The 72,089-nt window shown below is 39.0% G+C and overlaps 3 protein-coding genes across 3 annotated transcripts; all 3 read left to right on the forward strand.

The window, feature by feature from the left end:
• The first annotated feature begins 29,335 nt into the window (after positions 1-29,335).
• Positions 29,336-31,275, forward strand: LOC107812180 (transcription initiation factor TFIID subunit 10-like). Its single transcript, XM_016637218.2, has 2 exons — positions 29,336-29,771; positions 30,487-31,275. Exon 2 carries the CDS (start codon positions 30,576-30,578, stop codon positions 30,996-30,998), a length of 423 nt encoding a protein of 140 aa, XP_016492704.1. The 5' UTR covers positions 29,336-29,771; positions 30,487-30,575; the 3' UTR covers positions 30,999-31,275.
• A 4,329-nt stretch (positions 31,276-35,604) lies between these two features.
• Positions 35,605-39,463, forward strand: LOC107812190 (uncharacterized). The gene is made up of 3 exons (XM_016637229.2): positions 35,605-36,138; positions 37,149-37,278; positions 38,895-39,463. The coding sequence occupies exons 1-3, from the start codon at positions 35,734-35,736 to the stop codon at positions 39,113-39,115; spliced, it is 756 nt and encodes a 251-aa protein (XP_016492715.1). The 5' UTR covers positions 35,605-35,733; the 3' UTR covers positions 39,116-39,463.
• A 14,289-nt stretch (positions 39,464-53,752) lies between these two features.
• Positions 53,753-54,987, forward strand: LOC142170565 (subtilisin-like protease SBT3.15). Its single transcript, XM_075232473.1, has 3 exons — positions 53,753-53,970; positions 54,078-54,175; positions 54,722-54,987. The coding sequence occupies exons 1-3, from the start codon at positions 53,798-53,800 to the stop codon at positions 54,793-54,795; spliced, it is 345 nt and encodes a 114-aa protein (XP_075088574.1). The 5' UTR covers positions 53,753-53,797; the 3' UTR covers positions 54,796-54,987.
• Positions 54,988-72,089: the final 17,102 nt, after the last annotated feature.

Consider the following 72,089-nt stretch of genomic DNA (forward strand, 5'->3'; position numbering starts at 1 on the left):
GACGACTAGCATGAGCTTAGCATGCTATTTACCTGGTATGCAATTTCTTTTATCAAATTGAAAGCATGTTCAATAAGGCACGAAATTCCCCACCTCGCAGATAATTAATCTGATAATTAATAAGAACCCGGAGTTGACCAAGCATGCAATTTAATTAGAATGTATTTTCTTTCTTCCATTTATTGTAGAAAAAAAAAATAGGAAATGTAGTCATGCTAAGATTATCCTTTTAAAAAATGACGAGACGAGCCTCGCCAAATAAAAAATGCAAATTGCGGGGCCCTCAACAATTGATCATAATAAATACCTAGAATTTGGGATGGACTGTTTTAGTGAATTTCACTGCCTTCCCTAAAGATAATAACGCGTTAGACTCTTTAGGCGTGACTTAATTAAATTACATTCTTAAATTCGGGTGCGCATTTATGTGACCCAAATTCAAATCTCAACGGAGTCGAAATGTGTTAACAACTACGGGTGCATTGATTGTGACGTGGTTCGAGATGCATTTTCACGACGTTGCAATTCTATAAAAATAAATGATAATAATAAAAGCGGTTTAAACTTGATAAAAGCACATAAGTCATAACATGTATTTAAATCAGATATTTAGCCATTATAACAATTTAAGCGACCGTGCGAGAACCACGGGATTCGAGGGTGCCTAACACCTTCCCTCGGGTCAACAGAATTCCTTACTTAGAATTTCTGGTTCGCAGACTTCATTTGGAAAGTCGAATATTTTCCTCGATTTGGGATTCAAGATAAACCGGTGACTTGGGACACCAAAGGCCAAACCTTTCCCAAGTGGCGACTCTGAATTAAATAAATAATCTCATTTCGAATATTGTCACTTAAATTGGAAAAACTCCCTCACGCGTTCTACCTTCCGGGGCGGGCGCGCAAAAAGGAGGTGTGACAGTTCTGGCGACTCTGCTGGGGATTTAAGAACCCAGAACCTTCGGTTCAGGGTTCAAGAATTCGAGCTTAGAATAATTGTTATATTTGGCTTTATTATCTGAGCTTTATCACATGTTTCGACATAATGTGCTAAATGTTGTCTTTTACTGCTTTGATATTATCTGAACTATATATAAACTGTGCCGAAACCCTTCTCTCTTCACCTCCGGGGATGTGCTTACTGGTTGAGACTCCCTATTCTGTTAGTGTCAAATACCCTTAAATGAAAAAGAGGCTCGGACAAGTTACGAAGCCGGATGGCCTTTTGGTTCCCGGTAAGTTGCCCCCTCCTCGACTCGAGTTGTCCGCTCGGGTACACAGTCTAGAACACCGACTCAGGATTTGAACATAAAATAACATGACCTCATGCCGGATCCCTAGTAGGAACGCTTATTTGCATCATGTTGCATTTGACCTAGGGGACTCAACACAGGGGTTGGGTCCGTCTAGGACAGGCAACCTGGAATGAAAAGACCATCCTGCTGCATCCCGTTTGTTTTGCGCATTTATTTGCTTCAGTTCCGCATGCTGACCGGTTTCCGAAAAAAAATGAAAACAAAATTTGTCTTTTAGTTTGATTTATTAAAAAAAATGTATATAAAAAAAACTCCTTTTAATCACTTTCAAAATCCAAAAAATATATATTTATTTAAAAGTAAAAAAAAAAAAAGGGAAAATTCAAAATTCAAAAAAATGTTGTTTCTTTTGTAGTATCTCTTTTATAAATTCAGACTAATAGTCCAAATACTTCCTTAAAAAGATTTTTCTTTAGTCTTTATCTCTTTTCAAAATAAAAAAAAATAAAATATAAAAATCCAGAAAAATATTTTTTCTTTTCTTTAAAAAGATTGTATTCAGAAGGGGTTTTACTCTACGCTTGATCAAGCCCGAACTACGCCGGTTTGATTCTCGCAGGGTGCGAGATACGTAGGCAACCCTCATCGGGTCCAACCTCCCCGTTTTCGGAAATAGCCAAAATATCAGAATTTTAATTTGTGAGTCGGGTGATGCCATTTTTTCGAGAATAGCCAAATGTTCCCCAAAGGGACGCCGGAAGGATATCTTTGCATAAACAGCCATTTTAGTCATTTTTAAATTTTGACCAAGTTGCCCAATGGCCTTAGGATCCTCGTCCCCGAGGATCTGCGAGGCCATGTTCCCAATATAGGGTCACCATTCCTAAAAAAAATTAAGTGATGCTTTCATTGTCAAAAACAGCCGAATGTTCCCGAAAGGGACGACGGAAGGCTGCCATTGCATAAACGGTCATCTTTGGTCATCGTTTTTGATTTTCGACCGGTTGATCCTCGCAGCCTTAAAATCTTCATTCCCAAAGTGCTAAAAGGCCGCATTCGAAAACCGAGTCCATCATTTTACAAAAAAGAAAACATAGATAGTTTTATTTATTGAGTCTAATGAAAGTTTTTCGTTGGCATAATCACCTTAATAAATGTGCAGGATGAGCACGATACAAAACAAACCCTTTTCAATAATGACCAAGATCCCTTTCGAGTTGCGATTATGGTGGAATGATTTAGGTAAGGAGGGGCAAGACAAAGTAAAGAAGTATCTGAAAGATCTCCCGGATTTACTAAACATTCAGCCTCGGGGTGATATTATCAGATCATTGGTCACTTGTTGGGATTCAGCACACAATGTATTTCATTTCTCGGACTTTGAGCTCACCCCGACATTGGAAGAAATAGCGGGATACATCGGGAGTGATGAAGCTCCGTTAAGGTTCAAGTACTTGATTGCACCTAGGACCATCACGGTACACCGGTTTCTGGATTTCCTAAAAATACCCCGAACATTTCACCATCCAGATCTTGCCAAAGGTTTCTGCAGTCTCCACCTCATATATGCTAGATACGGCCACGTGGGCGGGTTCAATAAGCCAGACTTCAAACTATGCAGTAGAGGTAACCGACAAAAGTGGGACGAACACAGGCTGGTAGCTTTTATGATAGCTTTTTTTGGGTCTTATAGTGTTCCCAAGGAAAGACGGAAACATCGATCTAAAAGTAATTGGGGTCGTCAGTACTTTGCTCACCCAAGATAAAAGTACTCTGGCGCCTATGATTATGGCTGACATCTTCCGGGCTCTCACTACTTGCCGAGCTAGGGGTGACTTTTTCGAAGGATGTAACCAATTGTTGCAAATGTGGATGACCGACCATTTATGTCACCGCTCCCCGCTCTTGGGTTACGGTTTGCCCAAGAAAACTTGTGTTGGAGAATTCTACACAAGAATCAAAGGGTTTAGTCTACCCGAGGGAGTCACAGCTTGGACGTCATTTTTCCGAACTCTCACTGCTAACCAAATCCAGTGGACGCTCGGATGGTTGCCTATTGAGGAAATCATATACATGCCGGCAACCAGGCCCCACTTTCTGTTGATGGGACTTAAAAGCATCCAACCCTATGCACCGTATCGGGTTTTGAGGCAACTTGGGAGGTATCAAGTAGTGCCGAAAGATGAAGACCTGAGTACCCAAGTGATTGAAATCAGTCCGGACGGACGTTTCCCCGAAGAAGAAGTTTGCCAAATCTGGAGTGAGTGTCAACACCTGACAGCAAACACTTGTGTGATGGATACGACTAAAGGGGAAGTTGCCTCGGGGTATCACGCTTGGTTTAGAGGTGACATGTCCTGCGAGAGACCAGCTAAAAGACCTCATCTCAAAGATTTCGTTGAGTCATCCCAAGAGCAATGGAACTGGTTAGCAAAAGAAAAGGGGTATCGGGCAGAGATCGGTGATTTGAAGCAACAGGTTGACAGTCTGAAATTCAATAACAGTATGCAAATCGCTGCGGATCGAGGCGAAAAGAATAGATTGGCCCAAGAAAATGAAGAACTTAGGGCCCAAATTCAGAAATTGAGATTGGCTCTTGATAAACAACCAAGGAGTCGATCAGACGAGCAGTTGATAAAAGGGCTGAAAAGTGAAGTCAGGGAATGGCGAGATGGTTTAGAAGAGTCTGAAAACGTCATGGCAGAGCTCAAGGTACAGTGGGGTACAAGAGCAGATAAGCATCGCCGATACTTGAATCAATTGAAACACGACCACGAGAAAACTGTTGCCAAAATGAAGAGAGAGATGGCTACACTTGAGGTTAAAGCAGTTAATCAGGCCGAGGATTTCCAAATTGAGAGCAGATACTGTTACGACTTGTTGGCCCGGATGAAGGTAAAAGTGCGGCAACTAAAGAATCAGCATATGCAGGATTCTCAGGTTTTAAAAACGTGCAGTGATCAGATAAAACGCCTGCTCGTGGAAAAGAAGCAAACCAGAGATAAGATCAGGACCATTGCCCCCGCCATCATCAGACGGTGTCTACGGTGTGAAAACATGACCAGCATTACCGTTCTCTCGGCAGTGATGTGTTTTGTCAAGCAAACCATGCATGAGCTGGAACAACTTGAAAGGGATCTCACACCTAGGACCGTGGCGAGGCCGAACGATGCCCCGCGGATGCCAGTTCTCAGAACCTTAATGTATTCATAGGTCGAGTCTATCCGACTTTTGCATTCGAGGTGTATTAGTCTGTTGGGTCTGTACTATTTTCGATGCTTGTTATTTTCCTTTTTCAAAGAATGTTAGTTTGTAATAGATTGTTCAGGAAAAAATGTGTGCTCCTTTTACACTCATCTGTTTTGAACTATGTAATGATCTGATTCATGCAGCATCGTGGTACGTAGGCAATCCTCATCGGATCCGGTCACATTTTAACTGCAAATATTGAAAACAGTAATAAAAAGAGAAAGAAAGAAAAATAAAAATAAATAAAATAAAATAAAGAGAAAGCCTAAAAGAAGCCGGAATGGCGCATGCCTTCGTTGCAAACATGTAGGAATTCACTTAACTGTATAGGTGCATCATACACCAACGTGAGATTACCTATCTGTTATTTGTTTCGAACTAACCGTTCGTTTGTCGTTGAGTCCTTCCAGGTTTTAGAAAAGGCGGTTGGTTTGGTGAAAGTCTGGCCTCACATTCATACTTCACGAGGTCGAAAGGGAGTGTTCAATTACCTGTTGTTAAGTCAAGAGGTGGTACTCACACTTACTTCACAAGATCAAAGGGAAGCATAGAAATGTCTTCAGAAATTCCTTTGCCGACAGTTCCTGTTTCCGAGGAGAGTTCGATCTCGGTCATCCTCACGCCCGAATCCGCAACTGCGGAGGAAAATAGAATCCTGCGGCTCCGCATGTTGGAAATGCTGGATGACTGGAATAACGGAAAAGAGCCACCAAGTGTTATCCCTGGATTCGCTGAGTTGTTCTCCAGGACAAGTGGGACTTCTAACGTCCCCATAAGCTATCCGGCCACCCCATTCGGGTACCCAGCCATTTCGGCCTTCTCTGCTGGATCGCCCTCTGATTCTTATCCCCGGATGTCAACAACAGACGTAGCTACGAACATATTCACTGCACCTCCCTGTCCGATCGTGGTTCAACTCGCTACACACAAGCCAAATTTTGACTCATCCTCATTCACATTCCAAGCACCATCTTTCTCACTGGAACCAACTCGGTTCGCCACCAGCACTCATCCTCCACAGCCTCAATACGAGTTTGCACCTGGGCAGGATCAAAACCCCAAAATTGCTGAACAAGATGAGATGGCCAAAAGGATGAGGAGCCTTGAGCAGAGTTTGAAAAACATGCAAGGTTTGAGCGGACAGAAGAGCGTCTCCTATACCGATCTATGCATGTTCCCTCACGTGCACCTACCCGTGGGTTTCAAAACCCCAAAATTTGAGAAGTATGCCGGGCACGGCGACCCCATTGCTCATCTCAAGAAATATTGCAACCAATTGCGGGGAGCCGACGGCAAAGAGGAATTGCTAATGGCATACTTTGGGGAAAGTCTGGTAGGAATAGCCTCAGAATGGTATATGGACCAAGACATATCTCGATGGCATATATGGGATGATCTCACCAGAGATTTTGTGAGACAATTCTAGTATAACATCGACATTGCACCAGACCGAAATTCTCTGTCAAACTTGAAGAAGAAACCTTCAGAAACCTTCAGAGAATATGCTATTAAGTGGCGCGAGCAGGCATCGAGGGTAAAACCTCACATGGACGAGATAGAAATGGTCACTACTTTTCTCCAGGCTCAAGAATCGGACTATTTCCAGAATATGATGTCAGCCATGGGTAAGCCTTTCGCGGAAGCAAACAAGATCGGGGAGATGGTGGAGAACGGTTTGAAAACGGGTAGAATCTTAAGTCAGGCAGCCATAAGGGCAACCTCCCAAGCCGTCCAAAGTGGGTCCGGAGGAATGGAAAGAGGAAAGAAAAAGGAAGAAACGTCCATGGCAGCATCAGAAGCAAGGGAATATCGTAATCCCAGGCCCCGTTTTCCAGAAAGAACCCCACAACACTACTACCCCCACCAAAATGTGACATATGCTCCTCAACCCTACATGGTCATGAATACCCAGCCCTATGTCCATCCGCCACAGCAAGCCAATCGAGGCCAAGCTCCACCTCCCAGAAATCAGCCTCCCTACCGCAACCACTATAATCCACAGCCTCCTCAAAATAACTTCCGCCCTCAGGAACCACCTAGAAGACGGACTTTCACACCCATCGGTGAACCATATTCTACTTTGTTCCCAAAGCTAGTCCAGTTGGGTTTCCTGCAGCCAGTCCCTCAGACAAGGCACAATCCGGTATCACCTACTTACAAAGCCGGTGTTAGGTACGCCTATCATTCAGGAGCGGAAGGGCACGATACAAATGACTACTGGGCTTTGAGAAGGGCAGTCGAGAATTTAATAGAGCAGGGGAAAATAGTACTAAGGGACGAGGAGGTCCCAAATGTGACTAACAATCCGTTGCCTGCTCATAACAACGGGCCGCTGATTGGAATGATCTGCGAGGACAAAGAATTTGATCCTGCTTTAAAAGCTATAATCGCCATCGTCGATGTAGGGAAAAAGCGTAAAACCATCCCGAAGCTAGAAAAAGGGGAAAAAAGGTCAGTACTGTCAAAGGCGAGCCCGAAGAAAAGGTGGAGAAAAAGACAGTGACAATGGTGCCTGTAAGAATGAAGTTCTTTACGTTCCACGAGGTCGAGCAGAGAAACCGCAGAGTTTCGAAGTCAAAAGGGCAAAACCAGTGTACGTACCAAAAGGGGCCTATGTGGTCCGGGGGACGATTCAACCACCTCGGCTGAATGAGCCAGTGGTTATCGGACGCGTGCCATAGAAGGCGATGACAAACCCGTCCACAGTGCCGTGGAACTATCAAAGAACGTTGGTTACGTACAAAGGTAGAGAAGTCACGGGAGAACTTCCGGAAAATACTTTCATTGGAAGATATTCGAACACTCAAGAGTTAAACAACGCCAGACGGAGACGCTTCCCACCGAAGAAGCCTGTAAGCGTTGAAGAAGCGGAAGTTTTCTTCCAACAGATGAAAATGCCAGACTACGAAGTGGTAGATCAACTACGCAAGTGCCCCGAGCAAGTGTCCATGCTATCACTGCTGATGAGGTCGGCCGAATACCAAAAGATCTTGCTCAAGACTCTGAACGAAGCATACGTACCAGTTAAAACCTCAGTCGAACAACTGGAACGGATGACAGAGAGGTTCTTCGCCGTTAACCAGGTTTCTTTCAGCAAGAACGACTTACCTCCAGAGGGAGCAGCTCACAACAAAGCCTTACATCTGACAGTTAAATGCGAGGACTACTATGTCAAGGGGTTAATGTTGGATGGAGGATCAGGTGTTGACATTTGTCCGCTCTCCACACTACAGAGAATGGAAATTGGGACCGGAAGAATCCGCCCTAATAATGTCTGCGTAAGGGCTTTTGATGGCGTCAAGATGGATACCCTCGGGGAAATAGACTTGGTGTTGACTATAGGACCAGTGGAGTTTGAAATAACTTTTCAGGTGCTTGACATGGATACGTCTTACAAATTTCTCCTCGGCAGACCTTGGATTCATGCGGCAGGAGCTGTGCCTTCCACTCTTCACCAAATGGTGAAGTTTGAGTACGAAGACCGGGAAATTGTGGTCCACGGATAAGATGAACAGTCTATTTATCGGGACCCATCCATCCCATATCTTGAACCAAGGGAAGGGAGCGAGCACACGGTTTATCAGGCTTTCGAAGTTGTGCTAGCAGAGCAGTATGAAGAAGAAAGACCGTGCCCCCAACCTTTCTTGTCCAACACCTCAATCATGGTGGCTAAAGAGATGATCATGCATGAATTCAGGCCAAGGAAAGGGCTCGGACGAACATTGCAAGGAATAACGGAACCCATCACCTTGCCTTCCTCCAAGAAACTTTTTGGGATAGGTTTTCAACCCACTCCAAAAGATGAAAAGTGGGCAAAGAAGAGGAAAAATGAGGGTTGGAAACTGCCTCGTCCATTGCCAGATCTATACGAAACTTTCGTCGGACCGAAATACATCGAAGAAGAAGACGATGAGGTTTTCACGGCCGAAGAGATCGAGGAGATATGTGGGGCAATGAGAGAAATTCTCTACGAAGCTCACATGGTTCAACCAGGAGAAGGCACAAGCACCGCGGAGATGCTATATGTGGGGCCAAACGCCAAGCTTCGAAACTGGGAGGCCACGCCATTCCCTACTAGACAGGAGTCCGGGTAGACCTGTCCTGCCACCCTTCCTGCATCACGAGTTATCCCCAGGATATAACTTGGATGTTTTTCCCTTCAATTGTTGTTTTGAATTCCTGAGTTAGAAACATTGTTATCTTCCAAATTCCAAGAAAATAAAAATCATTGTTTTCTCATTTTTCCTTTGTTCTGATTTTTGTTATTTTTCCTTTATCTTTTCTTTCAGTTATAATAATGCCGCTTTAAATAATATGACATGCTTGCGGACTTCACGCCCAGATCACAACGAGCTATTTAATTGTGAAATAATGAACCAAGAACCAGAATATGACGAAGAAGAGGCTTTTAGGGAAATAAACCGAGAATTGGAACACTTTGAGAATAAACCTAAGCAGAATCTGAATGACACTGAACCGGTTAATTTGGGAACTCCTGAAGAAATCCGAGAGACCAAAATAAGCATTCACACGGACGAGAAAACGCGAGACGCGATAATTCAACTCCTCTTTGAATTTAAAGATGTGTTTGCTTGGTCATACGATGACATGCTAGGATTAGGTGTTGATCTAGTGGTTCATAAATTGCCAATACACCCTGATTGTCCTCCAGTTCAACAAAAGCAAAGAAAGTTCAAAACTGATGTCAGTGACAAAATTAAAGAAGAGATCACCAAGCAGCTGAAAACAGGAGTAATTCGGGTAGTCCAGTACACCACGTGGTTGGCGAATGTAGTTCCAGTGCCGAAAAAAGATGGGAAGACTCGGGTATGTGTGGATTATCGAGACTTGAATAGGGCGAGTCCCAAAGATAATTTCCCATTGCCCAACATCCATATCCTTGTTGATAATTGCGCCAAACATGAGATACAGTCTTTCGTAGATTGTTACGCTGGGTATCATCAGGTGTTGATGGATGAACAAGACGCCAAGAAGACTGCTTTCACTACACCTTGGGGCACTTACTGTTATCGGGTTATGCCGTTTGGTCTGAAGAATGCTGGGGCAACTTACATGAGGGCCATGACTGCCATTTTTCATGACATGATGCATCAAGAAATAGATGTGTATATGGACGACGTGATAGTCAAGTCTAGTACGCGGGACAATCATATCCAAGACTTGAGGAAATTCTTCGAGAGACTGAGGAAGTATGACTTGAAGATGAACCCAGCCAAATGCGCTTTCGGAGTCCCATCGGGCAAGCTTTTGGGTTTCATAGTAAGCAGGAGAGGTATCGAATTAGATCCAACAAAGATAAAATCTATCAGAGATCTACCTCCCCCAAGAACGAAGAAAGACGTGATGAGTCTGTTGGGTAGGTTAAACTATATCAGTCGATTCATTGCCCAGCTGACTAGCACGTGTGAGCCCATATTTAAGCTATTGAGGAAAGATGCAGCGATCAAATGGACGGCTGAGTGTCAAGAAGCTTTTGACAAAATCAAAGAATATCTTTCAAATCCCCCAGTTTTGGTCCCGCCAGAGCCAGAGAGACCACTGTTCTTGTATCTGACAGTCTTGGAAAATTCTTTCGGTTGCGTCCTCGGGCAACATGACATAACCGGAAAGAAGGAACAAGCGATCTACTACTTGAGCAAGAAATTCACCGGCTACGAGGCCAAGTACACTCTACTGGAAAGAACATGTTGTGCTTTGACGTGGGTTGCTCAAAAATTGAGACATTATCTCCAAGCTCACACTACTTACCTCATAAGCAGGCTGGATCCTTTGAAGTACATATTTCAGAAACCAATGCCTACTGGAAGACTGGCCAAGTGGCAAATCTTGCTTACTGAATTTGACATAGTCTATGTCACCCGCACGGCAATGAAAGCCCAGGCGTTAGCAGATCATTTGGCCGAAAACCCGGTTGATGAAGAATACCAACCGTTGAGTACTTATTTTCCGGATGAAGAAATAAACACCGTAGAAGTAGTCTCGGAAAACGCTCATGTTTGGAAGATGTTCTTTGATGGGGCCGTAAACGCCAAAGGTATAGGAATCAGGGCAATTTTGATCTCGCCCTCTGGTCAGCATTATCCTGCTACAGCTAGACTACGTTTCTTTTGCACGAACAATACAGCTGAGTATGAAGCCTGCATCATGGGCATGCATATGGCAATCGATCAGGATGTTGAAGATTTATTGATTATGGGAGATTCTGAACTGATTATCCGGCAAGCCCAAGGTGAATGGGAAACTCGGGATGTCAAGCTCATTCCTTACCGATAGCACGTGGAGGACCTCGACAAGCGTTTTAAATCAATAGAGTTCAGGTATATCTCGCGGTATCACAATGAACTAGCGGATGCACTTGCTACCTTAGCTTCAATGTTACCCTACCTAGGCAACGCCCACGTCGATCCTTTGGAAATCCAAATCGGGGAAAGACACGGTTATTGTAACGTAATCGAGGCAGGATCGTGTACAGAGCCATGGTACCATGATATCAAGAGGTTCTTGAAGACACAAAAATACCGCGAACATGCTACTGGAGATCAAAAGAGAACCATTAGGCGGCATGCAAGTGGTATCTTTTTGAGCGGCGAGTTGTTGTATAAGAGGACCCCGGACCTCAATCTGCTAAGATGTGTTGACGTCGAGGAGGCGGGAAGAATCATGCACGAAGTACACGCAGGAGTGTGCGGGCCCCATATAAACGGGTATGTTTTGGCAAAGAAAATCCTTCGAGCAGGTTATTACTGGATGACCATGGAAAAGGACTGTTTTAGCTTCGTTCGAAAGTGTAATCAGTGTCAGGTGCACGACAATTTGATTCATGCGCCCCCTACAGAACTGCATCCCATGTCTGCACCTTGGCCATTCGTTGCTTGGGGTATGGATGTCATTGGTCCGATCGAGCCGAAGGCCTCAAATGGACACAGATTTATATTGGTTGCTATCGACTACTTCACAAAATGGGTGGAAGCTGTCACTCTCAAGTCAGTCACTAAAAAGGCTGTAGTGGATTTTGTGCATTCAAATCTTATTTGTCGTTTTGGTATTCCTGCGACTATCATCACAGATAACGCGGCAAACCTGAATAGTCACTTGATGGGGGATGTATGCGAACAGTTCAAAATAACGCATAGGAATTCCACTCCTTATCGGCCCAAGGCCAATGGCGCTGTGGAAGCAACAAACAAGAACATCAAGAAGATTTTGAGGAAGACGATCCAGAGTTCCTGACAGTGGCATGAGCAGTTACCCTTTGCATTAGAATATCGCACTACGGTACGCACGTCAGTAGGAGCAACCCCTTATCTTTTGGTTTATAGGACCGAGGCTGTGATACCAGCAGAGGTAGAAATTCCTTTGCTCCGAACCATTGTTGAAGTAGAAATTGAAGATAGCGAGTGGGTTTAGACTCGATTGGAGCAGTTGACTTTGATTGACGAGAAACGAATGGCTGCGGTTTGTCACGGGCAGTTGTACCAATGAAGAATAGCCCGTGCTTACAACAAGAAAGTCCGACCCAGGAATTTCGAAGTGGGTCAACTGGTACTGAGGCGCATTCTGCCACATCACCAGGAAGCGAAAGGAAAATTTGCTCCAAATTGGAAAGGCCCATACATTATCAGGAAGATATTGCCGAGCGGAGCGTTGTATCTGGGTGATATTGAAGGAAATGATCCTGAAATAGCAGTGAATGCGGATGCAGTCAAAAGGTACTATGTCTGAGTTATACTCCAGTGGTCCTAACACATTTGAGATAATGAAGGTTTTATTCCCACTACCCCAAACACTATCGACTCTCTCTACAAGCCCTTTGAGCCGGTTACATTTCTTTGGATACCTATCGAAAAAAAGAAAAAAGAAAGAAAAAAAAAGAAAAAAAAAAGAAAGAAAAAAAAGAAAAAAAAACACAACAAAACATTGATTGAGCCTGAACTACGTCTGACTTGATTCCGAAAGGATACGTAGGCAGCCTCTCTCTGGGGTTCAGTCACACCAAAACAAAATCCAATTTTTCCTGAAATTGAAACCGGGGCACACCAAACGGCTTAGAAGTTGTAGTTTCATCTACCATTCTTTACCAAGCACAAGTCCTTCGGATCAATTACCAAAGGTAGGGGGAGCCAAGAGATATCACGATTGGAGGCCGGTACATTCAGAATTGAGAGAAATAAAACGAGAGAGTCTTGTCGGTGAAAACCTTCGGGCACCGTGAGGCGACGGGAGTAGAGAAACCAAAATGAGAGAGCTTTTTTAGTAAAAACTCGCAAAGAGTGCTATCAAGCGACAACAAGAAGAGAAATGAGAGGGTCGACTAGCGAAAACCCGCAAAGGGCGCTGTCGGCCGAAAGGATGATTCCACTTCAGGAAGTCTTGGCAAAGTTCCACCGCGGGTTTAGAAACATAGTTCCACTCTTGGTTCATGGGGAAATACAAGTTTGTAAAGGTCAGGCGTCCAGTCCAAAAAGCATGTCATGTCAATTCAAAGTCAGCATGTTTTCCTCAGATAAGTCTTTCTTGTCCCGAAAGGGACACTCCTCTTCTAAAACTTGCTCTCTCCGTTATTTGTTTTACTTTTCTTTGAATACCTTTCATTTTAACTCCAAGTTCCAGATATACTGGAAAGAATAGGTGGCAGGACCGGTTTCACGGAATTCCATTTCGTAAGAAGTAAATACCCTGCTTCAGTGGTACCTTTGTCCAAACCCGATGGATCATGATGTTGGCTGCATTCGAAGTAAAGCCACACAAATGAAAAAAAAAAGACAAATCTCCACAGAGCCTCCTTTTGTAAAAATTCCCCAAAGAGTCTACCCCAGCTAATCCCTAACGAGTCTTGCCTTGTACAAATCCCCACAGAACCTCCCCAATAAAAAATCCCCACTGAAAATCCCCAAGCAGAACAGGATGGAAAAACCAAAGCCTTACAAGGCAAATCATCACAAAAATCTGGAAACGCGAGTATGAGTAGTCCAAAGGGTTTCGCCTGTGAATCCAATCAATGGCAGAGTTTCTCAACAAAAATAAGGACGCGACAAAGCAACTGGAACAATCAAGGTCACCGAATCAACCGCCATTGCCGAACTGACAATTGTTCTTTGTTTGGAAATTAAAACAGGTGTGACCCAGAGCAACCGTACAAGAAGCAGGTTGCCGCCCAAAAAAGAAAAGAAATACATGAGTGCAAGAAACGACTCTGCAAAGGAATCCACTCAAAAGGGAAGTTTCCCCAAAATTCTCTTTTACATTTTACTAAAAGAAGAAAACTCAAAAAAAGAGGGTCAGTTTAGAATCATCAGCATTTTCTACTTAGCCAGCATTAGTGCTCCACCCCTGAACTGAGCATTGTTTTGTCAGCCAGTATTAGGGCTCCAACCCTGAACTGAGCATTTGCCATTTAGCCAGCATTAGGCTCCAACCCTGAACTGAGCATTTTCCATTTAGCCAGCATTAGGGCTCCAACCCTAAACTGAGCATTTTTCTGTTAGCCAACATTAGGGCTCCAACCCTGAACTGAGCATTTTCCATTTAGCCAGCATTAGGGCTCCAACCCTGAACTGAGCATTTTCCATTTAGCCAGCATTAGGGCTCCGACCCTGAACTGAGCATTTTCCATTTAGCCAGCATTAGGGCTCCAACCCTGAACTGAGCATTTTTCTGTTAGCCAGCATTAGGGCTTCAACCCTGAACTGAGCATTTTTCTGTTAGCCAGCATTAGGGCTCCAACCCTGAACTGAGCATTTTCCATTTAGCCAGCATTAGGGCTCCAACCCTGAACTGAGCATTTTCCATTTAGCCAGCATTAGGGCTCCAACCCTGAACTGAGCATTTTCCATTTAGCCAGCATTAGGGCTCCAACCCTGAACTGAGCATTTTTCTGTTAGCCAGCATTAGGGCTCCAACCCTGAACTGAGCATTTTTCTGTTAGCCAGCATTAGGGCTCCAACCCTGAACTGAGCATTTTCCTGTTAGCCAGCATTAGGGTTCCGACCCTGAACTGAGCATTTTTCTGTCAGCCAGCATTAGGGCTCCAACCTTGAACTGAGCATTGTTCTGTTAGCCAGCATTAGGGCTCCAACCCTGAACTGAGCATTTTTCTATTTAGCCAGCATTAGGGCTTCAACCCTGAACTGATCATTTTTCTGTTAGCCAACATTAGGGCTTCAACCCTGAACTGAGCATCTTACATTTAGCCAGCATTAGGGCTCTAACCCTGAACTGAGCATTTTCCATTTAGCCAGCATTAGGGTTCCAACCCTGAACTGAGCATTTTTCCATTTAGCCAGCATTAGGGCTCCAACCCTGAACTGAGCATTTTTCCATTTAGCCAGCATTAGGGCTCCAACCCTGAACTGAGCATTTTTCTGTCAGCCAGCATTAGGGCTCCAACCCTGAACTGAGCATTTTTCTGTCAGCCAGCATTAGGGCTCCAACCCTGAACTGAGCATTTTTCTGTTAGCCAGCATTAGGGCTCCAACCCTGAACTGAGCATTTTACATTTAGCCAGCATTAGGGCTCCAACCCTAAACCGAGCATTTTTCCATTTAGCCAGCATTAGGGCTCTAACCCCTGAACTGAGCATTTATTTTCTGTTTAGCTAGCATTAGGGCTCCAATCCCTGAACTGAGCATTTATTTTCTGTTAGCCGACATCAGGACTCCAACCCCCGAGTTGAGCACTTTTCCATTCAGCCAGCATCAGGGCTCCAACCCTTGAACTGAGCGTTTTTACCTTGTGGCGACATTAGGACTCCAATCCCTGAGTTGCGTTTTGTAGACTAAAGTTTTCCAATCCCCTCATCAATTCTGTAAGTTGTTATGGCGATTAATTCACGAAATTTTCCTAGTGAAACTGGGGCAGAAAAATTTCGTTCGTTTGTTTTTGTTTGTCTCAGCAGGTCTGACCTCGAGGCGCATGGATCGAGACGACCTATGGGATGAGTCTCAATCCATATTAAAGAAAAGAAGAAAAGGACAAAAAGAAGATGTTCCGAGATATTGGAAAAAATGAAGGGCGGATCGCTCCAAGATTTGATCAAGGTCCCGAGTTCTGCCAATCCCGTCTCACTCAATATCACAGAAATAAACAGCGCCTACAACTTGCAAGTATCAAGATTCGGATCGAAGTCTACAAGCAGAATCAGCTAAGACCCAAGATCAAGTTGCAAAAGAATCATAGATAGGAATCTTGTAACTAGCAGTTGACAGGCATACATAGTTAGTTCAGTTTCAATTTTCCTTTGGTTGTAATAAGGAGGTCGGCAAGCAGTAGTGGCAACAGCAACAGCAGTAACGGCAAGCATTGCAATCCCATGGTAGTCCCAGCTACCAAAAGTTTCCCGAACTACATTGACCTGATTCCTGCTTAGCCCAGGATATGTAGGAAATCTTCGAAGCAAAGGTTCGGTCAAATCTTTCAAAATGTGCTTCACACGGAGTATTCCAATAGGCAAAAATCGCTCATATCCGCTCACTTTATCTTTGCACGAAAACTCTTTGTGTTTTCGGACAAAGAGGGGCAGCTGTGAGCACGTGATTTTTGTTTACACGACAATTACTCCAAAAGAAATAAAAAATGATGGCAAATGATTTTGTTGTACAACTTTGGAATTTACGTGGCATTTTTGGTAGTTATTTGTGGTCTTGTCTGTGATTATTTAGTCTTATCAAACAAAAATACAAAAAATATATGTCGTGTGTAAGTTTAAGATATCTTTTCTACTATTAGGAATTAATCAAACCATAATTTGGTTTTAAGGAAAAATCACAAAAAATATGTTGTCATTAATTGATTTTATTTAAATGGTTAATATGTGTGATAATTGTTGTTTAAGTAGTAATCAATATTTGTATAAGTTTTATTTTTGATTTTACAACTTAGTTAGGAATTTTATTTAAATTAGAAATTAAAAGAAGGAAAAGAAAAGAGTTTAAATTGGAGAAAATCCGGATTTGGGCTCAAATTTGAGACCAAAATTAGGCCCAAATAATTTCATGACCCAGTCCGTTTCCCTGATCTTTATAGCCTCACCAAACGACGTCGTTTAAGGACTATCAAATCGGGACCGTTGATCAAACATATCTAACGGTCCAGTTCAACTCCCATTTTAAACCAAACGATGCCGTATAAGGATACTCAATCAGAGCCGTCCATCTTGTCCAATCCGACGGCTCCCAAGCCTTCCCCAGATACCCGACCCACTGAAACCCGGTTTGATCTGTTCCCAGCATGAGACCAAACGACGTCGTTCCCCCCAGTGGAATGATCAAGGCCGTCGATCATTGGTGATCCAACGGCCAATATCAAACCATTCACTCTGTATATATGCTTACCTCCTTCACCCCGCACCCCCCGAGCCAGACCCCCCTCCTCACTGTTCCTTCGTCTCTCTCATTTCAGAGACGGACCTGGGTTTAGAACCCTAGCCGCCTTAGCCCCCTTCCGTTTGAAACCCGGCGGCATCAACGCCGTCGGCCACCAGACTAACACCCTAGGACCACTCAATCACCCTGAATCCAAATCCACCAACCGTTTAGTTCGAATCAATCCCTAGGTTCTCGAATCTTCATTTGAAGATTCGAGCAAAACCTCGATCTACACCGACCTACCCCAGACTCACACTAGACACTCCCCTGACCTCCCTCATGACCAAACCAGGCTTGGTTTGGTCTGAATCCAACCAGGAAAACCTGAATCCTAAATCTGCCTTAAGAACCCTAGAAGTCCTGAGTCCGATTTTTGTCCGTTTGAGCCAGAAGATTAGGGTCTAATGGACCTTAATCGGAGTGTCGATTAAAGTCCGTTCAACCCCAAGAAAGGTCGATTCAAATCCAAGATAGGGCCTTCTGATTTTTCAAGCCTTTAAGGTATTTTTGTTTTCCTTTTCCTTGTCAGTCCATTTTGTTGTTTTGTTAAATGTCTGTTCATATGTCCAAATGTTTAGTTGATTTGTTTTGAATTTTTTTGTGTCGACTGTTCTGTCCTCGCCCGGACATCTCATTTGATCGAATCTCTTTTGCTATTCATTGATGAGTGTATGTGTTTGACAGTGTAATCAATTGAAATAATACTCGATCGATTAATTGGTTCCCAGGGTCATTTCTGGTTTTGACAGTGCAATCTGAAACCCCTGTTCAATACTGTTCGACTTTGATCATTAGTTATTGATTGTATGTGTTGTAATTCGCGTAGTCGATTCAATATATGTCGTCAATTAGTTTCAGCTTTGAATGGTAATAATTTGATTCATGTTTTCTGCTGAGGCTTTGTTTGAATCCAATTAAGAATTGAGTATAGCTACTTATAGTTTGTGTATTTGAATCAGAAACATTTAAGGATTGGGTTGTAGCTGCAGTTCAGGGTTAAGTCTGAATTGATGGCATGTGCACTTGTGGACAGCATGTGCATTAAAGCCTTTAAGAGATTAAAATTAACTTGACAGCATATGCTGTCAGGGCATATTCAGGCTGCCCATACCCTTGTTTTAGTTTAATAAAATGGAAACTACTTTGAATATTTTAAAGATAGGGCTGTTAGGGGGAATCTGATGAGGAAGGGCTTTCTTTATGGCTGTGAGTGGGAAACAGGAGGGGGGATGGGGAGTTTGAATTGTTTAACAGGCTGGTAGATGGTCTGATGTTAGGCTATAAATAGAGGAGAGTTTCCATTAGGGAAAGGACAGAAGCTAAAAACCAGGCAGACAGTAGAGAGTTAAAAAGGGAGGGAGCTCTAAAAATCAAAATATAGTTCAGAAAATCAAAGACAGTCCTAAGAATCAGAAAAGAGGCAGCGGAGAACACAAAAAGAGAACCAGTGAGAGTGAGAGCATTTGGGATCAGCCTAGAGAGGTTTCAAATTGAGTTTTTCTTGGTTTTTAAAATCAGAAGTCAGTTTTAAATTCAGTTTCAGAACTGAATTTCAACTCCAGCATCTATTAAAAGAACAAAAGCGTAGTTTGAAATAGGAATCCTGTCCAGTTGTTTGTTGCTTGATTTCTTCTGAAACTGCCATTGGATTCTGGCTTTTATTTGTTTGGTTTACTCTACTGGTTGTTTGGCATTTGCTACTGCCTTGCTACTGCTGCTGATGCTGTTTCCATCTTGATGTTGCTGACTTCTCTGCTTTCCTCTTCATCTTTTGCGTTTCAACATCCAGGTACACACTAAAATCTCGCATTGTTGTAACAGTGAAAGCATGAAATGAAAGATGTTGAAGAAGTTTAATCATTTGCTGTAGTAATTACAGTTTTTGTAAGATGTGGTTAGATTCGTATAACTTGCTAGGTTACAACTCAATAGAATAGAACAATAGTTAGTTTTTGTACTTAACTGAAGCTTTAGTCTGTTTTAGTATTGAGATTTATAGTTGTTTGGTTGTACGAATGATATAATCATGCGGTTTGTGGAATGCACGAATAGTTGGCATAGCTAGATTTCCTTTCAGCTATATGTTGTATGTGTAGGGTAGAATGTTTTAACCTTGCTGAATACATCGTAGCTTTAATCTTTTGAGTTCTTAACTTCATCGGATCCCGTTAGGAAGTATATAGGACCACGTTCGAATCCCATTAGTAACAACTTCTAGTAGTTTAATTCAATTAATCTATTTAAATAGGTTAGCTTAAAGAAATTGAAAGACGACTAGCATGAGCTTAGCATGCTATTTACCTGGTATGCAATTTCTTTTATCAAATTGAAGGCATGTTCAATAAGGCACGAAATTCCCCACCTCGCAGATAATAAATCTGATAATTAATAAGAACCCGGAGTTGACCAAGCATGCAATTTAATTAGAATGTATTTTCTTTCTTCCATTTATTTTAGAAAAACAAAAAATAGGAAATGTAGTCATGCTAAGATTATCCTTTTAAAAAATGACGAGACGAGCCTCGCCAAATAAAAAATGAAAATTGTGGGGCCCTCAACAATTGATCATAATAAATACCTAGAATTTGGGATGGACTGTTTTAGTGAATTTCACTGCCTTCCCCAAAGATAATAATGCGTTAGACTCTTTAGGCGCGACTTAATTAAATTACATTCTTAAAATCGGGTGCGCATTTATGTGACCCAAATTCAAATCTCAACGGAGTCGAAATGTGTTAACAACTACGGGTGCATTGATTGTGACGTGGTTCGAGATGCATTTTCACGACGTTGCAATTCTATAAAAATAAATGATAATAATAAAAGCGGTTTAAACTTGATAAAAACACATAAGTCATAACATGTATTTAAATCAGATATTTAACCATTATAACAATTTAAGCGACCGTGCTAGAACCACGGGATTCGAGGGTGCCTAACACCTTCTCTCGGGTCAACAGAATTCCTTACTTAGAATTTCTGGTTCGCAGACTTCATTTGGAAAGCCGAATATTTTCCTCGATTTGGGATTCAAGATAAACCAGTGACTTGGGACACCAAAATCCAAACCTTTCCCAAGTGGCGACTCTGAATTAAATAAATAATCCCATTTTGAATATTGTCACTTAAATTGGAAAAACTCCCTCGTGCGTTCTACCCTCCGGGGCGGGCGCGCAAAAAGGAGGTGTGACAAACCTCATGGGCTATTATCCTTTTTTATTCTAGCTGTAAATATGACAGGCTACCCATAAATCTACGGTTGAAGGCGTCGGCTACTATGTTTGCTTTACCCGGATGGCATGAAATTTCAACGTCATAATCTTTAGGTAGCTCCAACCATCTTCTTTGACGTAAATTCAATTCTTTTTTTCTTAAAGATATACTAGAGGCTCTTATGATCCGCATAGATATCAACATGAATGCCATACAAGTAGTGCCTCCACATCTTTAGTGCATGAATCACCAAGGCAAACTCTAAATTATGGGTCAGTAGTTCTTCTCGTGCTTTCTTAGTTGTCTAGAAGCATAAGCTACAACCTTACCATGCTGCATCAGCACACGACCCAATCCAATACCTGAAGCGTCACAATAGATAACATAACCATCGGTCCCTTCTGTGAGCGGTAGAACTGGGGCTAAAGTTAATCTATCCTTCAATGCTTGGAAACTCCGTTCGCAAGGATTGGTCCATTGAAACTTAGTTCCCTTCTGAGTTAACTTACATGGGTATCCTAATCTTTTACAATTCACGAAATTCCTCTCTTCGGAGGCCCAAACTCCATCCTTTATCCATCACAATTACGCCTTTATCCCACTATTAGGGCAGTATTTCATCTATTCTAAACATTACCAGTCTTAGACTCTTTTGAGTTCATTTGGGCTATACTGAGCCTTCTATAACTTAGAGAAACCATCAGCTCTCTTATGAACTTATTCACAAGGACTTATCCATTCTCGTTACCTTTTCACTCATATTTTCTTATCCTTCCTCCTGTCTTCCTAAAACCTTGTCGCTCTACCATACTTTAGCTTGCGACCTATACATATATTTATACTTATTCGCAACCTTTCTTCAACTTACTTGCATCATAGATTTCCTTATGTTATTCTGGAACATTAAGCGAGACACCACATACCACTTTGGTCGAAGGTGCTTAGAAGGGAAGAAAATTCCATTATAAGTTTCCTGTAATAACCTGACAAACAGAGAAGCTACGAACCTCCGTCGGTGTTATGGGTCTAGGCCAAGTCTTCACTGCCTCAATTTTTTGTGTATCCGCCCGGATGCCTTCACCCGAAATGATATGCCCAATGAAAGCTACAGAGTTCAACCATAATTCATATTTAGAGAATTTTGCATACAACTTCCCTTTTTGTAGAACTCTGAGCACAGAACGCAAGTGATCGCATGCTCAACCTCTGAATGAGAATATACCAATATATATCGTCGATAAATATGATTACAAACATGTCTAAAGAGGGCCTGAACATACGGTTTATCAAATCCATGAATACTGTTGGGCATTGGTCCAACTGAACGTTATGACATGAAACTTGAAGTGCCCGTATCTGGTCCTGAATGTTGTCTTCAGAATATCTTCCTCCTTAACCCTTACCTGATGGTACCCGGACCTCAAGTTTATCTTTGAAAAACACTTGGCACCTTGTAACTGATCAAATAAATCATCAATACTCAGGAGCCGGTACTTATTCTTGATCGTCACCTTATTCAACTGCCTATAATCAATACACATTCGTAAGGTACCAGCTTTCTTTCTCACAAACAACACCGGTGCTCCCCACGGTGACATACTAGGTCTGATAAAACCTTTTTCAAACAAGCCCCTTAGTTGTTCCTTTAACTCTTTCAGCTCTGCGGGGCCATTCTATAGGGGGAATAGATATTGGATGAGTATCTAGTAGTAGGTCAATGACAAACTCAATTTCTCACTCTGGCGGAAGACCCGGAATCTCATTGGGAAAAACATCGGGAAACTCATTAACTACAGGAAAGGATTGAATGGTTGGTAACTCTACTTCCACATCCCAAACCCGAACTCAGTGATAAATATAGTCCTTTCTGATTATCTTCCTTGCCTTGAGATAGGAGATAAATTTACCTCTTGGAGATGCGGCATTACCTTTCCATTCTAAAACAGGCTCTCCTAGAAACTAAAATCAAACCATCTTTGATCTACACTTGATGTTAGCATAACAAAAGGCCAATCAATCCATACCTATTATAATATCAAGTTCTACCCAACCGAACACCACGTATCTTATCCTTGTTTATTATCAAATCTATCACGGGCCATTTCGGGCCACATCCATATATATAGGTAACAATATTAAAACATAACTTGCATAACTAATTTACAAAAAGATTTATATACATAGGGGTCGATTAGGCCGTAGATATGTCATACCCAAAACTATATACAGGATGATGTCTGCAAAACCTCTAAGTAGGCATAACTATAATATATACAAGTCGGGATGGGGCTCCCTACGTCCTCATAAAATAACCTAACACATTTAGAACCCTGACTTGGTAATATTCCAAGAAGAGGTGGAACTCATCAACCAAAAACTGACACTTGGGGGAAGTCTAAAGTAGAGGGTCCTTGCCTCGTCCTATATAAGAACCTCGATCAGACACACTTTGGAGCGGAATCTTCATATCCTTATCGGTTACCTTCCTCCTCTTGGCCCGACTACTATTATTTTCCTATGCATATCCCATAACATACACTGGCGAACCTTGATTGACGGACTCCCAAGACTGTGGACTATCTATAACCTCAGAAGAGCTGGTGTCCGCAAATGCCTTGACATAGTTTTGAGCCTGAGGGAATCCCGGTTGTGCCAACCCATGCACTACTCCCCTCATACCCTGATCAACGGGCTATGAAACTAAGGGCTTGGTGATGTCGGAACTCCTCTCATCTCATCTACTGCCGGAGTGGTCGAAACAGCTCGAATGGATGACTCATATGGATCGGATGGATCCTCCTCAATAGAAACCATGATCTCTGATGGGTCTGACTCCATAGTATAACTGATCTCTCTTTCTAACACCTTCGTAGCCTTCTGACCCATGCTAGCAACTGTAGTCTTCGGAGGCATCGCTAAAAACGTAACACATCGTTAGGAACATGAATGCTTATATCGCACGATCTAAGATAAGAAGAGAGGATAACATCCTATATGTCTTGTAGCCTCCTGTCTATAAGTGTGGTGCACAACACACCCATAAACAAGAACTCTACTAGACACGATCTGTAGATAACCCTAGAACAGCACTACTCTAATACCACTTTTGTCATGACCCAAACCGATAGGCCGTAACGGGTGCCCGAGTCCTATATGTCAAACACTCTTAAGCATGCGTGTTAGATGTAAACCTGAATAACATCTACTGAATTACGACAATAATGTACATGAAGGAAATCTGCCCAAAAAGGCATACATACGCATATACATGCAACATACGTAGGGCGAGCCAACAAGGCTGCTATAGACAACTATATAACTCAAAATTGGAAGCCGGCAAGGCCACATACTATCCTGGTAGGCATATATATATATATATATATATATATATATATATATATATATATATATATATATATATATATATATATAACATATCGTACCAAAATCAAAAGCAGCTCCGAATCAAGTGGAGCACGCCAACTCTCGCTGATCAGGGATCCTAAGATGGGGACCGTCAGCTTGCCTACCTGCACCTGCGGGCATGAAACGCAGGCCCCGTAAAATAGGGCGTCAGTACAAAAAATGTACTGAGTATGTAAGGCATGAAAATCAGTACGTAAATGACATAGATGAAACATAGAATAAATAAATCCATCTATAAATCTGAATAACTTTATGAATTCTGAAACATTTATAATGTTATGCACGTGCGTACAAATGTCGTGTCATGCATAGGTATGGGTGTACATAATATCATCAAGCCACTGAGGGCATCCCATTATATCATCTCGCCACTGTGGGTAACATCATCAACATATACCAGCTGATCAGGTGGTGGTGCGTATATAATGCCGTAACCTTTTCTCATATCCCATATACATATATTTACATATATACGCGTATATAATGCCATCTGGTCATGGGTCAATGCTCATGTATAAATAGGTGAAATGCATGAAAAATATGTAATAATCTCAATATTTTTTCCGGATAAACTTTTTCAACTACGTACTATTTTAAGACCCATGAACAGAAGATAATAATAATTCTCGTGGGGAATCAAGAATATAGACACCCCTAGTATTTTTATGAATAGAGTAATATATGAAAACTGTGCATTTGCTCGTTTCTTCTATATAATTTGGACCATGCCAAAAGAAAGAAGGGATGGCCTTAACATACCTGGAGTAGGAAAAACTCCGTATAATATTCTTGGCGAAGATTGCAACGTATTCTTGTAACCGCAAAACTTTGATGGAATTACGCTGAAGTATTTTGAATGAAATAAGCTTTTGCTTCTTTGAATTTTTCTTGATCGAAATGAGCTTCTGCTCCCCGAATAGTTTTGAATGAATTTTGGACTTCTCTACTTTGAATTATTTGAACTAATTTGGACTTCTCTTCCTTGAATTGTTTTGAACTAGGAAAACGTTTCTTACTTTTTAATTAAGAACATCTTTTGTTCTCTTGTCAAAAAGGAAGTAGTAAGCTACTTATTAAATGTCAATTAACCCTTAGGTAGCCACCTACTCCAAACGTGACCATGAATCATTGTTTGGAAAGTGGATGGTTGCCACGTTTCTTTTGTGGTGTAATTTTGTTAATTTTTATCCACTTATTAGTTAACTGGATAATATTCCGTTACCCCGTAATTAATCAATTACCGTATAATTTAAAAATTATCTCAAATTACTTAAAATTTTACTTATTTTTAATATACTTTATACATTATACTATCGTGGTCATATGGTATCTTGCATGGTACTAGTTCATAATTATCGAGTATTATTGCTTAACCCGTATTTTATCCCAAATTGGCCACTTTCAACAAAATTCGTTTTCTTTAATTCGTGTACCCTTTATCTTTCATGACACTTCTTTATAGCTTGTTATAAATAGCGTAAATACGTTAACGTCAAGATGATCTTATCCCCGAGTCTACGTCAATTAACTGAAGACGAAACTTTTGCGTACGAAAATACGAGATGTAACACGTACTCCCTTAAAATTGTAAAATCTCACGTTGCTAAGATGCTAAGAGATGTTGTTTGAATTTTGTTTCAAGAAAATCACGTTACTAAGATGCTAAGATGCAAATTTTGTTGAAGATTTCATATAAATTCGTTGTTTTGAGATTTCATCCATTAGCAAGCAAGCATAAGCATAAGCATAAGCTAAGCATATGGGAAAGTCTCTTAAAATTGGGATTGTGGGCCCCACTCTTGTGGATGACTAATCCACTAAACTCATCAAAATTTGCCACCTTAAAATGCGACTTAAGAGTCACAAATTGGAGCTAAATCTTGCTGCCACGTTGGGCTTAATCCGAAAGCCTTAATTAATCACCCACCAACTCTTAATTAACTAGTTAATCTCCCATTAACAATAATTAACTAATTACCCACATAATTAAGAATTATCTCAGATTACTTAAAATACTAGTCACTTTTAACATATTTTATACATCTTACTATCATGGTCATGTGGTACCATATAAAAATTAATATATACATTATTATTTTATTATAACATCCATGTAAGAATATACATATTTTCTCAACTTCTAATTTTCCTAATCTCATAACAAGAGTACAAATTTTCATACGCTTAATTCTTAAAATGGTAAAGATAACTTTCTTTCCTTGTGAGAAAATAATTTATCTTTATAATAAAGAAAATCTCATAAGCTTTCTTATATAATGTGTATAATTTAAAGCATATTCAAAAGTAGTAATATTAATAACTATATAAAATCATATTTTTCAATTTTTTTTACAAAAGTATATCACTCAAAATACCATATCAAATGTATATAATGGTATGGTATCAAGGTTGTTAAACTTACAGGGTCTTATAATAACATGGTCGCAAATCCTCTATAATCTCATGAATAGTCTTAATCCCTTCAAGCACATGGATTCTACGACTCATCCTGATACCAAAGTACGGGATGTAACAGCATAGAACACGCAATACTAAATGAACTCCCGAAAGACTAGGAGGCAAAAACAAGCTTATAAGCAACCTCGCCAACTCTCTCCAACATCTCAAATGGAACAATAAACCTCGGGCTTAACTTTCCTCTCTTTTCAAACCTTATCACGACTTCATAGGTAAAACTCTAAAAAGAACCTTCTCACCTTCCCCTATATGGCATATCAAGAACCTTCCTGTCTGCATAACTGTTATGTCTGGACTGAGCTGTACGAAGCCTCTCCTAAATCAATTTTACCTTCTCCAAAGCATTATTTACCAAGTATTTGCCCAACCACCTAACCTCACCGGTCTCAAACCAACCAGTCGGAGAACGACACCACCTACCATATAAGGTCTCATACAGAGCCATATGGATACAAGACTGGTAGCTATTATTATAAGAAAACTCCCACTAATGGTAGAAACTGATCGCACTGGCCTTCAAAATCAATAATGTATTCCCTCAAGATATCCTCAAGGTTCTGAATGGTACGCTCGAGCTGTCCATCTGTCTACAGGTGAAATACATTACTGAGCTCCACCCGTGTGCCCAACTAACTCTAAACGGAACCTCCAAAAGTGCAATGTAAACTGAGCGTCATGTTCTGAAATGACTTAGGAAGGTATACCGTGCAAGCAAACGGCTCTCTAATGTATATCTGATCCAACTTCTCTGAAGTCTAAGAAGTCCTAACCGGAACGAAATGCGCCGACTTGGTCAAGCGATTAACAATGACCCAAATAGCGTCAAACTTTCTCAAAGTTGGTGGAACCCTACCACAAAGTCCATAGTAATGCACTCTAACTTTCACTCTGGTATATCAATCTTTTGAAGCTAGCCACTAGATTTCTAGTGCTCACACTTGATCTGTTAACAATTCAAACACCGTGAAATGTGCCTCACAATTTCCTCTTTATCCTTCGCCTCCAATAATTCTGATTTAAATCACGATACATCTTTAGATTTACTTTCCGATTTGGAAGATGTATTTGAAAGGAGACTCGATGGGTTTGTCATGTTCTTCAACAGGTGCTGAAGTTCATTCTAAGTTGGTTGGTTATATTGTTGGGGCTGAAAATTATTGATTAAATTCTGATTTTGAAGCTCTTTATTGTCATGAAAATTGAGGCTTTTGGGTGGTGGAGCCACTGGTGGAAGAAGAACGAAGGGGAAGACAAGTATTAAGGGTAGTGAGGTTAGTTACGTGGCATTTTTAATTGAGGGGTCTCAATGCTCTGATGGACATCCATTAAGGCTGGGGACTAATTTGTTTATTACCTTAATGTTAGGGTTAAAATTGGACGGAAATTATAACGGATGATATATATGAATTATTTATCAATATAGGGATAAATTTGGCCCTCGTCCCAAAACTTTTTGGTAAAAAATCTGTGACCTTGTTTTCTAAACAAACGGAATAGACTGACGTTATTTGCAAGCATAGGAAGCATCGAATTCTTCTATGTCCTAGAAAAACAAATTTAATATTTTACTTTCAACTATATGTAGATGGGAAGACAGAAGAAAAAAACATAAAAAATCGAGGAAAAGAATAAAAGAATCAAATTTGCTTTTTAGTATTGTATTAAGTACTATATCGTTTTACAATAATTGGATAAATTGTATTGTTTGTCGTCGTTTCATGATGTCATGTATCAAAAATATGAAAGTACACTTGCAATATTATAAAGAAAAAGAAGGGTACGAGTTATAATTTTTATTATATAAAAAAAGTAAGGTAAAAGATAAAATAAGATTATTTAACAATAAGGAAAGGCAAGATAGAGACAAAAATAAGGTAAGGACGCGGCCATACCAAATCGGTCGTCGCATAAAGTAGCATTTTTTGTCATTACGTAACGATAAATTTAACGATACGATACAATAAAATTTAAATAATAATTAAAACAAACATTATATATAAAATAACATTACGTTACAATACATCATGTAACAACCATCCAAACAAGCTACACAAACAGAATAAAAGGAAAATGGAAACAAACAATATTTTCTCTTATATTATTATCTCTTATATTAGAAGCAACAGTGAGGTGGCTGTATCGTCAACATGCCTGCTTGCTGAAGAGGGTAATTTCATAATTTTACCTAAGCACATTATTCCCTTTGGTCCAAATATTTTCTCTTATAGTAGCTGCTTTGATTTTATTTTGTTGTGCAGATAATTTAACCCTTTAAGACACCATAGTTCAATGCTCTTTATATCCGTGGGTCCCAGTTTACTTTGACATGACATCACATGCCAGGGATTTTGTATTAGATATTTAGATCATAGATGTATGCACAAAAGTAAATAATTCTAATACAGGCGTGTCACTTTACCCATATATCTTGGTATATAAAATAGTAAAATATTAGTGCTCCTATATAATAACATGAAAAAAATTAAACTTAACTCCTTTTGTATAAATTAATTATCCTATATTTTATATTGTTTCAAAGCTATTCTTAAAGTGAAAACTTTTTCTCTAAGCTTATCAACACTTTTTCCATTTGTTAAAGTTGATTATCCATTTAATTACCTAAATAATCATGTCTAAACTAAATGGAGATACGTAAATTGGGGTACATAGATATTATGTAAAAGAAATTAGGAGAAATATGGTACTAATTACATAGCAAAGACAATGAAAAAGTGAATTTATATTGTGTTATTTCAAACACATAACGAGAAATATTGTTGGATTAAGAGTTTTATTCGAAAACCAAATTTACCAGAAAATGAAGTTTGTTATTGCTTCCCAATATCTTAACTTTAATTATAATTGTAGATTTCAACTAAATTACTTTAAAATACCAAAACAAGACAAAAATAAGAAATATATATTTTCTGTCCTAATTGAAAAAAGGGGATACAACAATTGTATAATATTTTTGTAACAAACATTTGGAGGTTTAAATTATCTTTTTTTGAGAAATTTTCAAAAGGATGTGATTTAAGACAAGACATACTAATTTTAAAAAGTGCAGATGTTAAAGACGCTTCAAAACATACGCTATATAGGCACCTGAATTAATCATTAATTTTTTTAAAAAAATCTTTAAAACTAAATTTAAAATTATAAGGCTAATATAGTTTGTTGACATTTAGGCCTCATTTGTTTGAGGGTCTGAATCTGAATGAATCAGATGTTAGCCCATTAAGTATATTTGTTTTTTTTATTTTAAAAAAGTCTGAATAGGTCTGATTCGGTCAATTGAGGTTAAAAATACCGAAAATACACAACAAATATGTGCAGATCTGAATGAATTCTTTCCCAAAAAAAAATGGGGAAAGTGTAAAAATAGAAAAGGAAACTTTAACAAGAATTTGTGGGAAAAGAAACTCCTAAAAATCGGAACTAATTGTTGGAAGAGAGAGTTGAAGACGCTGAAACTGAATTGGTTTTTCTCAAGAGAGATTTGCTCTTCTTTCTTTTTTTCTTTTCTCCAATTGCTCTTTCTTCGAGTTTGTGAATACTGTTTGCGTTGATATTCTATGCGTTCATGCTCGTCTGCCCGGAATAGGGAAAGTAAAATGACTGGAATAGCCTCAAGGAGTTTCTGAATTAACGGAAATACACGCCGGTGCTCCTTTTCTCTCTCTCTTGACATCAGGCTATTTCTCCTAAACCCAAAACAAATTTCATCCTTCACACGTCTCTCTGCAGCCGCCGAATCTTTTTCTGGGTAAGATTTTGAAAGTTATACTTGGAATTCTCCATCTTGTTTCCACTTTTCTAATGGTAAATTTCAGTTTCGAGTTTAGGGTTTAAAAAAGATGGGGCTAAACTAGAAGGTTTTGCTTGCCTCTTTTTTGTGTCTTGTTCTCACTTTTGTTGATTGAATCTCTGAATTTTCTCTAATTTTTCTTGATTTTGTTGACATCCCGATTCTCTAAATCGTAAATCTTCTAAATTGTTAGCAATGTTTTTTTCTCTTTTGCAGATTCACATAGTCCCTTTTGAACCTTCTTTTGTTTTCTTCAAGAATTGCATATTAGTGACTGAAATTCAATTTCTCTAGTTTTTTGAAATATAAACCGTAATTGGTGTTTATGAAGCTCGTCCAAAATTAAGAAACTTTGCTATGGCTAGAATTCGGAGAATGAAGTTCTGTGTTGTTGAAAAGAAATTAGAGCCGCTATAGTTTCATATTTGGGTAGAATTCGAATAATGTATACATAAGTAAGATTTATATTTCAGTGCTTTCTGAATATTTATGTGCTATTGCTCTTGAATTATTCTATCATATGTTACATGTTTTATAATTGAACCATGCTTTCTTTTATTTTTTCCTATTTTGTGTTTAAGATCTTACTTCCTCCCTATTTGCGTACCACATCTTAATATTCACACGTGCATTCAGATAATGTGCTCTCAAAATTTTATTTTTTTTTTTACAGAGCGAGCGTTGGAAAACCTCCTTACCTCTGTGGTTTCGCACCCCTATTTTACCTCCGGCGAAGTTGAAACTCCGAACGGCGCCGTTGAAATGAACCAGAGTCAGAGTCAGAGTCAGGGGGGCCAGCAAATGAGTGAAGGAAGACACGAAGATGACACTGCCCTCGCCGATTTCCTTGCTTCCTTAATGGACTATACCCCCGCTATTCCAGATGAATTAGTGGAGCATTACTTGGGTAAAAGTGGTTTCCAATGCCCTGACATTCCATTAATAAGGTTGGTGGCAGTTGCTACACAGAAATTTATTGCAGATGTTGCCACTGATGCTCTCCAGCATTGCAAGGCAAGGCAGTCAGCTACTGTCAAGGATAAAAGAGATAAGCAGCAAAAGGACAAACGCCCGATGGATGATCTTTCAAAATCTCTACGAGAGTATGGTGTGAATGTCAAACATCAAGAATACTTTGCTGATAGCCCGTCCGCTGGGTTAGATCCTGCTTCAAGAGAGGAATGATGTATTGCCTGCCTACAAATCTCTGTAATCACATTTGTCGTCTTCTGATGGTCGCGAGGGCATTGTCTTGTCATCTTCTACATATCTCTCAAGCTATATATGTGTTGAAGGATACAACTTTTGACTACTTTGTATCTGATTTACTTATCAATGTTAGCTGTAGTTGCCACCAAAAAAAAAAAAAAAAGTTTACTTTTTAAACATGAACTTCTTCCCATCATTAAAATCCAAGTGTATCTATCAATTAGTAGTTCTAAATATCATAGCCAACAGAAAATCTCATTTTATAAATTATAATTTGATGTTCTTTATGTACGATATTGTAGATTAAAATTGACTTAACTTTAGCATTTTTATTTTTAAAATCTTATAAAAATAATAGTAGAGTCATTTTTTTGACTAAACAAAAAGTCTCATTTTTCTAATTTAAAAGTAATCTTTCTTTTCAATCGTTATAAATTGAGATTGATCGAATTTTAGTATATCCATCTTTAATATCTTATAAAAATAATGGTATAAATTCTTATTGGGTAAATAATATTAGTTAGAGTAAAACAAAGACCAACTTGACATAAAATAACAACAAGAACAACTCAGTAAAATTTTATAAGCGGAGTCTGGGGAAGGTAAAATTTACGCAGACCTTACCCCTACCCTGGAGGAGTAAAGAGGTTATTTTCAAGAGATCCTCAGCTCAAAAAGAAGAAAATAGACAGTAGAATTTCTGATATCAACAAAAATAATATAAGCATCCAACTTTGACATAAAGAAGGGAAAAAAAATGTATCCATCTTGCCTATAATGTTATTTTCCTTGTTCATATTTAAATAGCTTATATACCCTCATATTGAAAAAAAAAACAAAATCATTTAAATCAGAGACGAAGCTACATGCATTAAAGGGTGGTCAATTAACTACCATTTGCCGAAAAATAAAAATGTATATATAGGTAAAATATTATGTTTCAGAGTTATATATTATACAACGTGAATACCCTTTGTCGGAAAATTTTAACTTCTTTTAAGTTTTGAACACCCTTGAGAAAATTTCTGACTTCGCTTTAAGATAACATATGAGAACATATAAAGAGTAACTGAAAAGATATAAATAATAACTTAGTTAAATAACCCCTATACTAATGATGTTAAGTGATTTTCTTAATGAATGTGTCAAAAACACTTATTTTGAATGGGAGATATAGTATTACCTGAGAACTATGAATATTGTTTTAAACAATCGGTATTATAGATAAAATTTATGCTATAGGTATATCTATATGAGGAATTTACACGGAATACAACTTATTCAAAACTTAATTAAATAAGTTATAACTACTTTAACTTTTTATATTCCCAATATATTTATCTTGAGATTCTCTAACCTAAAATATATCCTTATATCTCTCTCTTGAGATTCTCTCTCAACTAAAACGTATCTATCTGTATTAGTTTTTCTAAATTTATCCATTAAAGGATAATCCCAAGCCTCTTCCCCATTGTCAAAACTCATTTGGTGTGTGCTAATAATAAATATAGTGGATAATGTATTATATAGTATAAACTCATATGAACCGATGTATAAGTATATCTTAATTCATTGTATAATATCATTTTAGTTTATCTTTGAGGGAAAAAAATGATGTATACTATTAATAAATATAGTATACAATATATTATATACTCCAATATAAACTTATATGATATTGGTATGAGTGTACACTACATCATACCTTTATTGTATAATATCTCTTTAGTTTATCTCATGTGTATGTTGGAGAAAAAATCTGATATATACTGCTAATAAATATCATGTACAATATATTATATATAAACATATATGATATTATTATAAGTATACAATACGATATACCTTTCATGTATAATATCAATAGTTTATCCGATGTATACTACTAACAAATATAGTATATATTATATTATGTAATATAAACTTATATGTCAAATCAGTTGAAGTTCAATTGGATTTTGCTTTAAAATTGATGGAGTTAACGCTACTTTGACCAGCTTGAAGAGCCTGTTTCATCAACACGCCTGCTTGAAAGCCATGTGTTTTGCTCTCGCTCTTATTAAAACACTAGGAGCCTCTGAAGTATCCTATCATTTCTGGACTCCTCTATCCTTTCGCTCTAGGATTGGTAAGAATATTACACGTAAATTCGCAGTGTGTCAAAAAAATTTACATACAAGTTAAAGGGGAAAAGTATGTATTAGGCCAAAATAATTTTATGTTCTAATTTTGTATTTAAGTCAATAAAATGAGACGAAACTACAAACTAAATATTAGCAACATTTATGAGTTTATGACAATGTTTGGTTATATTATTGATAGTTTTCGTTCGTAAAGCTGTATAGAGAATGATCATCAATTAACAGGAATTCCATATATGCAATATGTGAAAAAATGAATAAATATTATTTGAAGTTTGAGTCAATTAAAATCTTATGAAAGTTTAGATTTTTTTTTCTTTTCAAAAAGCATATTCTTTTAAGCTTTGCTTGAATGTAATGAGCATCTAAAAAATTTAAAAGAATTAACTTAAATAGTCACACACCCAATTATATATTTAGTTAATAGATGTATAATATATGTATAATTTAGTTATACATAGAAGAGTTTGACTAGGGGCATTTTTATATATACTCACTTTTGGGATGTCCATTGAAGTTATACCCGCATTGCACAAAATTTTGTAAAGTGTATCCGCTCGGATCTGAAGTAGTTCAATCTCTTTAATGCAACTTCAAATATCAAATTCGAAGTTCTTCTATCTTTCAAACGAAACTTCAGAAATTCGAATTTGAAGTAGTTTAATCTCTTCAATGCAAATTTAGAAATCAAATCTGAAGTAGTTCAATCTACTGAATGCAACTTCAAATTTCGAATCTTAAGTTTTGAAATATAAACTTGTTCTTCGATTTTCAACAATCCAATACACGATTCAATGCTCAAATCTACTCCAAATGAGCTCAAATTTGAAACATAACTTTCAAATATCATAAAGAGCAAATTCTAATCATCAATTGTCGAAATGATAACAAATTTAACAAACTGATTTTGCAACTAAGAAGAAGAAAAAGTAACTCTAAGCACAAAGAAGAAGATAACAACAGTAAAGAAGAAGAGAAAAGTGTATGCATCTGAAGTTATCTAAAAACTTGAGTATCAATTCAGCTTTTTTTTAAAAGTGGAGAAAAATTCAACGGTGAAGGAAAACTGGACGCTACATAAATTTTAGGGAAAAGGCCATTATTGTCCCTGTACTTTTGAAATTCATGCACATTCGTCCCCCGTTACACTTTACGTTCAATCTTTTCCTTACCGTTAATAAAGTCTATGCAATTACTCGTCCAAGTGGCAGCTGACCCCATCTCTTTTTTCCAAGTCAGCTGCCAACTCAGCTGCCAATTGGGACTTCCACTAATTTATTAGCCCCAAACCCAAAGGCTATTTAGTCCCCCCAAAACCAAATTTCAGTCCAACCAATTTAACCCATACCCAGCGTTTTCTTCTTCTCCCCCAAAATAAACTCCATTGCTAAGAACTTAGGGCGCGACTGAAATCTTCCCAAAAATTTCTCATTATTTCATTCTCGTCGTAGCTTTGGTTGTTAAATGTCGCAAGCTAGTTGTTCATTACAGATTAGGTGTCGTTGTGGCATTATAGCCAAACACTTTACTTTGTCTACTCTATGTAACCCTGGAAGAAAATTCTACAAATGTCTGAGGCCCAAGGTTACCATATTTTTCAGTTCTCTTCTCTTTTTTTTGTTAATAATTTTATTTCAATTTGAAACCTAAATCTTCTTGTTGATTTATGTTTGACAGCCTAATTCATGTGGGTTTTGGGAATGGGAAGATTTCCCGCGAAGTGATTGGACTTCACATATAAACTCACATTCCCATTCCCAAAACCCACTTCACATGAAATCACTTCGCGGGAAGATTTCATCTTCCCATTCCCAAAACCCACATGAATTAGGCTGTCAAACATAAATCAAAAAGAAGATTTAGGTTTCAAATTGAAATAAAATTATTAACAAAAAAAAAAGAGAAGAGAACTGAAAAATATGGTAACCTTGGGCCTCAGACATTTGTAGAATTTGCTTCCAGGGTTACATGGAGTAGACAAAGTAAAGTGTTTGGCTATAATGCCACAACGACACCTAATCTGTGATGAACAACTAGCTTGCGGCATTTAACAACCAAAGCTACGACGAGAATGAAATAATGAGAAATTTTTGGGAAGATTTCAGTCGCGTCCTAAGTTCTTAGCAATGGAGTTTATTTTGGGGGAGAAGAAGAAGACGCTGGGTATGGGTTAAATTGGTTGGACTGAAATTTGGTTTTGGGGGACTAAATAGCTGTTGGGTTTGGGGCTAATAAATTAGTGGAAGTGCCAATTGGCAGTTGAGTTGGCAGCTGACTTGGAAAAAAGAGATGGGGTCAGCTGCCACTTGGACGGAGCATTAGGATTAGGGGTAACTTTATAGACTTTATTAACGGAAAGGTGGAAATTGAACTAAAATGTAATGGGGACGAACCTGCGTGAATTTCAAAAGTACAGAGGCAATAATACCTTTTTCCCTAAATTTTATACTAGTTCCAAACATATCGCATTGAGTTTTACAGCCCACTGGTCAGTCCAACTCAAAACCCTCGTTAAGCCCCTCCGCCCCATTTCTCACATTCTCTCGGACTCGATCACATTCAAAAAAATAATGTTGATCCGACGCGTAGCACTGACCACCTCCCTCCACCACTACCACCTCCGGTTCTTCAGCAACTCCGCCGCTGCCGCCGTTCTTCCAGACCCAGAACCGGAGTTCCCAAAACCGGACCCCAAATACGACGAAACTATTCACGCAATTGCACGCGCCAAATCGGGGAAGAACATCGCCGCAAAAGAGAGGAAAGCAGGGCGAGTACCGAGCATAGTGTTCGAACAGGAAGACGGTCAACATGGGGGTAACAAAAGGCTCATTTCTGTTCAGGCTAATCAGATTAGGAAGCTAGTTAACCATCTTGGTAGGTCCCATTTCTTGTCCAGGTTGTTTGATCTTGAAGTTCGCCCCGACTTTGACTCTGTTGAGGTTGTTGAGAAGGTTCGAGTTTTGCCCAGAAAGGTACTTTTTGGTTGTATTATCTTAGGTTTTGTTATTTTGAATTGATCTGCAGATACCGGTTTTGCCTACTCTTTTTTGCTTCTAGCGTTTTACTCTGTTTGTTTCTGATTAAGCAGCTAGCGACAGCTTATCCCCCTAACCTTTGGGTTAGTCAAATTATACTCTTATTTAAATATTAAGTAGCTTTGAAGCTGGCTGCAATCTTATGCTTACTAGGTGTAGGGCATTGGTTATGACTGATTGAATTCACACACATTTTTTTGGTTGATAATAGTAGTATCCGGGTCAGGTTGCACACACCTTGACTATTCCAACGGGTACACTAAGTACCTGCTAGCTCCCATCAACACATGTATTTGATCACTCTGCCTACCAAGACTTAGGTAGATGAGAAGAATGACCTTGGTTTTTTTTTTTTTGGGGGGGGGGGGGGCTAATGAAAAATGGACTTGGTATCCCATGGTTCACTCACTTCATGGGCCACACCCTTAGATTTAGACCGAGTTTCACACACTTAAAGGGATAAAAGTGGAGCTTCTTGAGTTGATATAGGCTTCAAAGAAAGCAAGGTTCTAAATCTTTTTTTGTGGATTATATTGTCCTATATAGGAGTTGATATTAGCTTCCATAGCAAATAGTCACTATGATGCCCCCATAAATGAAGCAGCCACAAGTGTGAAAGCAACAAAGTGCTTGTGAAAAACTTGCAAAACTTTCTATTTGGAAATATAATATTCACATTTACAGTTTGATGATGATTAATGGACTTTTCTTGTCACTAATCTTGTGGCATTTCTAGAACAGAATGATGGTCGACAGTTGTTGCCATTGTGAGATATTTTTATCATCCTGCTGAGATTTGTGGTATTTAGGTGGGTTTAAACTCTGGGATTGCTTGTCTTGGTTCAAACGGAGGACCTTTTAAAGAATTATGAAGCTGTTGGAGCCAAACAGAGCTTTACATGGCTTTTAGTGGCGAGGTGTGCTGATTTATCTATTTCAATGTTCAGGTTCATCTGGAAGCTGGTTCAGATGCGCCTCTTAATGTTACATTTATAAGAGCTCCATCAAGTGCTTTATTAAAGGTTGATGTTCCTCTCGTATTTAGAGGAGAGGATGTGTCCCCCGGGCTGAAGAAAGGCGAGTAACTTGTGACTTGCTACACATGCTGATTCTTATGATGTCTTATATTTCTTTAGTATGCTGATTCGCGGGGGGATATATTGAAACAAGCTTATCATATGTTACACTTGCACCATTTATTTTTATTTTTTATCTCAGAGGTATAATGACTAGTTTCTTGAGTTCATTCAAAGCAAATATTTACTGTTATTGATGGACATAGAAGTTTCTCTCAAGGTAGAGCCCCAATTGTGTGGTCTAACGGCCAATGAAACTGGAATAGACCATGGGAGATTAGGGTTCAAATCCCAGTATAGGTTAAAAAAATGTTAGGTGAATTCTTCCTATCCGTCTAAGCCTTGGTGGGCAAAGACAAGAAAACCCTACTATCCATCCCAGCACCGACAGTCTTGACCAAAGAGATACATTGTATCATCCATCAAAAACACCTTTGATCACATCCTATCATTATTATTCAGGAGGAAGTTCCAGTTAACACGATCATAGGCTTTCACTATGTCAACTTTGCGTAGAACCCCAGGTTCTCCTAGCTGTAATTGATGATCATGCCATTCATTTGTTGTCCCCTAAATCAATTTATATATTGCCTCTTAAGTCTTTCAGCGAGTGCTTTTGCAATACTTTTACAAATACTTCCTATCAAACTGATCGGCTTGTAATCTCTTAATTCAGTTGCCCCTTTTCTTAAGGACTAAGGTAATTAGAGTAATGAAGCTCTTCTCAGATCTACCTTCAAGGTAGATTTGGTGAAAGTTTCGAGCACCCCATTTCTAAAGATGTGCCAACATTTTTGATGGAAAGCTGTAGTAAAGCCATCATGGCCATGAAGTTGTTCTCCAGCACTATCATTTATGGTGCAGTCCTCTTTCTCTTTGAAAAAGGCCTCCGCAATTATGCTCTGTCATCTTCTAGTAACATAGTTAGGTCCCTGTCATTCCACCTTGGCGGTCATCAACTGTAATTTCCATGAGGGCTTAGAAGGAAAACTATGAATTCTGAAGCAAAAGAGTTTTAAGTGTTTCAAAATTTTAACCACTTACAAGCACGTAATAAGTCATTAAGACAATCAGATTGGTATCTTTGCATGTAGATAAATATTTTCTTAATGGAATTGATGCAACATAAATTTGTTTAATGAGCATAAAACTCACTGCTTTTTTCAAGTATGTTTATGGTCACTTCAAAATTTATCCACCTTGAGTAGTAGAGATTTTTCAGCTAATATATGTTTTCTTGATATTCTGAGAAAGTGAGCTACATAAATAGTGCTTCTCTTAGAATTGACGATCAATTTCAGAAAGAGAGTACACCTTGCTGAATTATAAAATGATGAAAGGAGACAAGCCATATCCATCTAGGTAAGTGGTGACAAAGAACAGGCTTTAAGCATGAGGGACAGTGAGCGAGGTGTAGGATAAAATGGTATTTGAACCAGACAAGGTTGACAGAAACGTCGGCTAGTCAGTCACGGATTACGTGACTTCCATGTGATGATCCAGTGTTAATGACCTTATTCTGGATAACATGTGAGGCCATAGCTATTACCTATGTGCTTGTACTTTCTTTTTCTTTTTTGGATTTTTTAATTAATCATTAGTTAACTAATGTGGCAGGGTCGTATTTGAATATTATCAAGAGAACGGTAAAGTATCTATGTCCTGCGGATGTCATCCCTCCTTACATTGACGTAGATTTAAGTGAGTTGGATGTTGGCCAAAAGTTGGTAATGGGTGATCTGAAGGTTCATCCAGCTTTGAAGCTTGTCCAACCAAAGGATCATCCTGTTGTCAAGATTATGGGAGCAAGAGTTTCTGATCAAAAGAAAGCTAAATGATTTTAATTGAAGCACTTGTGTGAAAGCTTATTATGAAAGGATTCCACAGCTGGGGACGTTGGCATTGGTAGCTGATGTAAGTTATTCCATGATCGTGTTCATTTGTGCTAGTTATATAGGATGATTAGTGATATTATCTCAATTTTTGGAATCTTTATTCGGAATGATTTTATTCCCTTTAGATGAGTATGTTGAATTTTTGGGAAACAGGAGGGAGCCTTCATGATTTGAAGCGGCTTCACTTCTTGAGTGTCATCAGTAACTGAATTGTATATCAAATTGCTAATGTCCAAATAATTTTGCACTACTGGGCTGTGAAATGTGAAACTTCATGACTTTCTCTGCGCAGTTGCAACATCAACTTCATTAATGTAATGTCCTTTTCTTTATCTTGTACATATATATATTTGAATATTTTCTAGTGATCGTTGCAAAGACGATAGGTCCTAGTTAAAGACTTGTGCGAGAACCTTTCATTGGGAAAGATGGGCAGATTGTGGATGCCTCATCGAAAACTATTTTGAGTTGGCGATGTCAATCTTTTCTATCCTTCTGAGTCGGCAGATAAGTTTCACTTATTGCAAGTTGCAACATTATAGAACCTTATATGTGATTTTAACTTCATACAGTTCCTTTTCCAGTTGCACGGTTTTATGTGCTCAAGTCATTCACTCTATCCAAAAATACAAGGATGGATGATATCAGCTCATAGCTGATCTAATAAGGTCATTTTCTCTATTGAACATATATGTGTAAGTTTGGAATTTTTTCCACAAATTATTATTTGCTTCTAGGCAAGTTATCATCTGATATGTTCTATTAGACTCAAGTCATGCCAGCGTCGACAGATCCAAGAGGATATACCAATTCTTTTTTTTTTTTTTTTCTTTTCCTTTTTGAATAATGAATTCACTAAGTAGATATAGGATAATATTGGACACCATTTGTAGTTAAAACACTTCAATTTTTGTAGTGGCCATTATGAACGCTTCTATCTGACAGAGGTGTGTCCAATGGAGACTTTTCATAGTGACCATTGTACTTTTAGGTTTTAGTTTCCTTTTGTCATTTCTTTCTTTGGTGTTGCCAGTAGCGCCGCGTTTTGAATTGATGTTCTTGACCTCTTTAGAAGATTCATGATTTACTTGTGGATAGATACATATGATTTAGGGTTAAGTGAAGGCTTAGTTTGATGTAAAAAGGGAGCTCGGTGCATAAAGCATCCCGCATTCACACAGGGCCTGGGGAAGGGCCGCACCCAATGCCGAAGCCACATGGTGATAAGAGTAGTCAACTGACCATCCTTTGTCGAAAAATTGCACCGTGTACATAGATAAAATATTACGTTTTAGAAGCATATAACACATATTGAACACCCTTTGTCGGAAAATTTTCCCTCTTCTTTTAAATATAAATACCCTTGGGGAAATTCCTAGCTTCGCCACTGGCCGCACCCAAGGGAGTGTAATGTAGGCAGCTTACCCTGATGCAAGTATCCATGGTTGATTCAACGGCTCGAACTTGTAACCTATAGGTTACACGGAAACAACATGATCGTTGCTGGTGGTTAAATGTTCGCTTGATGGTTGTCAAGCTCGTTGGGTGCTGATCACGATCTTCCAATTTTGGGTCGTGACATTTGTACATGTAGAACAATAATAACACGGCTATAAAGTTGAACACTGCTAGAAATTAATAAACTGAAATGTAAAACTTTCATATATTTGAATGTCATAAGATCACATTCACACCACACAGTATTCAGCCTAGTTCCTCCATGAGGGCAACAATGGAGGCGAGCATTTATTCTTAGCCTCCAAAATTATTGATATTATTACTAGATACTACAAGTAGAAACATATAAGAAACCAAGTTCATGAAGCAGCTGCAGCCTTTGTGGCACAGTACTTGTCACTGCAACTAGCCATGCATACTCCAAGCTTCTCTCCATCTGAAATATTAAAAAATTAATTAGTTATCATTGTGAGCAAACAAAAGGAATTTTCATTTTGCATGTGTACACACAGAGGTGGAGCTGGAATTCTAGAGAGAGACCATTTAGGATCATGAAGTTCTTGCATTGGCTCAAAGCACATCCAATATTACAAGCATAATTTGCAGCATGAGTTGGTGTTGATGGAGGAGGAAGTTCAATGGCACATTTTGCAGCACAAGCAGGGAGACATATCTGAGGTTACATAATACAATCAATGGCTTTGTCTTTAATGCAGTCAACAATGCAGCTCCCATAATCTCCAGCCATGGATCCCTCTACTAAAATTATTAAATATTAATGCTATTACCATCACTTCTTTCCCCTCCATTTTTATTGATGCACTACTCCTCTAGCTACTCCTATTTGTTTTAGATTTGATACTAATACTTATTATGTGAACTAACCAACCACAGCTACAGGATCATTTGTATTCTGTGAACCAGATTTTTAGTTTCTTTTGGTATCAACCACCTGAAATTATGCTCATTGCAACATTAAGAAGACGTAAATTCCTGGATGGTTAAATCACAAGTACTTTTTCAAATATGTGTAACAAAATGCAGTAGGAGAAGCTAATATCTATCTGAAAATTTTTAATTTTCGTTATTTCACTTTTACCCGTTAAACTTCAATTTTTGAAAGAAAAAATATGTATGTCTATGATAGAGCTAATAGCACGTTGATTTTCATTATTCGACTTTTACACTTAAGGTCCAATTAATGTTTAATTTTCATTGTTTGGCTGGTCTTTGTTCATCTCGATCGTTCTTGCTCAGGTAATTTGTTTAGGCAAGGTTAGAAGATGTTGAACTGAATTTAGATTTAGATGAAACTCTCCTCATCCGATAGTGAAGATGATATTTAGCAAACACTGCTATTGAGCGAACATTGTATGAGGTAAAATATGTTCATATTTAATGATTGCATGAGAAAGTGACATGTGGAACCGAAGGCAGAAGATAGCTAAACCCGAAGGCAATAATCTCGCTTGTCACCGGAGAGAATGGTACTCATAACGACAAAATTAATGCCGTCATTCAGTAGCATTCAATGAAGAATATTCTACAACATTAAGTACATGATCCGTTACAGAAAATATGACATTCATTGCCCACCGTTACATATCCTTCAATGGTCCTCATAATTGTCATTAAAAAGGAGCTTAATCCTAGGACCTTGTTTCTTAGGTGCAGTTATAAATAGTGAGCTCTATCATCATTGTAAAGGGCACGAATTATCTCGCAAACACATGCTACACTTTGTTCAAAGCTTAATATAATTTTATCTTCTTGCTTTTTGATTTCATTGTTGTTGCGCCCGGAACCTTTCTCCTAGAACTATTATTTATGCTATTTTTTCTCCATTCCAAGGCTAAGTATTGCGTAGTTATATAACTCATCTATTATTTCAGGATCAAATTAATTCACTTGTCTAGATACCATACATAAATTCAACTGTACCGCTTTACAAATAAATAGTTTGGCGCCCACCGTGGGGCCTAGATTGTTGTGTAATTAAGTTGGTTCTTGCCTCTTTTACTAATATGTTTTGATTATTTGTTCTTAGCAAAAAATCACAAAAAATGACAGATAATGGTGTTAACAACACACACAATCTTGAGGCCCAAGGAAATCAACCTCAACACAAGGATTCAATCACTGATACCTGTAGTGAGGGGAATGATACCACGCGGCAGGCGGTACCAACGACATGTCCGGGAGGCAACTCCTGATGATGTTGAAGAGGAGCATGTTGTTGAAGCGGTAAAGGTCCTATAGGAGCAACAAGAGGTCATTCTAGGCCATCTCGCACGGTAAGATAAGGTTATGACAGAACTAAAGCAGGCGTTATCGGGTGCTTCCAATAATGCGAATGGACGAGGTCCAGTTCCTCCTGGTGCTCCCGCAAATCAAACAACGCAGAGGGTTGACAACAACATCCCGAGGGGCGAGGTCATATTCGATGGGGCTGGGGGAGCGGATCAGGTCACAACAATGATAATAATCCTTCCAAAAGCGAACACATACGGTTTATGAGGGAAGTGAATGCCCGCATGGACCAAATCCCGGGTGCACCATCGGTGCTGAAAGGACCGAACTCAAAGAAGTACACTCAATTGCCATACAAACTGAGCGCGACACCAGAATTGATCACAAAGCGGTTTAAATGCCCGACGTGCCGAAATATGATGGGACTTCAGACCCTCAAGAGCATATCACCACCTATACAACGGTGGTAAAGGGGAACGATTTAGCTCCCCACGAGATCGAATCAGTTTTGCTGAAAAAATGCGGAGAGGCTCTCAGGAGGGGAGCCTTGACGTGGTATTCATTGTTTCCCGAGCATTCCATAGATTTCTTTTAGATGCTCGAGAATTCTTTCATTAAGGCCCATACCGGGGCCAGAAAGGTGCAGGCCTGGAAGGTCGACATATTCAGAATTGCACAAGGAGAGTCCGAGTTGCTGGGGAATTTATAACCCGGTTTGAAAAGGAAAGGATATTGCTTCCGGCTGTTCCGGATGGATGGGTGGCTGAAGCATTTACCAAGGTTTTGAATCCGAGAAGTTCCGATGCTTCCCGAAATTTGAAGGAAAACTTGCTCGATCTCCAAGCGATGACTTGGGCGGATGTTTACAGCCGTTACAAGTCAAATATAAGGATCGAGGATGATCAACTATGCTTCCCGGCGTTAGCTAACGGTCGGGAGAAGAATAAAGAAAAATCAAAAGACGATTTTGACACAGATAGACTGTCTTCGAGAGGCTGGTTTTTGCCCTATGAACGGGTCAAAGGATACAACAAAGGTTTTCGGTTGGCAGACAGGTTTTCTACCAATAGAAGAATTGATCGCGGTCGAAACAATAGATCGTTACAGGACAAGGAAACATCAGGTTCTCGAGATCCTTCTTACCCCAGACTTTCAGAATATAATTTCAACATCAGCGTAGCAGTGTTGGTGTCGGCTATGAGGAACATTAAAGAAGCAGGTTCCCAGAGTCGATGAGGTTCGATCCCAGCTAGAGGGATCCTAATTTGTGGTGCGAATACCACAGGACGAACGGTCACTGGATTGGGAACTGCCGGCATCTGCGTGAAAAGGTGGCGACATTACTGAAAAATGGTCATCTCAGGGAATTCTTAAGTGACCGTGCCAAGAACAATTACGGTCGCAATTATGATAACATGGATCCCTCAAAAGCAGGAGAAGATCCCCCGCGCCAGACGATCAACTTGATTTTCGGGGAGAATGAGATTAATAGGGTTACCTTCTCAGCAACAAAAAAGGAGAAGGTAACAGTAACCCACTGCACGAGCTCCAGGAAGTCGCCGAAGACGACATCACTTTCATGGAGGAAGATGCAGATGGATTATTGCTACCACACAACAACGCATTGGTAATTTCTTTAAATATATTAGATTTTAAAATCAAACGTGTTCTGGTGGATCCAGGGAGTTCAACTAATATTATACAATAGAGGGTATTGGAACAAGCCAAATTTACTGGGAGCATTATTTCGGCCATAATACATCTCGCTGGGTTCAACCTCGCAAGCGTGACAACCCATGGAGAGATTCTGCTGCCCACAAATGCCGGGGGGTGGGGGTGGGGGTGATGAAGACGACCCTTTTCAAGGTGGTGGATGGTGATATGGGCTACAACATTATCATGGGAAGACCATGGTTGCACAAGATGAAGGTTATACCATCGACGTATCATCAATTGCTGAAATTCCCAACTCATGAGGGGATTAAACAGATAAAAGGCGATCAACTAGCGGCAAATGAGATAAATACGATTTCGGTCTCCAGTAGCAAAGGAAAGAAGCATGTGGCATATCAATTACAGGAGCCGTCACCTGTTCCTGAATCAAGTGAAGTCAACCAGGGGGAAATGGCGTCAAAATCTTACCAGGTGCCTAGATATTTCCAAGTACTAGAAGAGACGGACGCAACAAAGTCCACAAAGGAAGAGCTTGAGTAAGTCGCATTGTTTTACAAGTTTTTGAAGAGGAAATTTCACTTAGGGACATGACTGCACCTCGAGCTCAGGTCCGGGTTTATTGAATTTCTTAAATTTAATGCCGATTGTTTTGCATGGTCGCATGCGGATATTACAGGTATCCCAACGCAAGTGGCCGTACACAAGCTAAGTTTGGATCCCAACATCCCTCCTGTAAGACAGAAAAAACATCCTATTACCGAGGCCAGAAATAAATTTGTCAAAGAAGAGGTAAATCACTTACTTGATATCGATTCAATCAAAGAGGTAAAGTATCCGGACTGTTAGCTAACGTAGTAGTAGTTCCTAATAAGAATAATAAATTTTGCATGTGCATAGACTGTAAGGACTTGAATAAGGCGTTCCCAAAGGACTTGTTCCCATTGCCAAACATCGGTCAAATGTTTGATAGAACGACCGGGTATGAGTTAATGAGTTTCCTCGATGCTTATTCTGGGTACAATCAAATTAAGATAAACCTGGAGGATCAGGAAGAAACTTCGTTCATAATGAATTTCAGCACATATTGCTATAGTGTAATGCCATTTGGGCTAAAGAACACCAGAGCAACTTATCATCGGCTCGTAAACAAGATGTTTGAAGAACAAATAGGGACAAACATCGAAGTTTATATAGACGATATACTTGTTAAGTTTTTGAATGCAGGTGATCATCTTAAGAACTTTCAAAAAACTTTTGACATCCTAGGGAAGTGTAACATGAAACTCAACCCCGAGAAGTATGCGTTTGGGGTCCCTCCAGCAAGTTCCTAGGATTCTGGTCTCACAAAGGAGGATTGAAGTTAACCCCCATAAAATCAAAGCCATCGAAGATATCCTTGACCAGCTATCAAGTGTAAAAGAGGTTCAAAGACTCACAAGGAGATTAGCTGCTCTGAGTAGGTTTATTTCCCGGTCATTAGATAAATGCCACCATTTCTTTACGCTACTCAAAAAGAAGAAAAACTTTGATTGGACCCCAGAATGCCAACAGGCTTGAGGGATTTGAAAAGGTACTTGTCAAGCCCTCTGATACTAACAAAGACGGAGGAAGGCGAAAAAATATTAATCTACCTAGCAGTCTCAGAGGTAGCGGTAAGCGCCATTTTCGTCTGTGAGGATGAACGTACGCAATCTCCCATTTATTACATGAGTAGAATTTTAATGGGAGCAGAAGCTCGCTACCCGCATCTGGAGAAGCTGGCCTTAGCTCTTGTAGTCCCCGCTTGGAAGCTAAGGCCTTACTTCCAATGTCATTCGATAGCTGTGGTGACCACATTTCCCCTGAATAATATCCTTTATAAGCTAGAACTCTCAGGTAGGCTAGCCAAATGGGCCGTCGAAATGAGTGAATTTGATATAGAATATTAACCTAGGACTGCATTTAAGTCACAGGTTTTGGTCGACTTTGTAGCCGATTTCAGTCTGGAATTGTTGCCTTTGGCAACCAAGGAAGCACTGATGGTATCAGAATCAGCATCAGGAGTTTGGACCCTATTTATGGACGGAGCTTCCAACGTAAAAGGGTCATGGCTTGGCATAGTATTAATCACTCCTTCAGGAGACACCCTAAGGCAGGCCATAAGAATGGTCTCGTTGACTAACAACGAAGCGGAGTATGAAGCTTTGATTGAAGGACTTGAATTGGCCCGGGGACTAGATTCTGAGGTCATAAAGATCAAATACGACTTCCAGCTAGTGGTAAATCAGGTCTACGGGATCTTCAAAACCAAAGAGGAATACATGCAACAATACGCAATGAAGGTTCAGGTTCAACTTGCTCGATTCCAGGAATGGTCAATTACGCATATCCTGAGAGAAGAAAATTTGGAAGCAGATGCATTAGCTAACCTGGTCTCATCAACAGAAATGAAGGGATTAGATTCCGGCACGGTAGTACAACTTATGCACTCGACTTTGGAAGTAGACAACTTCTACGAGGTAAACACGACTAATTTGGCCTGGGACTAGAGGAATGATATCATTGATTATCTCGAGCACGGAAAGTTGCTTGAAGACCCCAAGGCATACCTGACACTACAGGATAAAGCAACACGATATAGCTTCAAAGAAGGCCAATTGTATAGAAAATCTTTCCAAGGCCCACTGGCCCAATGCTTGGGATCCTTCGAAGCTAATTATGTTATGCGAGAAGTCCATTAGGGGATATGTGGAAATCATTCGGGCACAGATTCCCTAGTACTAAAGTTGATAAGGACCGGATACTACTGGCCCCGAATGGAACAAGACGCCAAAACTTTTGTTCAAAATGCGATAAGTGTCAATGCTATGCGTCATTGGTACATCAACCAGCTGAACCATTGCACTCAGTTTTGTCTCCATGACCGTTCATGAAGTGGGGGATGGATATCGTTGGACCACTGTTGCCGACCCCTGGTAAGGTAAGGTTTCCTTTGATTTTAACTGACTATTTTTCTAAGTGGATTGAAATAGATCCTTATTAAAAGATGGGCAAATGTGAAGTGGTGGATTTCTTGTGGGAAAACATAATTTACAGATTTAGAATACTAAAAGAGATAGTCTGCGACAACGGGCCACAATTTATAGGCGCAAAGGTCACGAAGTTCCTTGAAGACTTGAAAATCAAAAGGATCACATCTTCGCCATATCATGCAAGCGCAAATGGTCAAGCGGAGTCAACGAACAAAATGATTATACAAAATCTCAAAAAATGATTGGAAGCAGCTAAAGGCAGATGACCCGAAGAACTGCCCGGAGTACTATGGGCATACCGAACAACGGCCAAATCGAGCACATGAGAGACTCCTTTCTCCCTTGTGTACGGATCAGAAGCCTTGATCCTGGTGGAAGTAGGGGAGCCTACCTTGAGATACTTCCAAGCAAATGAAAAAGCAATGTTGGTCAATATGGAGCTCCTCGATGAGCGTAGGGACATGGCACATATAAGGATGGCAACTCAAAAGCAGAGAATAGAAAGATATTATAATCGAAGAGCTAACCTCTGTTATTTCAAAGTGGGAGACTTGGTTCTAAGGAAAGTAACTCAAAACACCCGTGAACTCAATGTAGGGAAGATAGGTGAAACATGGAAAGACCCTTACCGAGTTTCAACTGTCACCGAAAAAGGTTCATACGAGTTGGAGAATCAAGGTGGAGAAAAGTTGCCAAGCAACTGAAATGTGGCGCATCTCAAGAGATACTATTGATGATGAACATCACCTATACTGAAAGTATATACTGCACTCTTTTTCTCTTCGTCCGATTTTTGTCCCAATTGGATTTTTTGGCAAGGTTTTTAACGAAGCAGCAACGGAATGCATACTATGACGAAGGTTTCAACAACAGAAATAAGACCTTTTAATAGCAAGGCGCACAAGTGAAGAACTAATCCGGAGCAGTTAGATAATCTTTTGCTTTGTAACAAAGTTTCCACCGGGAAGTAAAGTTTGTTATCAAACAAAGGTTGCCCGACCACTCACAAATTCAAGCCACTAGGGGATTGTTAGATAGTCTTTGGCTCGATAACGTACATTTCTAAGGGGAAGTGAAGTTTGTTACCAAACTGAAGTTTATCTAGCGATTCATTAATGGAATCCTCGAAGGTGCAAAACTTCTAGTGTTCAAAATCGCATTCTTCGCATTCGAACACTGGGGAGGGGGGGGATGATATGAGGATACGACAACAATGACTGCCACGTCGACCGAAATATGAAAAGCGGAAACATAGTTTTATCATCGGGACCGGGGACTACACGGACAACCCCGTAGAAACAAGTTGTACAAGTTAGCCACAAGAAATGGCAATTTCTTTTTAGCATAACAAATGCTTATGTACTTTTTGAAAATGGAAGGAATAAAGTAAATTCCTTTTGTTTCTATCTTGTTTCTTGTCTGAATGATGATTTGATTTTTTCATTTGAAAGTTAAACAAGTATTTCAAATGCTAGTGCCGTAATGAATAGGAGACATCCTCTTCAAGAGCACCATAAACATAAGAGGACCCTCTTTTATGAAAACCCTCACGTTACAGGGTTGATTTGGGAACAATTTGTGCCCAAAATCCAAATGCTTTCGGGGAAAAATACACCCAAAGCCTTGCATAATTAGACGCAAACAATAAAATTTGCGCAAAACACTTAAGCAAGAAAGAACGCAAAAATTAAACTTGCATAAATATTCAAACAAAGAACGGAGAAAGTTTCATGCAATATTTGAGCAAAAGGTGTTTTTATTTACAATAAATGTGCCAAAAAAACCCAAGTACAAAAGTTGGGAAAAGTACTGAAAAGCTAAGCTGCTGCACCTCTGGAACTGGGAGGAAGAGAAGCACCCGTGCCCCCAGGGGAAATGGGTAGATCCACCGCCGACTCGATATCCTGAACTTCATCATTTTGGGCTTCAACATCTTCGCCATCCGGTTCCTCTTTAGTTCTCAAGGATTCAAAACCAAAACCAGAAGAACGAGAAGCATCAGGCCTCGCCGAAAGACCCCTTTTAGTAGCTGACTCCAGCTCACGGGCTTTAGCAATTTCAGCATCAAAGTTGATGAAACCCGCTTTTATCTCTTTACAGATTTTTCTCCTCATGCTGCACATAACATATGTTTTTTTAAAAATGAGGGAAGCCGCTAGGCGCTTGCGTTCTTCTTTAAGTTGGTCAACCTCAACCAAAAAATTTTCCCATGCGAATCTAATGGACCTGAGGCTAACATCAAGATTACGAAAAGTAGAGCTGAAAAGTCTGTTATGCTCAATGGTCTTCTTATACTTTTCCTCCAATTGGGCATATTTCACACTGGCAGCAACAAATTTTCAGTTTTGGAGTTCAAGGCTTCCTCCAAATTATTTAATCTTTCAGCGGAGGCACCCTCGCGATCGGATGAAGCAAGAACGACACTATGGACTTCAGCCCATTTGGCCCTAGCCTCTTCAAATTGAACCCTCAACAGGGCGATCTCTTGGCTAAGGGTATCTACTTCTTGCTCGTTATGCTGCAAATGAGCCTCCAACATAGCAACCTCATCAACTTTGACTTCCAGTTCTGAGAGGCGAACAACAGTTTGGTCCCACTCGACTAAAATTTGATCCCGCTCGGAGGTAAGTTCCTCTTTTTCCCGAATTATCCTTTGGAGGCCCTCGAAAGAAAGGAAATTGGCCTGCGAAACAAGAAAGGCAAACTCAAAATACTACTACATCAAGGACAGAAGAAATGACAAAGGAAATGAAAAGTATACCGCTGCGACATTGTGCATAACATTGTTTAAAAAGCACTCTCCCGAGGGAGCCTATATCTTTTCCTGATCTTTGTTTGAAGCCAAAGGCTTCCGATAGTTAGAAAGTTCCACCGACCGAGACAACATATTGCACCGATTAGAGACCAAGAGAGTAACGCTCCTCCTCCTTTGTGGATCTTATGAGGGGACCGCTTAATTTTGCCTTTAATTACCATGAACTAGGGACTGGGGGAGAGAAACATCCTCTTCTCGGATAGATGTGGTTGGTGAAGATGATGTAGCAGTTGCTGGTGGAAGAGTTGGTGAAGAAGGAGATGAAGCTGATGGCATTAAAGGGTAAAAATTAGTTGCGGCAAATGCACTACTGGTTGTTGGTTGATCGTAAACCGAAGACGGCAGGGACTCGGTACTCAGCATCACAACACTGGGACCAGTGATTGGGATCTAGAAATGGGAGTTGGCATTTTTCACCATCTTAAACTCTCCCAGATCGCCGAGGATTCATCCTCTGTTGGTGTAACTAACTCAACAGATTGAGAAATATGTTGAACCGAGGAAGGTTGTCGTCTTCTGTGTAGAGAAGCCCCTCCTCGCCGACTTCTTCATCAAAGCCAATCATCACGGTATCTATGGCCGGCCCGTGCGGGGGGCTCGTTACCATAACTTCCAGAGACGACTTGGGGGAAACATTCTTTGGCCTCTTTATCTTTTCCATAGCTGTGGAGGAATGCCTTCTTTTTGGTTGCTTGTTCTCCAGCCGGGGACTTCGAGAAAAGACACTCGCACCAAAATTAGGCCTGGAGACGCCTGTCTGTGTAAAAGCCTTCCGCAACAGCCTCGCCATATCAGCAAGATCAGCCAAAACGTCCTCCTCGAGGACGACAATCGAGCCTTGGGCTAGACATGAATTCAGCAAAGAGAGAAAGGATTAATCAATTTCCTCACATAAAAAGAAAAGACGAAACGATTCTAAGTTATCATGATTTTAGCCTTTCACCAGTATTTAAGGGCCAATTATTTCACGTACAGATTTCGGGCGTAGTGACGTCCAAGAATTTCTGGACCCATTGGTCCGAGCCTTCAACCCTAGGTGGTACCTATCGAGTTGCTGAAACAAGCGAAAGAAGGAGGGTCAATAATGATATGAGATGATCTCTAATGAAAAAATGATTAAATAAGGAACTTACGAGTGCGGTTCCATGACTAAGGAAAGGATGAAACTGTTGACAGAATGATATCATTGGTGGCAACTGCAATGAACTATTCCATCCACCCACCCACGGTCATTGTCATTGTTCATGCTAGATAGTAAAACATGGTGGCCACATTTACTGAAATTTACCATTCCCCCGCGGAGTATCTTTGGAAATAGAGGTTCATCACGTGAGCTAAGGATAACTCCTCCCCCATTTTTTGGCACAAGCGTCGAAGACAAGAAATTGACCTCCACACAGAAGGACTTACCTGTGCCAAACACAAAGGCAAAGTTCCATAATGACGGAGTCAAGCTCTCCACTCAAACAAAACACCCCTAAAGTGAAGGGATACGTAGAAATACGTAAAATCTTTCTTGGATAATGTTACTCGCTCCGCCAGATAAGGAGCGATAGTGTCTAAATCCTTGCAACGACAATCTTCCTTCACAGCGGGAATACTGGAAGGACGGATAGAAGAAGGGTATCTGCCAACGGCCCATGTACGAGGGTTAGTAGAAGGAAAATTCTCTTTAAAGTCTTTGGTAGTAATAAGGTTCTTTGGGACGATGGTACTCACCGTAGGGGGAGCAACATCATCAACTTTGCCTTTATCTTTGAAGAATTAGGTTTTCTTGAAGAAGAGGCCATTTTTTATCAAGAGTGTGACTTTTCTCTCAAAGAAGGAAATTAAAGAAAGGTTAAAGTTGAAGTATGAGTTGAGTAAAATAAAGTCTTAGAAAATTCAGAGTATGATAAAGTGAGATTGAAGGAGGTTGATGTGTAAAAGTAAAGGTTTAGACGGCTAAACTTGTGGCCATAATTACCTTGATGTGTTCGGGGCATTAAATGCTGAGAGACGTGTATCTAATCAACCGTCAGAAACTCTTCAGAGGGGATCAAAGAATATTTCGCCAAAAGGTACTTCTACCAACTTCACGGTGACAGAAAGTCATGCTACCGGAAAGCAGGGAGACTATCTGTATGGGATAAAATATGTTCATATTTAATGGTCGCATGAGAAAGCGACACGTGGGACTGAAGGCAGAATATAGCTAAACCCGAAGATAATGATCTCGCTTGTCACCGGAGAGAATGGTACTCATAACGACAAAATTAATGCCGTCATCCATTATCATTCAGTGAAGACTATTCTACATCATTAAGTGTATGATCCGTTATAGATAATATGACATTCATCGTCCACCGTTACATATCCTTTAATGGCCCTCATAATTGTCATTAAAAAGGAGCTTAATCTTAGAACTTTGTTCCCTAGGTGCAGCTATAAATAGTGAGCTAGAACATGAATTTCCTGGCAAACACACGTTACACTCTGTTCAAAAGCTTAATATAATTTTATCTTCTTGCTTCTTGATTTCATTCTTGTTGCGCCTGGAAGCCCTTCTCCCAGAACTATTATTTCTGCTATTTTGTCTTCATTCCAAGGCTAAGTATTGCGTATTTATATAACTCATCTATTATTTCAGGATCAAATTATTCATTTGTCTAGAAACTACGTATAAATTCAACTGTACTATTTTACGGGTAAACAAACACCTAAGATTAGCGTACTCAAAGATCCTAAAACACTACAAATTTGTCAACCAACTGCTAAGTTATGAAATTATTTGATTATTCCCTATATTCTATAAAGAAAAAAACATGAAGCTAGCTCATTGCAAGATGTATATACACGAAAGTTTATAATGTCAAATTTGATCACAACAATCAGGAAGGATTGGGGCTTTTAATTCGTCATATAGCTAGTGATATTAAGAATGTACTAGTGCTCTCTAAATGATATTTTAATTATATAATCCTTTTAATAACATATCAGTAAAAGAAAAAAGGAACATAAAAGATCCGTAAATAAAAAAGATTCAATCTTTCTAGGCTTTTTTATTTTATTTTTTATTTTTTTTATTTTAAATATTCATATTGTACGTAGGCATGGCACATAAGAGATCATCTTCAACTGTACTCGGCGTCTTTAAATTTTCAACTCTAGAATTAAATAAGTCAAAATGAGACATCAATACACTTAAGTAAATCAATTAAAACTTCTTTCCTTTGTAATTACAGTAAACCGACAAATTAAAGTCAAAAATGAAACTTCAGTAAGTTACTCCTATTCAATTAATGCTCTAGGTGCTTAGCATCTAAAACTTCTTTCGAAAATATAAATTATACACCAAGCTCTATTCCTTTTATCACCATCTTCATCGCTTAATAAACCAAAATCTTAAATTTCTAATTTCCACAAAATTAAATCACAATGGCTCAAGGAAAATATTTGTCATCAACAACTTTCACATTTCTAATATTGATTTCTCATTTTTCCTTTATTATAGCAAGAACAGCTTCTTTTCCAGAGGAAGACAAGAAGATTTACATTGTTTTTACTGAGAATTCTGATTATGAAAAGATCTTAGCCACAGTATTGGGAAGGTTCATATCCCTATTTTCCTTATTTTAATGTCATGTTTAATATTCAAATGCTTATAAATTAAGGGTATATAATGTCTCATATTTGTATTTTTTTTTTTAACTTTTAGTGAGGAGGCAGCGAAACAGGCTATTATATATACTTATAATAACGAATTAAAAGGATTTGCAGCTTCATTGACTCCTGAACAGGCTTCTCGTTTGGAAGGTAAGTTTGAATTTTAATATTTTGTGTCATTAATTGATTAAATTTTTAAGAAAGAGGAAACATACACCTATAGATGGTTTAATTTTTTTATAATAATTTAAGAGAAATTTTATCTACTGTTCTAATATGTTATCTAATAGCTAGTTTAATAAGAAATACACACAACTAGAGGTAAGTCATTTTATTGTTTATACGTTGTCCATTATACGTAATAATTTTCAGTTTAATATAAGTACTAGTATTTTATATTTTTCCAAAAGTCTACTTTGGAATCCCAGCGGGGTTTTTCTTTGGGGTGGGTGGGGGGGGGGGAGATTTTGAAATTTATATTCTTAATTTGTCTCTAAACATTTGTGAAAGTATATAAAAGATACTTTCACCAAATTAATGAATCGTTCAATATATTCACATATACTGTAATCACTGCACAAGTAGTGTGCTTAATTACTTTGAAAATCTTAATTGATAGCTAATGTTTTGACATTGAAAATGCTAAAATTTCAGTTTTTATGCACTAACTGAAGCAAGTACATCTTTAATTTGCAGAGCAACAAGGTGTATTGAATATTATCCCAGATCGCTCACTCAGCCTGGATAGGGGATTTGAAGGTCAAACCTAGAATTAACTGGGAGATGTAATCGTCAAATAAAGCTCATAAATTCTTGTGATCTTTTATCCTCTGGCATAATAATGGAAATTAGAAAGTAGTGCAAAAACTGTCAATTTCAAACTTTTAATGGATTCTTTATCTGTATAACATGAAAATGAAATAAATAATTATACTAAATAAAGAAATGAGATGGTTGTTATATGATGGAGCATTATGTCAGGATTCAAAAGCGCTGTGATCGATACTCGATGAACCTCAAACCTACTGAGCGAACACTCTAACCCTAAAACCAGATGTGTCGTGGCCCGTGCGGGCCAACAACTTGAAACACAGCAATATAGTTGAATTACAATACAATTTAACATGGTCTAGTTTGCAACTTGTTTATTCTGTGTTTGTATGCTCATGATTGAATTCGAGACTATGCAGATATGCAAGAGCCCATAGCATATTAGTATAAATCACTACGCAGTCAAGAAATCATCATTTAAAACATCCTGTAGTTGCACAAAATTAACCACAATACATTTTATGTACAATTTATTATAGTTACACCAAGTAATAATAAAACTGTAAGATCAACATTATAGTTATAATAATATAATAATAAACGTATAAAACTTTCAATATAACTACCACTATTCAATCATCAATTTGTAACAACTCGATCGGTTGTTTTGAGCTTTAGCACTTCGTTCGGTGGTTTAAGACATTGGGTAGCTTCACTTTATGCATTATGACTTGTACACATAGTTGGTTTTGATTTTCGAGAAGTTCGGAGTTGATTTGAAAGAATAATTCTCAATTCGGAAGCTTGAAGTAGGAAGAATTGACCAATGTTTGACTCTTGAGTAAACGACATCGGAATCGGGATTTGAAGGTTCCTATAATTTTGTAAGATAATTTTGCACTTAGGTGTACCCAGGGTAAGTATCAGATGGTCCGGGAGCGATTCAACGCTTATCATCGGAAGTTCGCATTTTTAAGGTTTTGGACTTAGCTAAGTTTGACTTGGAGTGGACTTGGTGGTATCAGACTTTGGGTGGTAGTCCAGGATCTTGGATAAGTTCATTTAGTGGATTGGAACTTGTGTGTGAAGTTTGGTCATGATTTGAAATGTCTACGTATGATTCGGACGCGTTCAGTGAAGTTTGAAGGTTTGAAAGTTAAAAAACGGATTTTGATTAACGATTAGTGGTTTTGATATTATTCGTGGCGTTTCGAGCCTTTGTCTAAGTTTGGATAAGGTATCGGGGCTGGTTGGTATAATTGAACGGGGTCCCGAAGGCCTAGGATGCATTTTAGGGTGGTTTCAGACCATTTCCTTTTGACTTGCAGCTATTGGTTTCTGGTGTGTTTAGTATGCATCGTGATCGTGGATGTAGGGTCGCGATCGCGGATGCAGGGGGTTGCGATTGCGATCGCGAAGGGTGATCCGGAGATGCAGATTGCTGTTCTTCGCGATCGCGGGTGAAGCTCCGCATTTACAGTTTCCTTGGCCGGGGCTTCGCGTTCACGTATGGAGGCCCACGTTCGAGTAGGGGTTGAAGCCGGGCTGGTTGAGTTGGTCTTCGCAAACGCAAAAATGTCCCACATTGGCGTTGAAGGGGTTATTCGTGTTTCCCGATCGTGGAAGGTCAGACACGATCGCATAGGCTATTTTGGTCAGCAGGGGTGTTTTGCTTCGCAATCGCAATGGATAACGTCTGGATAGTGTATAAGATTGCAAATCGGGACCTAGCTCATTTTTATCCCATTTCTCACATTAGAGATGATTTTTGGGGCAATTTGGAGAGGCATTTTCATCATCTATCACAAGGTAAGTGATTCCTACTCATTGTGAGTTAAATACATAGATTATATATGGATTGAATATGAAAATTTGTAAAATTGTGGGATTTTGGAAGAAAAGCTAGGAATAGTATTTTTGAGTTTTGAACATGAAATTAGAAATAAATTATATATTTGAGTTTGTGGAGTTGGGAATTATTTTTAATTATTAAATTACGGGTCTTTGAGTATATTTTGATTGGGCTGCACATTCTTTGATTAGTTTCGGATTATTTGGTATTGATTTGAGGTGTTAGAGAGGCATTGGAGTCGGTTACAGATTTACGAGCTAGGTAAGCCTCTTGTCTAACCTTATGAGGGAGAACTTAAATCTTATGTGTTATATTTGTTATGTGCTATGTGTTATGGGAGCTACACACATATGAGGTGATGAGTGTCCGTGCATATGTTAGAATTCCCGATTATGTTCGGGTAGACTTAGACTCACGCCATGCATTAATTATATTATTTGAGTTGTTCTTACCTGTTTAAATGCCTTAATTTACATTTTAGCCTAAGACTAGACTTTCATAATAGAAGGAGACATGTATAGAATAGAAGTTCGCCTCAGTCACTAAACCTAGCTCACCAAGCCTTAGGAGTGCTCCGCTGTGGGGCTTGGCTTGTAGCGACTGAATCGGACTTGTTATTTTAGATACTTGACGAGCTACTTGATTAGTCATGGAAATTATACTTCCTTTTACGTATTTGTTCCAGGTTGTGTGTATTCGTACGCAAGTTTTCTTGAATTTCATAACTCACACGTATATTCGTGAGAGGGCCAGTGACCCATCAAAGTTTTATATTCTTATGGGATCAGATTCAGCAGTACTCTTATGGGATGTGGTTGTTTGCCTCAAAACTATCTTGCAATATATTCTTATGGGATCCGACTGTTCGTATCGGCAGTATCGGACCTTTTTCCTTGGCATTATTATGATATACATCTATGAATCGGGTCGTACGATCTCGGCAGTGTACGCTATTCAAAGGATCGGGTTGTATGCCACGATAGGGTATTATACCATCACTCTTATGAGATCGGGTCTGTCACGACCCGGAATTCTAACCTCGGGGTCATGATGGCGCCTAACATACACTTGCTAGACAAGCCGGCGTGTAATAATTAATTAACCAATTTTAAAAGTTAAAAACACAAAAATGATATTCAACGAGAAATGAAAAAAAACAATTGTGACACTGTATTGATATAAACCACGTGATAATATTTACTCCCAGAAATCGGAGTCACGAGTACACGAACAACTAGAAGTCGACAAGCAAAGTTTGAAATAAATATAACTGTTTCGAAAGAAATGGACAGTAAAGTGGGAAATGGAAGGGGACTTCAAGGTCTGCGGACACCGGCATATCTACCTCAGGTCTCCGTATGCAATGATCCGAGATAACGCACGTCACACACCGCTAGGACCAATACCAGTATATGCAAAAGAATTGCAGAAGTGTAGTATACGTATAACCGACCTAATATACTCTGTATATGTTGAGCTTAACCTCGATGAAGTAGTGACGGGGATATGACGAGATGCCTACGTAAATAAACTTGTACAAGTATATATAAAGCAACAATATTAACAAAGAATGATAACGTACTAACTGGGAGGGGACATGCTAAAAGGGGAATATATAACAAATACGACATATATGAAATCATGAAATAACCAAGTAAATCACCAAAATCGAAAAAATCAGTCAAATCAATGATATGAAAATGGCACGACATCACCCTTCGTGCTTTTACTCTTGTCCTAACCATGCTATAATATGAATAAAATGGCACGGCATCACCCTTCGTGATTTTACTCTCATCCTCGCTATGTAATAATAATGATATGAATGAAATGACACGGCATCACCCTTCGTGCTTTTACTCTCTTCCTCACCACATAATGATGATAATATAAATAAAATGACACGACATCACCCTTCATGCTTTTACTCTCTTCCTCATCATGTAATAATAATAATATAAATTCGAATAATAAACAATACGGAGAATAATTTAACTTCAAATATGGTGCCATGATATTAAACTTCAATCCCAAAAATACTCAACTACTTTGAAATAAGCAATAATTACGAATCAAATAATCAAAGAAGTAATAATCTAACCTAAGCATGAATATCATAATTATTAAAATAATAAAATACAAAGAAACAAGTTCACCCACATGCTTTAACCCAATGACAACACATACGTACTCGTCACCTCACATATACGTTGTCCCTTACATATAAAACATGTAGCAAATTGACCAATAAGTCATAATCCCTCAAGTCAAGGTTAACCACGGCACTTACCTCACTTCGCAACTAAATCAATGCTCAACCGCGACTTTTCCTCTAGAATTAACTTCCAAACCAATCAATTCTAACCAAATATAGTTCAAATAATTCAAAATAAGCTTTTGAAACTACCCACAAGTGAAAAAGATTCAATCTTTAATGTTTTTTAAAAAAAGTGAACAAAAGCCAATGCCGGGCTCGCTTGGTCAAACCTTTTCAAAATTGCCTCAAGGCAAGGCTCAAACTTGAAAATGATGAAAAATGACTCAATTCTTGACTTTGGGACCTTTTAATTATTGGGCGTCATGCCTTCTTCACATTCATGAAGGGCCTAACACGTTTGCGAGGAATAGCGGCCTGAGTGGTCTTCGCGTTCGTGATGGCCTGCCCCCGGCCTTCGCGTTCGCATTCGCGTAGAGCAACAGACCAACTCCCCCCAGGTCCCTCCCTAACACTACCCGTTCGGAAAAAGGAGTGTCGCGCTCGCGAAGGGTAAACCCCCAACTACGTCGTATTCACGATCAGCTCCTCGCGTTCGCGATGAGTAATTTTCTCCCTAGCTAGAGTCCCCTTCACGATCGCGAAGCACGTTTCACCAGACACCAGAAACTCAGCTAAAGCTGCTACCTCTAAGTCCAAAAATGGCCCGCAGCCTATCCGAAACTCACCCGAGCCCTTCGGTATCCAAATTAAATATGCACAAAAGTGTAATAATATCATACAAACTTGCTCGCGCGATCAAAATACCAAAATAACACCTAGCACTATGAATCGGGCGTCAAAATGCATGAAATTTTCAAATAAACTTAAGAACTTTCAAAAATTACAACCGAGCGTCCGAATCCTATCAAATCAACTCCGTTTTGTACCAGATCTTGTAGAAAAGTCTTAAATAGTAAATTGAACATATACCAAGTTCCGAAACCAAAATATGAAAACGGTAGCAATAAAATCAACCTACGGTCAAATTTCGGGATTCCTTAAATCTTCAAATTACTAGTTTTCAACAAATCATGTCTAAGCAAGTTAGGGACTTCCGAATTTAATTTCGGGCATACGCTCAAGTCCAAAATCACGATATGAGCCCACCGAGATAATTAAAATACCGACACAGATCCATTTACACAAAATATTGACCGTAATCAATTCAAATTATTTTAAGGCTAAAATTCATATTTCTTCAGTTTTTCAGATAAAAATTTTCCGGAATAAGACACAGATTGTGCACGCAAATTAAGAAATGCTAAACGGAGCTAATCAAGGTCTCGGAACACAGAAATAAAGCTTTAGACTCAAAATGACCTATCGGGTTATCACATTCTCCACCTTTAAAACAAACGATCATCCTCGAACAGACATAGAAAGGTACCTGGGCCGATGAAAATGTGTGGATATCTACTCCGCATATCGTACTCGGACTCCCACGTAGTTGCCTCGATCGGCTGACCTCTCCACTGCACTCTAACAGAAGGATAACTCTTAGGCCTTAATTTCCTGACCTGCCGTGCTAGAATGGCCACCGACTCCTCCTCGTAAGTCAAATCCTTGTCCAATTGGGCTGAGCTGAAATCTAATACATGGGACGGATCACCACGATACTTCTGGAGCATGGAAACATGGAATACTCGGTGAATTGCTGATAAGCTAGGTGGCAATACAAGCTTGTAAGCCACCTCATCAACTCTCTCAAGAATCTCAAAGGGTCCGATATTCCTAAGTCTCAACTTACCCTTCTTCCCAAATCTCATCACACCCTTCATGGGTGAAACCTGTAGCAAAACCCTCTCTCCAACCATGAATACAACATCACGAGCTCTCCGATCGGCATAATTCTTCTGCCTAGACTGCGCTGTACGAAGTCGGTCCTGAATCGTCTTGACCTTTTTCAAGGCATCCTGAACCAAATCAGTACCCAATAACCGAGCCTCTTCCGGCTCAACTAAACAATTGATGAACGACAACACTGTCTCTCATACAATGCCTCATAAGGAGCCATCTGAATACCTGATTGGTAGATGTTGTTGTAGGCAAACTCCACAAGCGGCAATAACTGATCCCAAGGACCCCCAAAATCCATAACACATGCGCGAAGCATATCCTCCAATATATGAATGGGGCGCTCAGAATGTCCGTCCGTATGGGGTGAAATAATGTACTCAACTCAACCTATGTGCCTAACTCACATTATACGGCCCTCCAGAAGTGAGACGTGAACTGCGTACCCCGACAAAAAATAATGGACACCGGCACACCGTGAAGATGAACAATCTCATGGATATAAATCTCAACAAACCGCTCTGAAAAATAGGTAACTACCACTGGAATGAAATGTACCAACTTAATCAACCTGTCCATAATGACCTATACTGCGTCAAAATTCTTCGAAGTCTGTGGGAGCACTCCAACGTTAATACGCTCCTATTAATAAACTGATTCACTTCTTTGTTCCAGATAGGTGTGGGATAAGAATGATCAGATGAAAAGATTCTCTATTTGTAATAAAGCTGAAATCTCTCTGTAGATGAAATTTATGTTTCTTTGTAATTCTCGCTAGGATTTTTTTGAGTGCTAATTGACTTAAATCAGATGTCTTTCTTAACTGTTCTGAGTTCCTCATTAATCCCCTATGGAGTTTCAGATCAGTGGAGATAATGACACATTCTCATAAATTTCTCAGTTCCTCAAAAAATCTATTAACGGATAAAACTACACAATTTACTTTAAACTCCTAAACTTAAAAATTATAATGTAATGAAAGTAACACTAAATTTTCAAACATCAAACGCACTCTGAATAAATCAAATGGGTCTGTTTGTGATATTTTGTTGGGAACTCATAATTGACTGCCAGAGAAGAAGTAGAGATTAATGGATTCATATATATATATATATATATATATATATATATATATATATATATATATATATATATATATATATAAGAGATGAATTATGTAGTATGAGTCTAAATTACACATTCAATTGATTTGAAAGCCATCACCTTTGTCACCGATTTATTACTGTTCATTACAACATCATAGTATCAGATTTCAACTGGGCGGTGGATTGCTGGAAATTTTATCACATCAGAAGAAATAAGCAGTTGGTTGTGTTATGTCCCAAAACAACCATACCTCTTCCGAATTTGAACGGATGGGGTGATTAGAAGGTGTGTATCGGAAGAACAGCAAGGTGAAATATTTGGGGCTTGCCTTTGCCATATGGTGATCATCATGGTGGATCGAGAACGGCAACCAAAGTGCTTAGTTGTGGTTTCTATTGGCCCATTCTTTACAAGGATGCAAGTGAGTTAGTGAAAAGATGTGACGAATGTCAACAGGCCGGTGGAATCTCAAAAAAAATAAAATACCTCTCACTACCATTTTAGAGATTGATATTTTTGATGTGCGGGGTATTGACTTCATGGGTCCTTTTGTGAGTTCTTGTGGAAATACCTATATCTTGGTCGCGGTGGATTATGTGTTCAAATGGGTAGAGGTCGTTGCTCTACCCAACAATGAGGCAAGAAATGTGGTGGCGTTCTTGAAGAAGAATATTTTCACAAGGTTTGGTACTCTGCGGGCTATTATAAGCGATGAGGGGTCACATCTTTGGAACAAGGCTTTCGACACTTTACTTAGCAAGTATGGTGTTACTCATAAAGTCACGACTCCCTATCATCCACAAGCTAGCAGTCAAGTGAAAATTTCTAACCGGGAGATAAAGAGTATTTTGTCCAAAACAGTGAATGCTAATCAGATGGATTGGTCCAATAAGCTTGATGGTGCATTATGGGCTTACCGAACGGCGTACAAAACGCCTATCGGAATGTCACCATACCGGTTGATGTTCAGGAAACTTGTCACCTTCCAGTGGAACTTGAGCACAAGGCCATGTGGCTCTAAAGAAGTGGAATCTTGATTGGGATGTAGCGGCTTACTTGAGGGTTGCACATACGAATGAATTAGATGAGTTCCGGTACTATGCTTATGCAAGTTTGTCCTTATACAAAGAGAAGATGAAATATCTTCATGACAAATACATTTGGAACAAAGAGTTCAAGATGGGCGATCTTGTACTGTTGTTTAACTCAAGGTTGAGGATGTTTTTTAGAAGCTAAAATCTAAATTGAGTAGTCCTTTTGAAATCATGGGTGTGATATCTTTTGATGCATTAGACTTGAAGAACAAAAATAATAAAGTATTCTGAGTCAATGGTCACCGGGTGAAGGACTATTTGGGAAAAGCTGGAGATAGCCATGTCGTGGCGGTCATTCATTTCACTTGATGGTATTATGCGTCGTGATGCTACGTTATATCAGGCGCTTCTTGGGAGGCAACCCATGTTTCTTTTCCTTTTTTCTTTTGTAGTTAGGTGTTTTAATTCTAACTTGATTTGAAGTGTGCTACAGCCTGAGTGTGACTTATAGGAATTGTGGACAAAAATCTAGCTAAGTGTTGCAAGAACTGCGGACCATAGTTGATTTGTGCGGAACACACATTTTTGGGTGCGGTAGCAGAAGAACATTGTGGCCGCACAATGAGCTTGCAGACCGCACAAATGAGAGATTGAAAATACCAACTCTCTAATTTGAGCCTGTCAGAGAAGAGGTCGATGTGCGGCCGCATGGGAAATATGCGACCGCAAAGAAAATCTGCGGCCCCACATAAAATTGTGCAGACCGTAAAAGAAATGCTAAGAGGATGTCTTTATGTTACACCCTATGTTTTTGTACGTGAGAGTACACCATAAGAAATTGATGTAAGCTCGGAAATGAGATGTTACATCCCGCATTTTCGTACCTTAAGGTTTCGTTGTAAGTTAATCGACGTAAGCTCGGGAATGAGATTATTTTGAGGTTATAAGTATTATGCTATTTAAAAAAGTGATAAGTAAATTCGTGAAGGTGAGAGGGTAAGCGAATTGAAGAAAGGAGTTTCGTCGAAGTTTGTCAATTTGGAATAAAATACGGTCCGAGCTATAATACCCGGTGTTTATGGACTAGTGTCATACAAGGTACCATATGACCATGATAGTAAGATGTATAAAGTGTGTTAAAAGTAAGTAATATTTTAAGTAATTTGAGATAATTCTTAATTATGTGGGCAATTGGTTAATTACTGAATTAGTGGGGGACTAATAAGTTGATTAAGGAAAGGGGTGAATTTTTGGATAAGTTTAACCCCCCATGTGGCAGCTCAAAGAGGCCTTGATAATGAGTCTTAACTCACAAAAACAAGGTGGCACGTTTTGGATGAGCTCTTGGCTAAGTCATCAGTAAGTAGGGCCCACACCCACTAAGGTAAGGCTTCTCAAATTCAACCAAAAATCATATAAGAATATGATCAAATTCACAAAAAAAGATATATCTATCTTCATGGCAACGTAAATAGCTTCAGCAAGAGATTCATACGAAACTTCTTAGCGTAATAGCAACATGATTTTGCGATTCTAAGAGAGTACGGTGCAATCGTTCTCAAGAATATCATACGGATTCTCCCCTACTTCGATCTGCCATTACATATTTTGTTGCAATTGACGTATGTTAGAGGAATTGTCAATATAATCGGCTCAGGTATGTTAAGGCTATCCCTTCTTTCCTTTTGGCATGATCCATACAATACAAAAGAAACGAGCAAATGTACAATTTTCATAAATGACTCTATTCATAGAAATACTAGAGATGCATATGTTCTTGATTCCCCATGTGTCCTATTGTTCTATCATCTATTCATGGGTCTCAGAAAATACGTAAGTTGATAAAGTTTATTTCATGATAATAATCAAAGGCATATTGATCTTATGACATTCTGAGAAATCTTATTAACTTACTTCTTATGCATTTCATTCATGTATACATGTACATTGACCCATGACCATATGGCATTATATATGCGTATATGTATGTATATATATGTATATAGGGTATGGGGAAAGGTTATGTCATTATATACGTACAACCACCTGATCAGCTGGTATACGTTGATGATTTTGCCCACAGTGGCCGAGGTGATATGATGGGATGCCCTCGGAGGCTTGATGATTTATGAACGCATATACCTATGCATTATATGACATTTATACGCATATGCATGACATTATAAGTATTAAATGATTCACAGAGCTATTCAGACATACATGTTGAGTCTTTTACTCCAGTTTTCTCTCATGTATATTATTTACTGATTTTCATTCCTTACATACTCGGTACATTATTTGTACTGACGTCCCTTTTGCCTGGGGACACTGCGTTTTTTGCCCGCAGGTCTCGATAGACAGGTCAAGAGTCCTCCAAGTAGGCTATTAGCTCAGCGGAAGGTGTTGGTGCGCTCCATTTGTTTCAGAGTTGCTTATTGGTCAGTATGACTAGGACATGTATTGATTGGTATGGTGGGGCTCTTTCCCGACCTTTATGATATTTATGTACTCTGAGAATATGACATGTATATTGATACTTGTATGGCCTTATCGGCCTATATTTTGAGTTTACAAATGATCATATCGACCTTATAGGCTCGTATGTCACATGTATAAATTTTTATATCAGGTTGGGTCGTCCTATATTGAGTACTCCCTTATGTTTATTCTAGTTAGCCCATGACGACCCTTTTTAGCCCATTTACCAATGATAGTATGATAAGAAAGATATGTTATGTTGGTACTAAGTTGAGTAAGGCACCAGGTTTCTATCGCGGCCCTTCGATTTGGGTCGTGACAAAAGTGGTATCAGAGCAGTTCTGTCCTAGGGACTTTACAATGCGTGTCTAGTAGAGTCTTGTTTATGGGTGTGTTGTGCACCACACTTATAAGCATGAGGCTGTAGGGCATTTAGGATTGTCACTCATTCTGCTTACTCTAGATCATGTGGTAGAGCTCAGTCATAGGAATTCAAATTCCTAACTTCTATTTTATTCGTAATAAGATGATACCTATATCTAAAAGATAGTTGGTAAGATATTGCATATGGTTGTGGAAGAGTTAAGTCGGAGGGACTCGATTTTGCATTATGCTTATGATGAGTAAATGTGAGGTCTTCAGCAGACCATGTGTGTACTAAGATGTGTAAGCTTCTTGATAAGGAGTCTTAAGGCAAGAATATCTATCCACCCATATGGTAAAAAGCAACGAGAGAATTAGAAGGTACAAGATTCAACAAGTAAAAGAAGCAAGATGAAGAAAGGTACGAGGTACCCAGTTGGTGATGATGATCATTATCTACAATTCAGGAAGAGATATATAAGCATTTTGAGTTATCTTCAACAGTGACAGAGGTATGTACAATTGGCCACACCGAACTCAGTTATGCCCTATGAGAGCTAACAAATATGGTTTAAGAGAAGGACAAGATATCAGGATCCGGCTGGGGTTATAGTAACCCAAAATGGTGGATGGTGTGTTTGCGTTAGTTGACATTTCCAAAGGATATTGCAAATGTGCTAGTAAATATCCTTGCGAGACACCCATATGGTGCACTCTAGAATAGTACAACTAGATATGAATGCTAGAATGTTCAATTTTTTTATAAAGACAGGCACTGAAATCCTGGAAGGGATAAATATTACCTTAGTATGGCTCCCGTACCTAGTAGATCGAGAATGTTAGGCAACCCGAAGAGCCAGGGGATGGAGCAAGGGGAGCTAAAAGCAAATGAATGTCTTGTTGGAGTTTTCAGAATAAAGTGGTAGACATAGATGTTAGCAGGGAAATAAGAAGAGAGTTAATGAAGCATTATGAGTAAGATGTTATACATGGATGACAATGGTAAATAAAAAAAATGACAGTATTACAGAGTCTATGGACAAGTGAAGGAAAAGACGAGAGGTGTCAGGCCTTGAGATAACAAAAGAGTATGGGCCATAAAGTTATATCCTCATTTGAGAAATAAGTTCGTGACTCTAATGTGATTATCAGAAGGAAAAGTTAGACCCCAGAGTAATAGAAATCAGTATGGATTGGTGAACAAGATAAACTAAACATGAATTAGGGACTGAGTGATTTGATCATGGTCAGCATCATGAGAATTTCAAATTGCGTTCCGGCGATAATAGAATAGATAATAGAAGAAGATTCCTGAGAAATTCAGAGAATGATCATTCAGAAAGACGCTTCCCTAAAGCAAGCAATGTGAGCAAACTTACGTTTAAGCGACTGTATGTGCTAGTTACACTAAGTGTCACCCACGCGAGTAAGGAAATTTCTTTATCCTTGGTACAGAAAGATTACTGCAAGTCAAGTAAGGGTCATCAATGATGTGAAAAGATGCCAAAGATGAAGAGGTAAAACATCTATACGTAGATCATCGTAGCACTAAATCTTAGTTCTCCCCTAAGGGGGAATATTGAGTTATGTGACATTAAGTCAGAATTAAGTGGTTCTAGTAATTATGGAATGGTAAAGGAAGAATGCGATAAAAATGAGAAAGGAATGAGATTGCACTTATCCAAATCCTATAGATATACTACGATTCCAGAACATAGGGTAAATACGACATCAAGGAAAGGAAGTAAAGGTTCATGCCTGAGATGTTATTGATAAATAAGGAGCCAATGTAAGATGTAAGTTAAGACAAAGGAAATAACCCAAGAAAGATTATGCAGAAAATTGATACAAGAATGGGCCAACGAGTAGTTAGTAGTTGATTCAGGAAGAGCCTAGTTATGACTAGACAAGAGGATATAGACAAATAACCAGATCGTGCAAGATAAACATAATGAATCTAGTCTCACAGATATGACATCGTGACCTTTGATAAATATTCAGATAGGAGTTGGGGTAGTTAAAGATACCGTATGAGTATTACGGGAATAAAAGAGAGTGCCACTGGGAAGACAGTCAAAATATCAGTTCAGAAGAAACCCTACAAGTACAAGGGCATAGAGGTAAGTAACTACAGATAATTATAGGCGAGGAAGAATATCAAAAAGTTCATCGAGTATACAATGTAATAAGCTCGCAGCTTTACAAGAGTCAGAAGGTCCTCCCTAAGTATTAGAATGAAAGACTAGCTGAGGGAATAAGGCAGAAGGCTTCAACCTAAGCATAGTAACTTGAAGAAGAAATGGACATGTAAAATAGTCTCACTACAACATTGTATGCACTCTATAAGAAAGTGGCACCTACCGTGGCTAATGAACGGGAAGTAAAATCAAAAGTAGGATTCGAGATCATATGAGTTGCACAAAAAATCCAGCATGGCGTGGGAACTAAGATAAGCTAAGTATGCACGCAACAAGGGGCAGAAAGATCAGGAAAGTAATAGCTTACATTTAAAGAAAGCTGAGAAGGAACGAAAGGAATTATTCGTTACATTATGAACGAACTTAAGATTTCAGAGTATTATCCAAGCAACATATATGTTGAAAATCAAACAACCGTAGAAGACTCCGGTATAAGTTAAAGGAAAGAATTGAGTCTAGGTCATAGACAAAGGATTGAATTGTTAAAAGATTGTATTGTGGATATTCCATAGTGCCCATGAAAGGCTAAAGTAATAACTAATACCAGGAGCCACAGATCGGAAGATAGCTTAAGACTACATAAAAGCTAATCAGAAGAAAGAGGAAACAAAGAGTTACATCAAACGAGTAAATCAAGAGTCTGATTATTGAACCCAAAAAATTATAGAAATCGTGATTGAGAACATTGCAGGATTACCCTTAATATCAGAGGTACAAGGGAGATAGTACAACAACCATATTTTATATCAACTCTATGATGAAGCCAGTTAGAAAAGTACCAGCCTTATAAGAAGTCAGTATGAAGCTCCCCCCAGATTGTATATGCACCAGAGGTGCAAGTATTATAATAGAGCTTCAAATTGTGGATGTGAATTATACCAATGTAGAAGGGAGGTCATGAAAGAGATAGAAGATGTGATACAGGATTGTAAGGTAAGTAAGATAAAGGTGAACAATGTACGAGATACTCAAATGCAGAAGGTTGTGAATAGTCCATACTTCGGAGAGAAGGCTAAAAGCGCAAGGATTCAGTATCCAGGAATCATAGCGGTGTCATCAGTGGCATATCTTCCAGCCTATGGTTTCTAGGTATATAGAGGTCTAGTTAAGAGAGTAAAAGAAAAGTTAGAAATGATATGATGTCTTGCTTGATGTTCCAGAATAACACAAGGAAATCTATGGTACAAGCCAGTTGAAGGAAAGTTGCGAGTACTATAAATTGATATGTATAGGTTGCAAGCTAAAGTATGGTAGAGCGACAAGGTTTTCAGGAAAACATGAGTAAGGATAAGAAAAGGCAAGTGAAAAGGTGATGAAAATAGATAAGTCCTCGAGATTAAGCCCGTGAAAACAAGAGAGTTCTCTAAGTTATAGATACCTCAGTATAGCCTGAATGAACTCAAAAGAGTCTAAGACTAGTAATATTTAGAAGAGATGGAATGTTGTCCTGGTAGTAGAATGAGGGTGTAATTATGGTAAATAAAGGATAATGTTTGGGCCTTTGATTGAGTAGTGATTTGAAGAAAAAAAGGGATTTCATGAATTGTACAGGATTAAAATACCCGCGTAAGGTGAATCACATTGGGATGCTATGAAATAGGGTTATAGAAGTACAGTATCGCCCCAGGTGGATCAGTCTAATCATTTCAGATGTTCCCTGATGAGATGTGAGCCCTAGCGACAATGTTACATAAGAGGTCAGGTTATCAAGTGGTAGATTATACATCAACATTAAGGTGAACCAACAATAGATGGATAAAATTTCAACAGTATGAGATGAGATTAGACCATCATTCTTAAGATGAAAAGTAATGAAGAAGCATTAAAGGACTTAGATTTATACATATAGGATAACCAACGAGAATAACCTGTAGTTTGGTAGCAGACCTCAGCAACAATAAATAACAGTAAGAATTATGGTATAGTATGACCTATCTAGATGCAGTAAAGTCATACAGATAGATAACTGGGACTATAAAACAAAATATAGCAATATTCATAAGTTCAACAAAGTACACAGCAAAGAACTTCAGTATACCTATAGATGCCCAGAGGGATATCTTGTTAAGTTCTGTATATGTTTACAAAGTGAGGCATAGAGATTGGCTAAAAACTAGAGGAAAAAGGAAAAAAGCGTCGCATAAGCGCACTTACAAGGTTAGAGTAGTACAGGCTGCATGATAGAAGGTAGCCACAGTTACGAGACTGGAAGAATTCCAACTATAAGTCGTGGCGTGAGAAAGAGGCCTAAAGGGGGGAATGCACTGGCCTTTGGATTTATTCACAGAACATTTGCCTAGATGGCAAGAAGAGTACTAAAGTATTCGCAAGAGCTATAGGTTATGATAATGATAAGTGCATTAGTCAACATTCGAGGATGAATGTTCCAAAGGGAGGAAAGATGTTACATCCCATGTTTTCGTACGTGAGAGTACGCCATAAATAAATTGATGTAAGCCCAAAAATGAGATGTTACATCCCGCATTTTCGTACATTAAAGTTTCGTCATAAGTTAATCGACGTAAGCTCGGGAATGAGATTATTTTGAGGTTATAAGTATTATGCTATTTCAAACAAGTGATAAGTAAATTCATAAAGGTGAGAGGGTAAGCGAATCGAAGAAAGGAGTTTGGTCCGAGCTATAATACCCGGTGTTTATGGACTAGTTCCATACAAGGTACTATATGACGATGATAGTAAAGTGTATAAAGTGTGTTAAAAGTAAGTAGTATTTCAAGTAATTTGAGATAATTCTTAATTATATGGGTAATTAGTTAATTATTGAATTAGTGGGGGATTAATAAGTTGATTAAGGAAATGGGTGAATTTATTTATAAGTTTACCCCCCCCCAACGTGGCAGCCCAAAAAGACCTTGATAATAAGTCTTAACTCACAAAAACAAGGTGGCATATTTTGGAGGAGCTCTTGGCTAAGTCATCACTAAGTGGGGCCCTCACCCACTAATGTAAGACTTCACAAATTCAACAAAAAATCATATAAGAATATGATCAAATTTACAAAAAAAGAGATATATCTATCTTCATGGCAACGTAAATAACTTCAGCAAGAGATTCATACGAAACTTCTTAGCATAATAACAACCGGATTTTGCGATTCTAATTGAGTACGGTGCAATCTTTCTCAAGAATATCATACGAATTCTCCCCTACTTTGATCCGCCGTTACGTATTTTGTCACAATTGACGTATGTTAGAGGGATTGTCAAGAGAATCGGCTCAAGTATGTTAAGGCTATCCTTTCTTATCTTTTGGCATGATCCATATGATGCAAACGAAATGAGCAAATGCACAATTTTAATAAATGACTCTATTCATGGAAATACTAGAGATGCTTATATTCTTGATTCCCCATGTGTCCTATTGTTCTATCATCTGTTCATGGGTCTCAGAAAATACGAAAGTTGATAAAGTTTATTTCATGATAATAATCAAAGGCATATTGATCTTATGACATTCTGAGAAATCTTATTAATGTACTTCTTATGCATTTCATTCATGTATACATGTACATTGACCCATGAAAAAATGGCGTAATATATGCATATATGTTTTTATATATATGTATATAGGTTATGGAGAAAGGTTATGGCGTTATATGTGCACCACCACCAAATCAGCTGGTATACGTTGATTTTGCCCACAGTGGCCTAGATGATATGATGGGATGCCCTCAGAGGCTTGATGATGTTATAAACACATATAACTATGCATTATATGACATTTATATGCATATGCATGACATTATAAGTATTAAATGATTCACAGAGCTATTCAGACATACATGTTGAGTCTTTTACTCCAGTTTTCTCTCATGTATATTATTTACTGATTTTCATTCCTTACATACTCGGTACATTATTTGTACTGACGTCCCTTTTGTCTGGGGACACTGCGTTTTATGCCCGCAGGTCTCGATAGACAGGTCAAGAGTCCTCCAAGTAGGCTATTAGATCAATGGAAGGTGTTGGTGCGCTCCATTTGCTTCGGAGTTGCTTATTTGGTCAGTATGATTAGGACATGTATTTATTGGTATGGCGGGGCTCTATTCCGGCCTTTATGATATTTATATACTCTTAGATGCTTGTAGACAAATGTCATATATACGGATACTTGTATGGCCTTATCACACTATGTTTTGAGTTTACAAATGATCATGTCGACCTTATAGGATCGTATGTCACATGCAGAG

Source organism: Nicotiana tabacum, chromosome 16 (genome assembly GCF_000715075.1).
Source record: "Nicotiana tabacum cultivar K326 chromosome 16, ASM71507v2, whole genome shotgun sequence".
Taxonomy (NCBI): domain Eukaryota; kingdom Viridiplantae; phylum Streptophyta; class Magnoliopsida; order Solanales; family Solanaceae; genus Nicotiana; species Nicotiana tabacum.

Bases quoted from the DNA above. Each gene is read 5' to 3' on its own strand.
- LOC142170565 (XM_075232473.1), top strand. From the start codon at position 53,798: ATGGCTCAAGGAAAATATTTGTCATCAACAACTTTCACATTTCTAATA. The intron at 53,971-54,077 runs GTTCATATCCCT...TTTAACTTTTAG, and splicing joins TTAGCCACAGTATTGGGAAG to TGAGGAGGCAGCGAAACAGG. The intron at 54,176-54,721 runs GTAAGTTTGAAT...TTTAATTTGCAG, and splicing joins ACAGGCTTCTCGTTTGGAAG to AGCAACAAGGTGTATTGAAT.
- LOC107812180 (XM_016637218.2), top strand. From the start codon at position 30,576: ATGAACCAGAGTCAGAGTCAGAGTCAGGGGGGCCAGCAAATGAGTGAA.
- LOC107812190 (XM_016637229.2), top strand. From the start codon at position 35,734: ATGTTGATCCGACGCGTAGCACTGACCACCTCCCTCCACCACTACCAC. The intron at 36,139-37,148 runs GTACTTTTTGGT...TTCAATGTTCAG, and splicing joins TTCGAGTTTTGCCCAGAAAG to GTTCATCTGGAAGCTGGTTC. The intron at 37,279-38,894 runs GCGAGTAACTTG...CTAATGTGGCAG, and splicing joins GTCCCCCGGGCTGAAGAAAG to GGTCGTATTTGAATATTATC.